This window comes from Artibeus jamaicensis, unplaced genomic scaffold (assembly GCF_021234435.1).
Source record: "Artibeus jamaicensis isolate MK-2021 breed Jamaican fruit bat unplaced genomic scaffold, CSHL_Jam_final contig_1832, whole genome shotgun sequence".
Classification (NCBI taxonomy): domain Eukaryota; kingdom Metazoa; phylum Chordata; class Mammalia; order Chiroptera; family Phyllostomidae; genus Artibeus; species Artibeus jamaicensis.
In genome coordinates this window covers 4,901-76,989 of record NW_026521362.1, presented here as the reverse complement: position 1 = coordinate 76,989, position 72,089 = coordinate 4,901, and the positions used below count along the sequence as shown (strand labels likewise).

The following is a 72,089-nucleotide window of genomic DNA, read 5'->3' as shown; positions in this document are numbered from 1 at the left end:
AGTAACAAGAACTCAGAAAAATGAGGAGAGGCTTAGGAACCTCTGCGACAACTTCAAACATTCTAACATCCAAATCACAGGGGTGCCAGAAGGAGAAGAGGAAGAGCAAGAAATTTAAAAATTATTTGAAAAAAATAATGAAAGAAAATTTCCTTCATTTGGCAAAGGAAATAGACATACAAGTCCAGGAAGCACTGAGTCCAAAACAAGTTGGACCCAAAAAGGAATACACCAACACACATCATAATTAAAATGCCAAAGATTAAAGATAAAGAGATGATGTTAAAAGAAGCAGCAAGAGAAAAGCAGAGAGTTACCTACAAAGGCATTTCCATTAAGACTATTGGTTATTTTTTCAAAAGACACTTTGCAGGTGAGGAGAGACTGGCAAAAAGCATTCAAAATGATGAAAAGCAAGGACTCACAACCAAGGTTACACTATCCAATGAAGCTATCATTTAGAATGGAAAGCAGATGAAATACTTCCAAGACAAGGTAAAATTAAAGGAATTCATGATCACCAAAGCATTATTACATGAAATGTTAAAGGTACTTATTTAAGAAAAAGAAGATCAAAACTATGAACAATAAAATGACAACAGACTCACAGCTACCAACAACCGAACCTAAAAATCAAAAACAAACTAAGCAAACAACCAGAACAGGAACAGAATCGTAAGTATGGAGAGCATTTGGAGAGTTATCAGCTAAGGAGGGAATAGCAGGGGAATAAGGGGAGAAATTGTGCAAGGATTAAGAAGCATAAGTGGTAGGTACAGAATACACAGGAGAATGTTAAGAACAGTACAGGAAAGGGAGAAGCCAAAGAACTTATACACACCACTCATGGACAGGAACTAAAGAGGGTATTGCGGGAGGGAAGGGGGTACTGAGTGGGGGGTAAAAGGGAAAAATTGGGACAACTGTAATAGCATAATCAATAAACTATACTTTAAAAACATGAAATATGGACTCCTTTCTGCATCATAGATTAAGAAACTAAAAAGTCCAGCCCTGGCTGGTGTAGCTCAGTGGATTGAGCGCGGGGCCTGCGAACCACACGATCGCGGTTCGATTCCCAGTCAGGGCACATGCCTGGGTTGCAGGCCGGTTCCCTGCAGGCCAGTTCCCAGCAGGGGACGCACAAAAGGCAACCATACATTGATGTTTCTCTCCCTCTCTCCTTCCCCCACTTCCCCTCTAAAGATAAATAAATAATAAAATATTTAAAAAAAAAAAAAAGAAACTAAAAATTCCAGATGCAAAATGATGACCTATTGCTGGAAGAGAAGATATGTAAACCCACATTTCTTGTCCAAATTTCAAGTTATTATCATACCCATTCTTTGTTTGGTTATAAATAGTATAATCCATATTAATTTCTGAAATTCATTTATTTGTCTAAAATTTTAATACTTATCAACTTCTGGAGATGTCTTTTATTTTTTCATGGAATCATTAGGTTGCAGATATTTCTTAAGTTTCTCTTTGAAATTAACTGGAATCTTTTTAAAATTATGTTTCACTTTAACAGTTTTAAATTGCATTGTATCTCAAATTAGGCTTCTTTATTAAAAAATATAAATGGGTGCTAGCAGATAAAATTTCTGAAGATTCATTTAAAATGAAATCATGTACAGAAAAGCATGTCATACACCACACATATTCTTTATTAGAAAGGTGTTACCACTATCATCATTATCAGCAATTCTGAGGAAACTTTGACATAAAGATTTTTTTCCCTCACCTTGCCAAGAGTGTGAAATTATTTAAAATTTGGAAATCACCTAACATTTAGTTTGATGAAATAGTATAGATTCCTCATTGGGTAAAGTGATAGGACTCTCTATAATATCATCACATGGAAAGTAAGCGCTTTGACAATACAGGGGATGGATAAAATAGGAACCTGTGGAATTATCTTTGTCGTAGTAATTTGTTGTAGGTTGCGAAGTGCTGATTTGGTTTTAAAAGGTTCTGGATGGGATTTTACATGAGGGCATACTTAGTATCATGGTGCTTAACATGGGGAGGAATGAGCCTTGACAAGCTCCTGGCTATTTTCCTGCCATAGAGAATTACCTGAACAAGTAATTCTCTAACAACAATCTTCTGATTTTATGTAGATAAGAAAAGTCTGTGCAATACAAACAGCTCAAATCCAGTGCAGATTAATATTAAAGATAGGTTTATTTATTACCTCTAAATCTGTCTTTTGTTTGAATGTGACAGAGATGGCATAAGTAGATAGTTTAAGGATGACCTTTTATTTCTCGAAGCCCCAGTTTTCTCATCTGTAAAATGAAATGATAGGTGGTCAAGGATCACAGATTCCAATGATCACAGAGACCTGGCATGTGCTTGTGTGAGGACTACCGTAGGGATCAAGCTAACAGGGAGTTACTGAAGACTATGGGAAACCTGAATATGTATGGCCTTTCTTCAAGCATCTAGATTCAAAATTTTGAAACTTTTTGCTGTCTATAGGACCTGGGTTTGACCATCAGCCCTTTGGCTGGCTGCCTCTGGAATGAATGATTGGTTAGGTACAAGACGTTATATGCCATGAAAATATAATCTTTTCTTATAGGAAATGGCTGTTGCTGTCAGTCTGTGCAAGTGACTACCTTTTCTGCTTGCTCTGTGAAAACAGAGCTGGGCCCTTTAGATAGTTTTCCTATGCCTGCCGACACCAGGGAAGCTATGTTAATAAGTGGTGCTGGAGAGACATTGCAGGAGAAGGAGGTTTGCTTCCTGATGTCCAGAGCCCTCTTGGTGGGCTCCTGCAGTGTGGCAGTGTCTCCAGTGTCTGGCTCCTGAGGTGCCTGTGACTCCTCAAGCTTCGGCTCCTGCACTGCAGACAGCTTCTCCAGTGCTAGCCACCACAGTGCAGTGACTCCCTCAGTGCCCAGCTCTGCACTGTGGGTGATTTCTCAAGCATCTGGCTCCAGCAGCATGGCCGCCTCTCCAGTGTCCAGCACCTGCAGGGTGTTAAGATTCTCCAGCACCCAGCTTGTATGCAATGGGTAACTTCTCCTATCTCTCTGCTTAGTGCATAGGACTTCTCTAGTGCCTGGCTCCTGCAGCAATCAGTGGTCAGCAGCTCCCCGGAAGCCTTTTGGCACTCTTATGGCAGAACACCTGTGGCAAGACAGCTTTCCCTGCACCCTAGAAAGGATTTCCAGCAAGTTCCACTGCTATGGCACTGCAGGGACTTCTGTGGCATCCTGTGAGCCACAGTCATGCCCTCTAACAAGCTCTGGATCTCAGCCTTGGCTGGAGGGGCTCTTTGCTGGATGCTCTGTCTGAGCCTTCAGTGTAGTGGCTGATCTCATATCTGCTATTTTATACTCTTTCTAGCCAATCTCTTGTTACTCTAATCTATTTCTATAGTTTGTAATTCTTTATATTAAACTGTCCCTTGTTCAAGTGACTGTGGTTTCTGTCTCATGAAGGGACCCAAACTTAAACTATCCTGGAGCTCTCCGCAGCTCTCCCATTTGCGTTGGTGCCATTCACAGAGGACGTCCCCACCTGGTCCAGATAAGATTTCCCTACCTGTCCCTACCTAGAAATCAGACACCCTTACAATCTGTGCTCAAGTTTCTTGCCTTGAGTGAAGAATCCAACCCATTTAATAGATACCTGAGAACAAGAAAAGTTATGTGGTTTCCTTATGATCACACAGCCAGCTAATTGTGGAACTGGGACTAGAACCGCAGTCTCCTGATTCCCAATCTAGTGCTCCTGCCTCTCTGCCACGCTCATGTTATTCACTGAAAATATTAATTAAACAACGATTTGCATATGGTCCTATAAGGTACTCAAATTACAAAAGTTGGATCCTAGATATGCCTGCTTCTCAAGCAGGGGAAACAGGGTTTGGAAACAATGGGGAATTTAGCATCAGAGAGACCCGGGCCACTCACCGGAGGGTCCTGGGGCAAGTGGACTAACATCGCTGTGAAGTGAAAATATCCACATTACAAGGTGGTTGCAAAGAGGAAACAAAACCACATCCTGAATCACCTATTATCATTAGACACAATTAGAGGCAGACAAATAAAAAGGCAATTAAATCATGTGGAATGCATTTTATTTCACTCAATTATTTCCCCACTTGCACATTCCTCCCACATTGATTTTATTTTATTTTTAGGATTATAAAAGGTCACGATTTTATTTACACTGGTACAGTTACATGATGTTACGCTAAGATAAAATTAGAGATACTACACATGACTTTAAGAATGAGGGTCCTTTTAATTTTTTTCCTTAGCTTTATGGAGGTATAATTGACAAATACAAATTGTACCTTTTTAAGGTGTATAACTCAATGTTTTGATATGCATAGATATTGTGAAATAATCACCATGCTCAAGTGAATTAACATATCCATCACCTCACATAATTACTGTTTTCTTTCTATCTTTTTGTGTGTGCATGTGATGAGAACATTTAAGATGTCCCCTCGTAGCAAATTTCAAGGACGCAATACAGTGCTGTGGACTGTGGTGGCATTGCTGCACACAGAATCTCCAGAACTTACTCGTCTCGTTTAACTGAAACTTTGTCCCCTTGACCAGCTACTCCCCATTTCTCAACCCCCTTCCTGGCAACCACCGTTGTACTCTTTGCTTCTGAGTTTAACTCTTTTAGAATCTATGTAGATGTTTATTCCATTTAGCTTAATTCCTTTTAATTTCTTCTATGCTGTCACAAATGGCAGGATTTCCTTCTTTTTTAAGGCTGAATAATACTGAGTCTTAATATTATTCACACCCCTTTTTTATATAGCACTTTTAAAAATTCTCACTCAAGGATATATTTTCATTGATTTTAGAGAGAGAGGAAGGGAGAGAGAGAGAAACATTGATTGGTTGCCTCCTGGAAGCACCTCGATAGGGGGATTGAACCTGCAGGCTAGGTATGTGCCCTGATCGGGAATCAATCCCACAACCTTTTGGTGTCTGGACTGATGCCCCAACCAACTGAGCCACCTGGCCAGGGCCCACTTTATTTTATTCAATCATCAGTCACCGGACATTTTGGTTGTCTTCATTTCTTGGCTATTATGAATAATTCTTCAATGAATGTGGTAGTAGAGATCTCTCTTCCAAATCCTGCTTTTTATTTCCTTTGAATATATATGCAGAATCTCATTTTTAAGGAAAGGGATTACAAAAATGTTTCCCAGTGTTTTTTCCCCCTGCCTGAGACTGTGTGTGCTCTCCAGTGATGAGTGCACACCTAGCAGAGAAAGGCCAAATGAGTCAGAATGTGTCAGAACCTTTGAGAGAAGGGTGAGCTACATGCTGCCTGATTCATTGTTCCTGGGCATAATCAGTGTGATAAATGGAAAACTAACTGCATTCAGCAAAATGCATCACGGGAATCGCTTTCTTGTTTGCCAGGCACTCTCTGCGCAGAGACATCCAGACCGATCAGTGTAATCACCTTCTGTGTTTGAAGTCTGGCTCTGAGGCAGAGCCTCGCTTAGACGCAATACAGACACATAAATAAACACACCTGGCCTTAGCTCTGCAGCTCTCCTGGAATCTCCCTTTCAAAGCTTTCTGTTTTCACAAAGACATTTTGATTCCATTTCCCTTTTCTTTATTTGCATGTTCCATAATTTTTTAAAAAGTAAGTAAAGATAATAAGATAATAAATGGTATTAAAATAGTAATTGCCATCCTTTAGTTTGTGCTTGTAAACCAGGTATTCAATATATCTTCTCATTTTATCTTCCCAGTGCTCCTGCATGGTTATTACTATTATGTCCACTTTACTAGAAAACAAACTCACAAAAGTAATGTTTGGAAAGATGATGAGTTTGTCCAATGATAAATGGGTCCATTTGGCTTAAAAACAATGATCTTTTCAGTACACCATATTGCCTCTATAGGTGCAATTTGTTAGTCTACCATTTTGAAACAAAGCAGCATCCATAGTCTGTGATTTGTGTTTACTGTTTCTTTCTGCTTCCAGAGCCAAGAGTATAGCTTTTCTCCACTTACAATGACTTTCCTTTTATCCACACAATGATTATACTCAAGGACAATGTATCATTTGGCATATTGTTGGTCTATTCTTATAAATCTTGATGCTTTACTCTCCTCAAGTATATTAAGGCCGCAGTTCTCTTCCTTAGCTAGTTCAACTCAAATAAAAACTTGGCAAACTTTGCAGGCTTTTTTTATCTTTGAAACAGAATTGTGACACTTATACTAAAATTCCAGCCTCTGCATTTTATTCACCAGACTATGCTCTCATTGGTGTAGAAATGAAGATGGGATTAAGGCAAAGAAATAGAGGATTTGAATTAGTCTTGGTACATCTTTGCTTTCCATTTCCCTGACCCTTTCTTACTCCAGCAAAGGCTAAAGAGCCAGGTTCTGATAAATAGAGAGGAAAAACGTCCAGGAACTGAGCTGTTTATTAGGAAACCATATGTTTAACATTTAACAAATATTGACTTATAGAGATTTTTTTTGAAATATTTTTAAATAAAAATTTGATGTTAAATAATGTAGTGTGTCATGCTGTGTCCTATTCTAAATGTTGATTTTCAGTGTTTTTGCATGTCCAATGAGTTAGAGACATAAAAGTCAAGCACTACCAGGCACAGACACATTCTCATGAAGTAAATTACACAATATAGCAGAATTGTGTGAAATACTGATATTGGGAAGACATGATCATAAGTCCAAAAATTGCCTGTGTCAATTCTTCGGGGCTTAACAGAGATAGAGGCCATTTTTAGCACTTAATGAAAATCAAGGCTATTTTAAAGAAAAACTTGAACCTTTTACCATATTATTTATACAGAACGATGTTTTTCTTTTGCCTGAGGATCAAGTTAATTCAAAAAGTCCTTTTTTAGTTTTTACAGTATTACCTTTGCTTGTTAAGCAAAGTGTGTGCAAGCAACACAAATACTGAGTCACATGAATGTCTCTTCCAAAGGAAGCAAAAAGACTGTCGTGTAAAAGTTACATGGGTGAGCTCTCAAGTATGAAAGGGCTGACCCTGATTTAGAAATGAAGATGTCAGCTCACAAGTGGATGTCATCATGGCCCGGAGAGGATCCACCTTGGAGTAGACCTCATGCCAAGGCAGCCGGGGTTTTGCAGGGTGCACACTCATGGTCCTGGTCTGCCGAAGGTGGGGATTGGACCCAAAACCTGCAAAACTGCTCCTCTAGTTATACATACATACACACTAAGTACATATTGAAAAGTAAACTTTTACACAATGCAATACACAGATGATGTTTCATAGAATTGTACACTTAAAACCTACCTAACCTTGTTAAACAATGGCACCTCAATACATTTAATTTTTTTAAGTAGTAGTGTTTAGCCCTGGCTGGTGTGGCTCGGTGGATTGAGTGCCGGCCTGTGAACCAAAGGGTCGCTGGTTTGATTCCCAGCCAGGGCACATGCCTGGGTTGTGGGCCAGGTTCCTGGTTAGGGACATAGGATAGGCAACCACACATTGATGTCTCTCTCCCTCTCTTTCTCCCTCCCTTCCCCTTTCTTTAAAAATAAATAAATAAAACCTTTTAAAAAAATTTGTGTTTAAAATAAAAAGTAATTGTTTTTAAGTGTGCCCCAGAAGGATATCCAGCAACATCAGGGTAGTGATTACCTCTGGGGAGAAAGCAAAAGTAATCTAAAAGTAAAGAAGATAGAAAGGGCTTTAATGTATTCTTTGTTTAAAGTCTTTTAAATATGGCAAAACATTAGCAATTGTTAAATTTGTGTGGCAACTACACAGATATCTGTTACAACTCCACATTTTTAGATGTCTTAAATATTTTATAATTAAAAATTTAAAGAATACTGACTAACATAAAACACTCACAGAAGCACCACCATTCGTCACAACCAAAAATGAAATGCAAGTCCAAGGTAAAGTATTCAAAGGAATCACACTTTCGAAAAGTCATGACATTCCTGAGGTGAGGCATTAACAGAAAAGTGAATGTGACCATGTTTATGTACTCAAGGTTTTCTACTTCTTTAAAAAGAAATTATTGTTTAACTCAAACTACTGCACTTAGTAGTGTTAAGAGAGTACCATAAAGTACACTGCTATCTGTCACTTAGCCAAATCCAAATTAGGATCAGTCAACTTTGAAATCTCATGACTTTCTGGACTTGGAATTCACCACCTCCACGATGGATTAGCATTATTTTCCCATCTGAACCGTCTTGGGCAGCAGCAGTAATAACCTTGTTTTTTTGTTGTTGTTGTTAGAGGTTAGGACTGATCCTTTCCTGAGTTCCAAGAAAAATAGCCCCTTCTCTCATTTCAGTGTGAGGTTTGTCAAACTCACAGAGCTTCTTTCCAACAGATTTCCCAGGATACCTTATGTTCTGATCAGGGCACCTTCATCTGGGGCTTAAAAACAAACAGGGCTTTAATCTCCAGGGCATGAAGTTATTGGAATGGGCGACCCACAGGCAGTGAGGAGACTCTCAGCTGAGTGCCTTTATGCTCCGGGGCCCACTCTGGAGCAGACAGCACTAGCTGCAGGCAGGGTATTGGACCAGACCCAGCTCTTTGGGTAAAATCACAGGAAAGTGGTAAGCTTGAGATGAGTTAAACTGTACATTAAAGTGTGTTTGTGGAACATTTTAAATTTTGGCAAGGAGGTGATTTTAAAATCAGCATTAACAGGGCTTTTATCATTTTAATGGGGCTATTTTTCTTCGGCAGCATTCCCATAATACACACCCACTATGGCTTAGCTATATACCCTTTTCCCATAAATGAATGAAATCAGCAGAGAAAGGCATATTGTAGAGATACTCCTCGTGTTCCACTCCTACTTCCCCATTAAGATCCAGATCGAATTCCCTTCTCTTATTGATGCCATTCTCCTTGGACTATCGTCTTCTTTAAAGAACCCCAACATCCGCCCCTGCCAGTATGGCTCACTTGGTTGGGCGCCTTCCCCAAATGGAAAGGTAGCTGGTTTGATTCCAGGTCAGAGCCCTTGCTTAGTCTGGACTGTACAGAAGGCAACCAGTTGATGTTTCTGTCTCACATCGATGTTTCTCCCTCACATTGATGTTTCACTCTTTTTCTCTTTCTCTCTTTTTTCCTCTTCTAGAATCAAAAAATCAAAAATCAAAAGATCCAGTGTCAAGGCACATACAAGAATCAACCAGTGAATGTACTGATTGTAATGAGTGGAACAACAAATCGATGGTTCCCTTTACCTCTCTCTAAAAAGCAATTAAAAAAAATAAAAACAGTGGTCAAATATAAAAAGTTTCCATGGCTTTGTAGCTGGGCAAAAGTAGGTCTGAATTCTGGTTTTGGTTAACTCATTATAGAATCTGAAACACCTCATTTCACCTCTCTGGTTTCTTAGTTCCTCATCTGAAAACTGGGAAAATAATACTTACCTCACAGGGTTGTTGTAAGGGTTGAATGCAATAGTCCAGAGTCCATCCTGTTGCTACTGACATTCTTCTTCTTCACGTTCTTTAAATAATTTTTTCCTGTCCTTCAGATTTCCATTCCAAGTTGAAAGCAATTATATTGAACTTAAAGAAAGGCTTTTTCAGTTCCGGCCAAGATGGACATGTAGATAGAAACCCTTCACTTCCTTGCTAAACCAAAAGGAGGATAAAAACCAAAGTAAACTCAATAAACAATCAGAAATGCCAGAAAATTAAACTTCATGAAACTCTGACAACCACAGAATTGAAGAAACAGTCAACCAGACCCACCAGACCCGTAAGAGCCCTAAGTGAGGTTGCGGACCAGGTGAGAGGGAATGACTGAATGAGAGACTGAAACTCAGAGCTGACTATGGACTATGGCAGTTGACATGGCAGGAGTTTCTCCCAGTCTCACACAAGAGCACATTGGAAAGTGGGGCTAGAAATGAGCAGGTGAGCTGCCCACAGGCAGCACAGCAGTGCAGCAAAGAGGGTTGCCCTGCCTTGGTGAATACCTAAGGCCCTGCCCCCTTACAACTTACCAGATGCCCAAGACAAAGAAATATGGCCCAAATGAAAGAACAGAGCAAAAATTCTGAAAGGGAGCTAAGTGATAAGGAGAAAGCCAACCTATCTGGTGGAGAATTTAAAGCCCTGGTAATCAAAATGCTCACAGAACTGATTGAACTTGCTTGAAAAATGAAAAAAACAAATGAAAGCTGCTCAAAATGAAATAAAGCAAAATATTCAGGGAACCAACAGTGAAAGGAAGTAAACCAGGACTCAAATCAACTATTTGAAACAAAAGGAAAAAATAAACATCCAACTGGAATGGAATGAAGAAACAAGAATTTAAAAAAATGAAGAGAGACTGAGGAACACCTGGGATAACCTGAAACGTTTCAATATCTGAATTATAGGGGTGCCAGAAAGAGAAGAACACCAGCAAGAAATCAAAAACTTATTTGAACAAATAATGAAGGGGAACTTCCCCAATCTGGTGAAGAAAATAGACTTCCAGGAAGTCCAAGAAACTCAGAGAGTCTCAAAGAAGTTGGACCCACCAAGGAAGAACATACCAAGGCACATCACCATTAAGCTACCCAAAATTAAAGATAAAGAGAGAATCTTAAAAGCAGCAAGAGAAAAGGAGACAGTTACCTACAAAGGAGTTCCCATAAGGCTATCCACTGATTTCTCAAAAAAAATCTTGTAGGCAAGAAGGGGCTGGAAAGAAGTATTTGAAGTCATGAAAGGCAAGGACTACATCCAAGAATACTCTATCCAACAAAGCTATTATTTAGAATGAAAGGGCAGATGAAGTGCTTCCCAGATAAGGTCAAGTTAAAGGAGTTCATCATCACCAAGTCCTTATTATATGAAATGTTAAAGGGACTTATCTAAGAAAAAGAGCATAAAAACTATGAACAGTAAAATGACAACAAACTCACAACTGTCAACAAATGAACCTAAAAAAAAGAAAAACAACAAAAACAAAAACTAAGCAAACAACTAGAACAGGAACAGAATCAGAGAAATGGACATCACATAGAGGGTTTTCAGTGGAGAGTGGGAAGAAAGGAATTGGGTGGAATGAAAGAATGGGCATCTACCCTCCTAGTGGAGCCAAGGCAGGCCCTACTGATCTCCAGGCTTTGCTGACTCAGGGGGCTCTGTCTGGCACATGGCCTTCATTCACGAAATGCCCAGTGGCTGGGCCTGAGTTGGCCTTGTGCACTTTTGTGTTGTACACTTTCTAAAAATATGACATTCATTCACATTCCACCCAACGAAAGAGAAGAAGAAGCATAACTGGTAGGCATGAAGTAGATGAGGGGAGATCAAAAATGGTGTAGGAAACAGAGAACTCAAAGAACTTATATGTACAACCCATGGGCATGAACTAAGGGGGGCTTGCTAGAGGGTTGGGGGTGCAGGGCAGAGGGGGGATAAAGAGGGAAACATTGGGAAAACTGTGATAGCATAATCAATAAAATGTACTTTTTAAAAAAGAAAGTCTTTTAAATTTTATTTTTTATTGCTATTGTTTCAAATTGTCATGCTTTTATTACAATAAAATAACATCTCTTGAATTTTTGTTTGATACCTTGTGCCTCACATTTCCTTTTCTCAAACAGCATTAAGAACGGGAACATTCTAAACACTGAAGTCGAGCATATTCAGAAGCCACATGTTTGGGTCTCAAGTGCCCCTGCTGAACAAACCACCTGAGGCACTGCTGGCCTTCCCTGGTTTCTCTCTGGTGTTGATTATGGTCAGCCATTGAGGAACAGGAAATTGAAGCTTTGGCCACACTGTGTAGATTGTAATCTCAGTGAGAAAGGCTATCAACATGACCCAGGCAGTTGTAAATTAAATCCTTTCTGTTTGAAAGTTGCCAGAAAATGACCCTGAGAACAAGGACCATCCTCTTACATCATCATGCAACTTTGAGTCAGAACAAACTTAGTACACAGCAGGTGCTTAATAATCACTGTGTGATAAGTGTGAAATCTCCTGAGTGAAGTCTCCATCTACCTCAAAACAGACTAGTATGGACTAAATGTCTACATTATAACTAATGTAACCCCGTGTTGGCATTTATTTTTTAATATAGCAGGAATCTCAAAAACTGAGAGCCACAAAGCCCTAATTGAGATGATCTGGTGCAAATATGTGGAAGTCAAATCACATAGAGCTACTAGCAGTTCTCTAAATGTGACTTTTCTGTCACCTCCATGAATTTGACACACTCTTCCCTGGGCCAGGATCACAGGCCTCTCATATTCACCCACCTCTACCCTCAGCAATCTTTTTCAGGACTACGTCTTTCCTCAGGATGCAACCCGGGCATCCTCTCCTTCCAGAAGCGCCCTGTATCTGCCAGTCTGGGTTCATGGCCTCTCCTCTGCGTTTCATAGCACCTGTCATATTCTTGACCATTCATTTCTCCTCAATAGAGAGTAAGTTCCTTTAGAGCAGACACCATCCTTCTCATCCTCTGCGTTCTCAGCACCTGCCATGAGGTAGATGCCCAGGTTACAGAAAGGTTCTGGGAGCCCCACATTCCTACCTATGCCCCCCAGGGAAACAGGAGCATTGTTTTAGAGGGTGAGTATGGTTCTAAGTCTACATGAGTCAATCTCACTGATCCAACAGAAAGTAAGCCAACTGGAGAGAGACAAAAATACCACCCAGTTGTGCTCTAGGGCATCAGGTGGAAAACTCATGGGAGTGAGAATAAGAAAATGCTGGCCCCATGGAGTAAGTGTCATGTTTTGTCTTAGGGCAGACACTGTGGAGCTTGGATCTGGTGGAGCTGAGGCAGGCCCTACTGATCTCCAGGCTTTGCTGACTCAGGGGGCTCTGCCTGGCACACGGCCTTCATTCACAAAACACCCAGTGGCTGGGCCTGAGTTGGCCTTGTGCCCTTTTGTATTGTATGCTTTCTAAAAATGTGACATCTCTTCATTCCCATTCAGGTGACTGACCTTTTGTAACACAGTCAATAAGAAAAAAAATTGTCAAGTAACAACCTATTCTAGGAGTAGGATTGAGACCTGAGAAAATTGAAAACTAAAGAAAATAATTTCAGATTATCCAGAAGACATTAATTAGTACTCTATTTTCATAGATTTTACAAGAATATTCACCTCACCCAAATGATGACCACTTGCCTTAATGTTGTCAGGAGTTGTTGTATGGGGTTCATAAAACATTGCTGGTGGTCCCTGGCACTGTTGGTGTCGAGATCATTGGCCGACAGAATTTGCACTGGAAACAGACATGCTATTTACTCTAATTAATTCACTGGAGTAATTAATTATTTAACACATCTAATTAGCTAACACTTTCACCTGTCAGAGCCAGAGGTAAATGCCAAACTAGAACTTGGTAGTCCTCTGCATTATACCCTAAAATATTTAGAGATACAGCATGAAATAATAAACAAAAGTGTGACACTCTCCCACCCCGAGGTGGGTGGTGGGCATGTTGACTCTCAAAATTGCCAGTGGTGGTAGTGAAAGGGCAGCAGGTCGACCACTTTGAGGAGAGCCGTGAGTTTTTATTCTAAACGAAAACTGGGTCTACTCTCCCAAGTCACACAAGCAACACGGAAGTTCAGACTTATTTTGCCTCAAAGTTATCATTACCTTGGGGACTTTGGGATACTTTTGGGCAAAATTACAAATGTTCATTTGGTAGTAGCAGTAGCAAGATTTAGAGTGCTGTATTAGTTCCCTATTCTCTTTCCTTCTCATTTTGTAAAGTTTTAGCTATCCAAGATGGACTGAAGCAGGCCAGCACAGAATTCAAGGAGTTTGTTCAAAGTCACTATGACCAGGAAGAGGACTATCTTTTAAAAGTTAAGATATAGGCATTTGATTCTTCACTGTGATGCACATTTTTACAGAGAAATCCATGCACATTATGAAATGCCTTGTATCTGCTGCTGTTTGGGCGTCTGTGAACATTTTAAGCTCTGGTTTGCTTGCAAGCCTGGAGATGAATGTTCTTAAAGCTCTTACCAGCATAGAACTTTAGCTCATTGCCATGAAAGCTGAGAAAAAAAAAGAGAGAGAAAAAAAACAGGATGAAGTTCCTTTAAAGGCTTCTAGATTCTTCCATCCCAAAAGTATACAGTAAGGAATAGCAGAAAAGCAGTGAATTTATGGATTTCTTAAAAGAGACTCTGTTTTCTGAAAACATTAGGCCTTATTTTGTTATTCTACTTGGATTGACCTCCAACAGCTGCTTGCATTGGATTTTATGGGCTGCCTAGGGTTTAGTGTAATGAAGCCCTGAGAAACAGATTTTGTTTAATTATCAGAGCTTCTGTGTGAATTGAATGGGCAGAGTTCAGATGAAGAGGCATTCTGAGGTCATGGCTTTTATGTTTTTCTTACTTGTGAACACAGAATGAAAACAAGTTGGTGAGGGGTAGGATGGGGTGAGAAAATAAAATGTTCCAGAACCAAAAGTTCTCATGTACTGGACACATTTTGAGATGACATGTGGTGGAGTTATTATGGATACCAGTGAAGGACTTGGATTTATATACAGTTGTCCCAAAGTGAGTTGGTGTGCCACATGCTGGGACCAACATCAGAGTGAGGGAAAGGGGCACTGGTCAACGGTTAACAAGCTAACCGATCTGGTCAGAGAGATGGGATGCCATACCTTCGAAAGGTCCGATCTTCTTACGGAAGTGCTGCTTCAAGAGCTGATCTATAGTATAAAAGGCCATGTCAAGGAGGGTATTTTTTGAATTGGTAAGGGAGTTTGAATGCTAAGAGTAAAGTTCCACTACTGATTTTAGAAGAAAATGTAGGTTTTAAGGGAAGGTGTTATTCTAACTTGGAGCTGAACTATTATGATTGTGCTATAATTGAATAGCAACTCATTATATATTTATTTCCTGACATCAATTTAAGAGTGATTATCCACACACTACAAAGTATGACTTCGCCGGGGGGGAGCAATACATTGATATTTCTCTCCCTCTCTCCTTCCCCTCTTCCCCTCTGAGGATAAATAAATAAAATCTTAAAAAAAAAAAAAGTATGACTTCAACTTTACCTGCTTCCAACATATCCATGGGATCTAACAGGAATAAATATGTTGGGTAAGTAATTTTATTTTTTAAATTTATTTTGATCAGATTGATGTTCTTTGGATTTTCTATTAAATGTTTAGGAGATAGACCTCTACAGTATTTAAATTTCTTAAGTTTAGAGATGATATAGTTGAAACACAGCTCAGAATACAAAACAAAATAAATACAATGCAAATTTTCTTCAATGACAGTTTCATTCCTTGGTTCTTGGGGGAATTTGACTCATCTAAGAAAGTGGGGCAATATGCCAATTATATCTCAATTATTTTAAGAGTGAAGCAAGCCCTGGCTGGTATGGCTCAGTGGACGAAGCATCGGCTTATGAACTGAAAGGTTGCTGGTTGGATTCCCAGTCAGGGCACATGCCTGTGTTGCAGGCCAGATCCCCAGTTAGGGTAGTGTAAGAAGCAACTGATCAATAGATATCTCACATCGATGTTCTCTCCCTCTCTTTCTCCCTCCCTTCCCCTTTCCTTTAAAGATAAATAAATAAAATCTTTAAAAGGAAGTGAATTAAAAAATTATGCAAAACATTAAATAACCTGCATGAGTGAAGAAATTCAAAGTTCAGACTGGAGTTCAGTCTTTAATTCCAGGACTATGGACTGAAATATCTGAGAAATAATTAAAGGGGCCTCCTAGTGCCTAAGGGAGATTTAACTGTGTTGCAGCATAATATGAAGTGAGTTCATATGCTTTGTGATCTACTTTACATAGAATTCACTTCTAAAATACCATGCATGTTATTCATCTCATGGGTGGGCATAAATCTGCCAAAGCTGTCTGCAAATTCAGCTCTAATTATTGCCCCAGGTTCACAGAACATAATAGAGATTTAATCTTCAGGAGGCTTAAAGAATTTTTGCACATTCCTTTGATTGGCTGAGTTGTATCCAATGCATTGCTTATAGAGCCTCCATCATGTCGGAGTTTCAGAAAATTTTCCACTTACCCATCCCAAACAGAGCAGACTCTTACCGTGTTCATTGGTTTGGGGAAGCCTAGGAAGAAGAAAAAGAAAAATTATGAAGATGAAGGTAATGGTAAAATGGAAAGACTTCTTCTTGGCCAGCACTTTTCTTTGATTACCAGTTTCTAACACTGACCTTGCTGTGTTGTGGCTTGCTGAAAGACCATATTCCCAGCACCCCTTTCATCCCACATTTTAGAAAAAGGAAAGAAAATGCAACACAAGGTTGAGGAGAAAAAGTGCATGTGATCTATTTAGTAAAAATTCTATATTTGGGGAAGATTGAAGTATTGTAAAACAAAAAAAATAGTATTGTTATTGCAAGATTCATACTGGTTTGAATTTGGCATAATACCTTAAAGTGGTCTTTCCTTTGGTTAATGATAGAATGATCATCTCAGAAGTGCTTTTAAAAAATTTCTTCAATATATTTGATTGATTATGCTATTATAGTTGTCCCATCCCCCCTTATTCTCCTCAATTCTGCATCCCCCTTCCCACCAGCATTCCCCCCTTAGTTCATTTCCATGGGTTGTACATGTAAGTTTTTGGCTTCTACACTTCTTATATTATCCTTAACCTCCCCTTGTCTATTTTGTACCTACCATTTATGCTTCTTATTCCCTGTACCTTTTCCTCCATTCTGCCCTCTGCCCCTTCCTGATGATAACCCTCCATGTGATCTCCATTTCTGTGATTCTGTTCCCATTCTAGTTGTTTGTTTAGTCTGTTTTTGTGGGTTGTTTTTTTTAGGTTCAGTTGTTGATAGTTGTGAGTTTGTTGTCATTTTAATATTTGTAGTTTTGATCTCCTTCTTTTTCTTAGATAAGTCCCTTTAACATTTCATATAATAAGGACTTGGTGATGATGAACTCCTTTAACTTGACCTTATATGAGAAGCACTTTATCTGCTCTCCCATTCTAAATGACAGCTCTGCTGGATAGAGCAATCTTGGATGTAGGTCCTTGCCTTTCATGACTTTAAATACTTCTTTTCAGCCCCTTTTTGCCTGCAAGGTTTTTTGGAGAAATCTACTGATAGGCTTATGGGAACCCCTTTATAGGTAACTCTCTCCTTTTCTCTTGCAGCCTTTAAGATTCTCTCTTTATCTTTAATCTTGGGTAATGGAATTATGATGTGCCTTGGTGTGTGTTTCATTGGATCCAACTTCTTTGGGACTCTCTGAGCTTCCTGGGTTTCCTGGAATTCTATTTCCTTTGCCAGATTGGGTAAGTTCTCCTTCCTTATTTGTTCAAGTAGGTTTTCAATTTCTTGCTGTTGTTCTTCTCCTTCTGGCACCCCTATGATTCAGATATTAGAATGTTTAAAGCTGTCCCAGAGGTTCCTAAGACTATCCTCATTTTTTTGAATTGTTTTTTTTATTGTCTTCTGGTTGAATGTTTATTTTTTTCTTTTGTTCTAAGTTGTTGATTTGAGTCCTGGTTTCCTTTTCATCACTGTTGGTTCCTTGTACATTTTCCTTTATTTAACTTTTCATAACCTTCATTTTTTTCTTCTATTTTACAACCATACTCAACCATTTCTGTGAGCATCCTGATTACCAGTGTGTCAAACTCTGCATCTGATAGGTTGGCTATCTCTTCGCCACTTAGCTGTATTTTTTTCTGGAGCTTTGATCTGTTCTTTCATTGGGGCCATATTTTTTTGCCTCAGTGGGCCTGTTACGTAGTAAGGAGTGAAGCCTTATGTATTCATCAGAGTGGGGCAATCCATGTCACTGCATTGTGGTGTTGTATGTCAGAGAGGGGCATACAGAGGGAACAATGCTGCTTGATAGGCTCTCGGCCAGCTTTCAGTCACTTCCCCCGACACCCACAAGCAAATTGGGCCCTTCTAGTGCCGAATCCCAGGTAGTGGGTTTGTGTACATTCTAGAACCTTGTGGGTCTCTCTAACAAACTCTCCTGTGAGTCTGGGAGTTTCTCCCACAGCCACAACCCATACAGGTTTTTACTGCTAGAGATATTGAGGCTTTCCTTTTTCATGCTGGAACCCTGGTTTGCACTGTCTGTCTCACTCTCCAGTTGTTCCTCCCAGTTTATCTGCACATAAATATGGGGCCACTGGTCCTCTAGCCACAATCTCACCCACCCCACTCCTCCAACCACCACCTTGCTGGGAGTCATCTCCACTCTGGATGCCCATCCTACCAGTCTGGACGAATGTTTCTTCTTTAACTCCCTGTTTGTTGGACTTCTATTCAGTTCAATTTTCTGGCAGTTTTGGCTGTTTTTAAAATTTGTTATTGTTCTTTAGTTGTGCAAGGAGGCACAGTGTATCTACCTATGTCTCCATCTTGGCCAGAAGTGTTAGAAGTGCTTTGATGAGCCCAGAGGAATACAAATTTACAGACATGCCTTCTCCCTCACTTTCTGGTCAAGGGATCATTAACTATCAAATAGATCATCAAGGAAAACTAAAGAATGTCTCCTAAACTAATGAATTAATAGTATTATAATTAATATAAGAGAATATAATTAATGGTTGGAGAATTTCTTTTTGAAGATAGAAAAGTTGGACTACATCAGTGATTTTTAAAATACAAAGGTTCATATCTTCCTGACAATCTGAATTGAAATTTCTAGGTGTGGGGCTCAGGTACCAGCACTTTTTAAAGCACCCCAGGAAACTCTGATAAAAAGTCAGGGTTTAGAACCACTGGAGTAGATGAAGGAAACTTTTCTGGAGTAGGGATTTATAGATTCAATTGGGAATACAAGAAAAATCTCCTGAGAGGGAAAGAAGTTTTGGCAGAGTCAAACAAAGTGTAGAAGAAGTTGGAAGAAAAAGTGGATGGCAATGTTTCTCAAACTTTAATGTGCACAGAAATCACATAAGAGTTGCTTAAAAGGCAGGTTTTGATTCAATAGGTCTAGGACAGGGGCTGAGATTATTCATTTCTAACAAGCTCCCTCTGCAAGGCTGCTAGTTTATTGCCCACAGTTTTTCTAACAAGGGAGTACTGGTAAATGTCTTCTTGCCCCTCACCAGGAGAAGAAAGGAGGGATCCTTTTGCTTTGAGGCTTTGAGGCTTGTTCTGAAGTAGTGAAGTTTATAACAACATGGAATGCTTTATTTTTGAAATCAGCTATGATCCACTAAATAAGAATCTGTTACCTTAAATGTTTTTGAGGAAAAAAATAATAGTATTCAGTTCCACTTCCTGAACAGCTAAATTTAATTCAACAAATATAATTTGTTAAGACTTGGGGATTAAAAAAAGATATATAAGACAGCTCACATGAAGAAATTCCCAATTTTTCTGGGGAGACAGAAAATTAGCATGTGAAATCCTATCTCTCAGCCTAAATGTGAAATAAATGCTTTAGGAACACATTGGGGGATGGAAATTCATATAAACTGGGTAAGGAAGATGCTTGGAAAAGCCATCCTGGAGGAGGTGAAATTTGAACTTGACCTTGAACAGTGAGTAGGACTCAGAACTGTGAAAAATGGAGGGAAAGGAGAAGGGTGTTTCAGGAACAAAGGCCTAAAGAGGGATTCTCAATTTTGATTGCCCATCAGATCATCTGGGAAGATTGAAAACCTACTTTCAGAGTCTAAATTCATTGGGGCCTGGGCACCAGTGCTTTTAAACTATTTTCTTAATGTTGGAGATCATTGGAAATATAGAAAAATACAAACATTTTGTTAAGATGTTTAGAGGTATTTACAGAGAATTGGAAGGAACATAGAGCAAAGAAGTCAGATAGTTCTTGGCAAAGATGGCTTGACTCCTTGTGATATGGAGTAGATAATTTATTACTAATAATTAAAGAAGTACATAATCACTACTGTAATAATCAAAGACAGTTGACTGTCTTACCTTATTTTACTGAGAGAGAGAGGAAGGATAGTAACTCAGCTAGGCTCAAACATTCCTTTGGGCTATATTGCAAAGCAGTTATTTTCACCACACCCATTATAGATAAGAAAACGTTCAACCATATATATACACACACACAGTTGAACTGAGAGTGGAACCCAGGCAATCTGACTACTACTGATCCCAGTAGTTTATGTTACATAGCCTCCCACACAGAGAAGAAAATGACCACGAGGGCCAGAGAGAACTCAATAAAACAGACTGTTCTGTAATCTACTTGTTGTAAAATCTTGCTCATTTCTCAACTTCTGTAAGCCTTGGCTCCTTCATTTGTAAATTGAATTAGTTAGTATTGCTTACTTAATAGAATGGTTATGGGGTTAAATGATGTAATGTATTTATTATACACTGTTTTTATGGCAGTATGCAATCTTCATGCTTAAAGCTATGCCTATGTGTACAGAAAATATAAGCCAGTATTATTATTGGTGTTGGTTTTGTTATAATAATATTTGCTTCTCAAAAAGTCATTTAATCCTAAATGAAGGTTTAGGTTCAGCATTTGGTTGTCATAGGTATAGACTGATATCTTTTCTCTTTTGTGTGATTTCTATCTAAATCTCTTTACATCTTTTTCATATTATTTTTCCCAGAGAAAGATTTGTTCCTGTTAACAATGCTTACCTGGATTTTATGGATGAATACATTCTCTACCATTTGGATTTAGGAACAAAAACACACAACCTACCAGTGATGTTTGGGGATGTGAAGGCAAAAAAGTATTTCCAACTTGAGGAAAAACTCTTGTTTCCTCTGCTGATATACCTTCTGATTTTCCCAACACAAATTTTACCCATTCAGTTAGCAAAATGTCAGAGGTCCCACTAGGAGCTGAAGTCATCCTCATTCTCTGAAGCAACTTAAAATTCTGTATGTCTCCAACAATCATTTCCACCCCAACAAGTTATGCAGGTTTCTAAACTAAATCTAATTCATACATAATTATTTGACTGTTCTGGTTCCTGGAGATAAATACAATTTTATTGACAATACTGCTGGGTGCTGAGAGCTCATTACAATTCAGCTCCCTGTTTAACACCTGCATTTAGAGCAGAACTTCACTTATTCACATTTTATTAAAGTATACCATAGCTCAACAAAATTAACAATACTATCTTGAAAATAACCATTATTCAATATTTCCTATTATTAAGATTTCTCTTATTTCACAAGAAATATGAAAAGAAAATTCTTTATAGAATACTGCTAGGGAAATTGTATTTCCCTAGTATTTATTTTGTCACATATATTTAAACAATATATAAGATATATATATATATATATGATTAGATATAATTAAGTAGCTTATGTCCATTATTTAAAATTGAAAAATATTTAAAAAACCCAATAATCATTAAAAATACACCTTAAAAACCCCTAAACATAGATATCTAATAATAAATATCAACCGGTTTTCTTTTCTTCCCATCCTTTTAATAAATAGATTTTTAAATAGTTAGAATTGTATAACTTTGCATCCTGAATTTTCCCTTAATTTGATGCCATTAACATTTTCCCAATATTATGACATTTTCTTTGAAATATATTGTTTAAGGATGTCAAGATGCACATTATATAGTCTATTTTCTACTTTTAGGGTAAAAGTATTTTCTATTTTAAACACCACTGAAATAGATATTTTCAGACCTGAAGATTTTTTACATTTAAATCTATTTGCATAGGCTGATTCACAGAAATACTCAAAGGGAATACACTTTGTAAAGAATTTTTGTGCTCCAGAAGACCTATACCTATTCACAGCCCCACCAAGAGAATCATGCAGGTTCCATCCAAATTTTATTCACTTCTTTAGCAATTATGAGCACAAACAAACAAACAAGCTTTTATATCCACCGATGCACTTGATCTTTACATTAGCCGTTTTAGGTGGGGTTAGCAGATATTTCGTTATTTCCTCCATAAAACAAGGAAGTTGAGTTCAGAGAAAGCAAGGGAGGTTAACAAGGTACAACTACAGTGGCAGAGCTAGGACTTGGACCAGGCTTTTCTTAGGTGGATCCTCAGTCACAGTAACTGAGAATAGTCCATTAATTGGGAGTGGGAACTGAAAAAGGGGGAGGAGGAAGAGAAGGTGGTTAGAGAAGAAGGAGGAGGAGGGGAAAGGGAAGAAAGAAAGAGAGAGAAGGAGGGGGACAGATTTGGTGAAGGAAGGAAGGAGAAAGGGAGGGATAAAGAGAAGAAATAAGTTGTTGATGTTCATTAACAGTGGGAGCTAAATTGCCTCTGCTCCCTCTCACCTCTCCTAGTGCACAACGTGGGAGGGTGTGGGCTGATTTGACATGACCTGTCCCTTCCTTTTCCCAGGACCCTCCAGTCTGCAGGTCCTTGTCTTTTAGAGAGAGGCCTCTCTCCATATTAGCTTCGTCTTCTCAATGATGTTTTATTGATGTTTCTCCCCACTGATGTTTCTGCTCCAAGAATCATTGAAAAAGGCTATCCCAGATACTCATTAACCAAACTTTACCTGAATTCAAATGTTAGGTCTGAGGTGCATGCCTCACAGTGATGTTTCCAGGACTTTTATTTGGGGATAACTCCAATTAATTAAAAGACTCTCATAATTAATAAACTAGAAAGACTCAGGTTATGTTTTTAAGACAGAAAGTTTTCTATTATTTATATATCAAGTGTTTCCCATGTATTAGACTCTGTATTAGACATATGTGCATGGTACATTATTTGAATCTCATAGCAACTAAGGTAGATGTTATTATCCCCATTTTACAGATGAGAAAACTGAGGTTCACACACACACATATATAGTGATGTAACATATATCTGTACATATAAGCATATTGCTATAAATACATTAAGCAGTACATCTATATATCTGTACATATACCTATACTTATCTATATTTATCATCTATTGTTCTGTATCTATAATGGGCATAACACAGCACACAAGTGAAAGAGCTGGGATTGGAGAGAAGGCTGGGAAGTTCAGTTCAGCTGTGTGCCCAGAAGGAAGGAGAAACAGCTTTGGTGAACAGCTAACCAGACTTTGTCATACTGACTGGAATGAATCAAGCAGTTAAAAAACATGGTGGAGGAGTATTAGATGTTATTACTCAAACTCAACATTGAAATGTGCCTTTTATAAAATTATTAACATATCCTCCAATCTCTCCCTAGAGATTTCAAGTAACATGAAAAAGCATTACCATATAACACCCTGTAATATGCATTTTAAAATTGTTTATGCTCCTTTGTAAATATACAACATACATAAACTGCAATAGCACCAGGTTAAGACAAGGTGGCAAAGGGACGTCTTTTAAGACAGTAGTCAGATGTGAAAGTGGGTTAATTCTGGCAGTATATAGCAAAGTCCTTAACACATTTTTGCAATGCTTCAGACTCTTTCCCAATGTACTTTTAACTTCTTTGATACAGCCAGACAATTGATCATTTTGTTTAGGACATAAATCACAGTAAGGTCAGCATTGCTTGGTGGTCCTCAGCCATATTTTACTTCTTATTAAAGCAGCCAGCTTTAAAACTGTGTCTAGAGGCGATATTTAGTGAGTCTGATTTAAGAGTAAGGCTTCAAACATGAAAAAGCTTCTGTCTATACCTATCATCTTTACGTCACCAGAAACATTCAGAAATTCCTGTTGATTACAGCAATATCTAGGGTTCAAAGAATTCAAACTGTTAGCTATTCTAACATCTGTTTTTGTTTCATGGTCAATATAAATAGTTGTAATTTACATTCACTGGCACCACACAATGAGATTATTTCAAACTACTGTAGTCTGTAAAAAATCAAACAAAAGCAAAACCCTCTTTGTACTTAGATCTTGAGCTAAGTCTTAATTATCTATACTGGTAGAGAGAAAAATTTCATAAGTAATCAATAATAATTTAAAAATTCACTTTAGACCATGGTCTTACTCTCGCTGCTACCCAGCCTGTATGGCTAACTTCCAATGTAGTTCATGACCAACTTTAAGCCCCGTCAGGGGAACTCTTCAGAAGCCACAGAAAAGACAATAATGGGGGTAGAAGAGAAGCAGAGGGGCTGGATAAAAGGATAATTACATCTCATAATAGAAAATGAGTGTGACACAGGAATCATTGCTGAATGGGAGCAGAATGCACCATGTAATCAGACCACCGAATAGTCACAGTGAATCATTTGTGAGTGGGGGTGCTGCTCCACAACCTCAGTGAGCAACTTCCTTAGCCAGATACTCTTTCTGTCGGTGTGGGACCTCGGCCAACAGCCCTTCTGACCCCCTGTCCATTGCTGCCCACATCAGTCAGCCACCAACTGCCTTTTCCTTACTGGATTTGAATAAACTTCATTTCTACCAAATTCTGCAATACAGAAACATTACGCAAGCTCAAAAGCAGCACCAGGAAGTTGCTACATGAGCTGACAAATAGTATGGTAGTTACCATTTGCTGAGTGCTCAGCAGGTGCCTGGATTTGTGCAATGTCCTTTGCCATAGTCAATCCTGTCTTTTATCCTCAAAAAAAAAAAACACATGAAGGGTACTTTGTTTTTCTACTTTGGAGGTGTTGATCTGAGGCATGTAGAAATTGCATGTGTAACACTAGCAAGTTACTTAACCACTGATGGGGTTGTGGTGCAAAGCCAGATTTATCTCAAAGGGCAGGCCCTTAACCCCTGTGTTGCCTTATGTCTGACTGAGCTTCCTCAGACCCTGCACCTCACCGTTTAGTTTAGGTTCCCCGATGGCTTTGCGCCCCACACCTTTCTGTGGGCTGTGCCTCCTCACGTCTCTGACATCTGCTGCTGCTCATCCTTCCCCACCGCCTACCCGGGTACTCACCAGGCTGGCTGCTCATCCACACTGCTGTCAGCCATTGGGATCCTCTCTGACACCCACCTCCCCCAGCCCCGGGGCTGATGTACCCTGATGGGCTCTTGCACAAGAAACTCCCAGACAATTCTATGAACATAGTTCATTAGATTTTACACTCTTGATTGAAATATCTATTATAATTTCAGAGATGTTAAATTGTAAACAAAACAAAAACAAAACAAAAATTTTGGAGTTGATGAAATACTGTCATGAGATTTTGAGTCCACCATAAGGCTTGCTCCATGAGAATTTCTTCTGAATGAGAGGTTGGGAAAGTTTTGATTAACTTTCTAAAGTTTTAACATAGCACATTTTACAATAACAACTTGTGATTGGGGATGTAGAATGACAAAACGTATGTAAGCCTCTTAGTTCTCCTTTTGTTCTCATATTACTTACATTTCACGTGCTCGGTATTTACATACCAAGCATGTAGTCTGTTAATGCCCAGCGATGAGCTGCTGATATCAGCTAAGAGCTGGTTGCTGTTCACTGTAACTAAACCCCAGCAAACACCGACTGGACCAAAAGTAATACTCACCTTGATTTTGTGATGATCTTTTTCTTTACTAATGAAGTAATCAAACTTTTTTGTCTGGCTGCCTTCTTTACAGGTTAATGATGCAAATTAGTGAACTTATGAGCATAACCCATAACATCTACACATACTCTTAAGTAAATTAATGAAAGATAAAACGAAAACATTGATGTTGAAAGCTGACCTTGGTTTTTGTCGCAGTCATTAAAGCAAGTAATTGTTTATTTTTATTCACAGTTTGTCTGTGTGGGCGGGAACCCCAACAGAATGAAAGCGTTTGCACTGTTTATGGGTAAGGAGCTCAGACTGGAGGAAAGTGGGGAAGATGTAAGAGACATCTGTGCTGGGATGGACAGATACGGTACGTACAAAACTGGCCCGTGTTGGCCGTCAGTGTAAGTACGCCCCGACTGTGCTCTGGGAGTCATCACAAACTTGCAGAAAGAGAGGGAACTTCTGAGGACAGGAGTTCTTTTCCCCTCTTGCTTTGCCTTCTCACACAATTAAATTAAGTCTCCAGGTGTGACACTCATTGTAGGAAAAAGTCCCAGGGGCAGAACATAGCATTTGGTATCCCTTTACTTCATTAATTACCACTTAGCTACTCAACTTAGGAGAAAAAAACCCTCAAAGCATACTTCCTTTCTTTAGTTTGTAACTGATTAAGCCACCAGTAATTTTCTCCCCTCCACCTCTTTTCCAGCTTTGGGAATGTTGAACTTTAAGTATACAGGGGCCAATTTTTAAGACTGCCAAAGGCTGCCGTTTAACACTACAATAAGCTCACTGAAAAGCTGGAAATGCATTTTCCACAGAGCTCCTGTGAACTGCTCTCCTGTGTTTAGAATATGTTAACAGCTATGGACATACGTAGTGCCCTAAGACAAAATGAAAATGGAATAATTTGTAATTTTAGGGAATACACAGACCACTTCCCTCTTGGACTCAGGGACATATACACAGAGGAAAGTGGGTATGTGTGTGCACTGAGCTTGCCTTTCCAAGTTTGTCCCTGCTACAGGGCTATATTCTAAAATGATAGCTCTTACCTACCACATATCTGGACACTGCAGTCCTCACAGAGCACAGAGCCAGTCGTACTAGGGAATGAGGAAGAATCTTCTGCAGAGGTGTGACTGTTCTAAGGAGCTGAATTATATGTGGCTACTGCACCCAGAGAAGAGCCACTAGTTGTCAATACTCTAATTACCTGATGAGAGGAGGATAGCAATCATGGATGGAAGGCTAAAGCACAGAAGAGAAAATTATGCAACATCAATTGGGCAGCTAAGTAGACCTCTGGTCTGTGTCAAGAATGCCTGAAACTTGCTTTGGGCTCAAACTGGAGAATCCATTCATTTATTCATGTGTTCATAGAATATCTACATTGAAAGGAAACTGAGTATTGTTTGAGGCAGGTAAATTTTGTCTCACTAACTTTTGTTTCACACGTAGACTACACCTGTCATTTTTTTCCTGTGCAAAAATGGGTAAGGACACAAAAGTAAGGTTTATAAAAATGTGAAATTATCATAAACAAGCAGTGAAACTTAACAGTAAGATACGAAAAACAGCAGTAAATGGATTTTGCTGTCCTGGTAAGTAAAAAGAGCTGAAATAAGTATGATGCCCAGAAGTCAGCCAATTAGAAATGGGCCTCACTAGGCAGACAGAGGATTTCCAATTTGTGTCCCTTATTTGAAAATTCTTCCTCTCCAGCAGTTGAGGGGTGTGTGTGTGTGTGTGTGTGTGTGCGCGCACACACATGCACACACATGCACATGAGAGAAAGAATGCTAGCAGAAACATACAAGCCCATTTGTCATTTTATTACCATGTCTTATAATAGGTGATAATTATAGATCTATCAAATATCTGTCTTAGAAATAACCTAAAGATCAAATAATGGTTTGTTCTCTTAATTTACATTTGAGCAAATGAGATTTAGAGAGTTTACTCATTAGTGGCAGAGTCAGTGTCAAAGTCCAAACTTGTTAATATTGGACACACAAGGAGATTCAGGTTTGATTTGTGTCTCCGGGAGACTTACAAAGCATTTGGAAGTCAGGACACATTAAACAGAAACCAAAAATGGGAACCCTGGAGGTTCAAACTTTTTATAGTTTAATATTCTTGAAGGTGAGAGGGAGGGAACCCAGGACAGAACATCATGGTCATGGCTGCAATGGTTTTCCAGATGGGCTAATGAGAGAATTGGTGGCCGACATCACCTAATCACCAAGATGCCCCTGGTGATTTTCTGCATGCAAACTTTGTGCCCAAGAGTAGAAATGAAGAACACATTTGACTCTCCAATGTTATTATGTTAGGAATGAAATTAGCCACTTATTCTGAACTAAGCTCCAGCTACTGCAAAGTCCAGCATGGAGATCTTTCTGGAGAGTTCTTAGAACATATGACCAAGAATTGCTAAACTCTTAACTCATGTTGACCCCTCTTCTGGTGACACTGATTCTGCTGTTCCAAATGCTGAGGAAAACCAGGATTACAGCAACCTAACCTCGCCTGCACATTCACCATCCGCTCTGAACTGTTGCATGTGGATATAACCCACATCTCCACTCTCACATCTTTCAGAGCTCCCAGAATTTGCAGCACATGAACAGGGGCACATGATAGCAACGGCATGGGTTTACTATTTCCTTTCGTATGGTGGGAAGAACTGATTTACATGGCGGCAAAATTTTTATTTCCTCTAAATCAAGTCAATCTTGGAAAAAAGCTCTACTTCCAAGGCTCACTGTCAAGAGCCCAGGGCAGATGAAAAGTAGCTGTGGCCCGAGAGCCCAGTGCACTGTGCCATCACCCGTTTCTGTGTTTGATGGTGAGGGCTGAGCTCAGTTCAACTGTCAGGGAGATGCCTCGCTCTGATCCTCACAGATGGACACATCTATCAGCATGTCACGTAGGTGTCAGCTAGAGCTGACTTACGGTTTCCTCAGCTTTGACAAAATCATAATGATTATGTAAATGTATCTGAGGGCTGTTAACTTGTAATGAAGGAAGGAACTATGTCCTGTGCATGTGTCAGTTTGTGTAATGACTTTCTCTTTTCTCTCGACAGCATGGTATGGGGATTCCCTCCATGTCTATCATGCTTTATAAACTTATCAAATTACTGTACAACTCCCAGTGCTATGATATTATCATCATCAGAATTGGTACATCAGGGAGAATAGGTGAGATGCTTGATTTCTACTGGTAAATCCCAGTCATTGCCCCATACAAAGTAGCTGCCAAAATACACCAACATACTCAGAGCCCAGCAGAAAACCTGGTGGTCTAAAAAGTGTGAGGAGGCTAGGCCTGAAGACATTGAAAGAAATTGAAATTTAAAGAAATTAAAAAATATATTACCTTTTTTATCTGCCTTCCTTTTCTCCATGAAAATCTGGAGTGAAAGATCCTACTGCCTATTACCCAGGTAAACTTAGGTGTTCCTAAGAGAAAGAGTAAAAGAATTTTTAGGAAATATATTTTGATCATAAGAGTAAGTTTTGAGGATTACATTAAATTTTGAGATGTAAGAATTTATAAATGACAGAAATAAGTGTTTTCAATCACTAATAATTGCCTTGTTTGTCAGCTAATTAAGCAGACCTCAAGGCTTTTAGGAAAATATTGCTTTAAGCTCATGTTGAAGACTACATCTCTTTCCTTGGTTGTGTCTCTTCCTCATCAACACAGCAGAACAGACCAAGCTGGACCTTTAGGGAAGGGCCAACTGATGCTTCCCAAGGTTTTCCCAGAACTTCCTTTCTCCCTGATTCCTGGCTGGTCAGGGGCCTTGCTTATATTTTCACATTGAGCTGGGGTCAAGTTATAAAGAAGCCTTTTTTTCCCATCTTTTCTTCAGGAGCAGACCTTGTGAGGGAGTGATTGTACTCTGTCTCCAAATGCAAAAACAGACAGAGCATTGTAACTGGAAGAGATTGGTTGACAGAGTGACAGGACTGAATGGTAACTATATAAAGGGCTGAGATTTGTGTCTTGGAACTATACATTTTTTGACCTGGAACGGACCTTCAGAAATCCTCAAAGTAAGATGCTAGAGAAGTGACTTGTCCCGTATCACAGAGCTACATGATTCACTAGAAATGAACATGATTGAAAAGAATAGGCTCTTTTCAAAGCTGTGGTACAGTAATAAAGTTGACCCAAGGCTCTCACAGATGAGATGAAAAAAAAAGACATCTGTGGATGTCCATCCAGAAAGAGAATGTTAGCAATCATTGTTAGATTTGGCATCCTTCTGGATACCCTCCTTTGGGCCTCAGAAAGATTGTAACTAATGCGTCTAAATATTGGGAAGACATCATTTTGATGCCCACATTTTCAGCTTTCTTCTCAATCATTTTCCTATTCTTAGGACATAATGAATAATTCAAAGAGCCACTTGTTTGACTTATTTAAAAAGTATCTGACCCACCAAAGCTCTATCATCAGAGCCCACCTTGGGTCACTAGGTGGATCCCCTAAATTAATCCCACATTGATCAATTTTGGAATTTATAACAACTCAGACTGATATGATTATGCTCTGTAAAAGGCCCAATAGTAAATATTTAAGGATTTGTGGGTCATATGGTTTCTATTGCAACTTCTCAGCTCTGCAGTATGGAATCAACCATAGGTATGTAATGAGTGCATGTGGCTGTGATCCAATAAAACTTTACTTACAAAGACAGTCTGAAGTTAGCCCATTGATTGTAGTTTGCAGATGTCTGCCCTATGGCACTTCTATGGAAGCATTCACTTGTTCAACAAATTCTTATTGAGTATCTGTAATGTAATGGGCATAATGCTAGACCTGAGGAGACAACAGTGAAAATGCTCCTGTATTTGTAGAGCTTATGTTTGTTTAATCAGAGCAATAGGCAAACACATGAGTAATTGTACAAAATAAGATGAATGTTAGAATAGTATAGGGCACTATCATTATATGTTCCCTTGTTTTGGCTCTAAACAGAAATCAGAATGGGTCAAACACTCAGTCAAAACCTGGGCCCGGGGAAATTTGATGTAACCTAACTGTGTTGTCTTCTTATTTTTTTCCTCTTCCATGGATTCAGACCTTTTGAAGGAAGTGACTTATGCCTACTCCTGAAGAATGAGTTGGTGTTAATCTGATGAGAAGTTGTGGGGGAGGACAAAAGTGCATTCCAGGCAGGAAGAATAACCTTGGCAGAAGATGGTTTCTCAAGTCCCTGTGACTTGACTTCCTAAGTCCCATGAGCAAGCCAGACTGTAGCACTGGAAATTCAGCCAAGTGGCCTAATTTACACTGGAGAGGGGAGGAGGGATGGATATGATAAGAATCAGGAGGAAGGGAGGGTAGAGATGCAGAGAAATTACAGTGATCAAGGAGTTGCAGAGAAGATTAGCTATCAAGTAGTCACATCACTTTGCGCTTTGCGAAAGCTACTTGCTGGCAGGCTCATTTAGTTTATTCCTGACCTAGTTTATTCAAATTTGAGCCGGAAGGCCAATACTAATTTGCATGTCCAAGAGTCATGTTTTTCTTAGAATCTAAACCCCATCACATTGTCAATGTGAATCTGGAAAGACAGCAAATGTAAATGCCTGTTCTGAATGTTGTTATTTAATTGCACTTGGAAAAAATAATTTAAAGGATGAAAAGAAGGAGAATCATTAGCAACTAGCATTAATTAATCTTTGGCAGAATAGATTACATACAACATGTCAAAAGTAACCACTTATTTATTTCCACCTTATAGAAGTTGCACCAGGATCTATCGTAATAACAGATACAGCTGCGGACTCCTTCTTTAAGCCCAGATTTGAACAGGTAATCTTTGGGCAACATTGTCACCTAAAATACTGAACTTGACAAGGAACTGGCTGAGGAACTACTCAACTGCAGCAAAGAAATTCCCAACTTCCCAGCTCTCATTGGATATACAATGTGTACCTATGATTTTTATGAAGGTAAGAAGAATGTATAACTTGTGAAAGCAACTCTTTGTTATTCAAGCCCATAATTTATATTAAAAACTTCACTTTAGAAAATTAATCATTGGAAATTAAAAAGGAACTGAAACAACCTTGCTAACTTCCAAAAGCAGAGGAACATAGGACATAATAAGCAGCAGAGAAACACCTATAGTGAATATATATGGAGAGGGGGGTTCGATCCTCCAAGAACAATTGAACATTAACATGCAGTTAATGATGTTAGCAAAATCTTATTTCTGGTTATGACTTTAGTTTCAACTGATGACTTGGAGAAGGTGAATAGGCTGATTCTATGTTTCTGCCATTTTGAGGTACAATTCTGTACCTCAGTAGGGATCTGGTACTCTGAAAAGGTGGGATCCAGAAAATGGGGAGAAATATTTAGGGGAGGAATTCCAAAGGGATGGATGATGTCAGAGTGGTCCTTTTCATCTCAGCAATTATTGAAGTGTTCTCAAATCAAGTCGAGGGACAACTGAAGATGACTCTTCAGTACATTTTGTTACAAAAAGTGAGGGGCCAGGAGAAAGAAAGTGTCAAGGGCAGGCCCTGCTCATTCCAGAAAAAAAATATTCTAACCAGGGTTGGTACCATTCCTTGGAGGGCATTCTAGAAGTATTGTAACATGGTTGTGTTGTAGTTTGGAGGGCGTTCTAGCAGTATTGTAACATGGTTGTGTTGTAGTATGTTCATCAAACTACATATTTTCATTTTAAATCAGTTTTTTCCTTTGGATCAAACTTAGGCTAGTATATTAAAAATTTTTTGTGAATCTTTACGGCAAACTTTATTTTTCTTTTTAAAATTACATTTTATTAATTATGCCATTACAGTGTCCCAATTTTCCTTTCTTTGCCCTCCTCCACCCAGCATTCCCTTAACTCCCTTAGGCAATCCTCACCCCATTGGCCATGTTCATGGGTCATGCATATAATTTCATTGGGTACTCCATTTCCTACACTATATTTTACATTTTCATGGCTATTCTGTAACTACCTATTTGTACTTCTTCTTTTCACTTTTTTCCAATTCCTGCCACCTCCTTCCCCTCTGATAACCACCACAATGTTTTCTACATCTTCAATTCTGTTTCTGTTCTGCTTGTTTATTTTGTTTTTTAGATGTAATTGTTGATAGATATGTATTCATTGCCATTTTACGGTTCATATTTTTAATTTTCTTTTTCTTCTTAAAGAAGACCCTTTAACCCTTTATATAATGCTGGTTTGGTGGTAATATGCAACTTTAGTTTTTCTTATTTGGGAAGTTCTTCATCTGTCCTTTGATTCTAAATGATACCTTTGCTGGGTAGAATATTCTTGGTTGTAGGTCCTTGCTTTTCATAACTTTGAATATTTCTTGCCAATCCCTTTTATCCTGCAAAGTTTCTTTTGAGAAATCGGCTGACAGCCATATGGGGGCTCCCTTGTACGTAACTGACTGCTTTTCTCTTCTGCTTTTAAGATTATTTTTTTGTCTTTAACTTTGGCGTTTTAATTATGCTGTGTTTTGGGGTGGGCCTCTTTGGGTTCAACTTTTTTGGGACCCTCTATACTTCCTGGACTTGTATAGCTATTTCATTCACCAAGTTAGGGAAGTTTTCTTTCATTATTTTTTCAAATACATTTCCAATTTGTTGTTCTCTCTTCTCTTTCTAGCATCCCCATGATGCGAGTGTTGGTATGCTTGAAGTTGTCACAGAGGCTCCTTATATTATCCTCATTTTTTGTATACTTTTTTCTTCTTCCTGTTCTGATTAGTTGCTTTTTGCTACCTTATATTCCAAATTGCTGGTTTGATTTTCATCTTCATCCACTTTATTATTAATTCTTCATAAATTTATTCTTCATCCCAGTTAGCATATCCTTCCTTTCTAACTGGATCTTTTTAAGTTTTAAGTTATGTATGGAGATAGGCTATAATATCTATAAATGTTACTTCAGGTTAGTAACATTTTATTTTATAACATATGTATTATAAAATGGGGAGCATGTTGGATCTGATAAGGTTGAATCCCTCTGTCATAAGCCTCTAGCCCCTTTGTTGAAAGGGTCATGGATGGGTTTTAGCCAGAGTTTGAACATGACAGCGTGTTGGAGTCAGTGTTTCCTTTGGCCTTCACAGAATTTTTAAAATGTAAATTTTTTTCCCACATTATAATTTCTTGAAATTTCACATGAAAATCCATAGCTTTGGCTTCTCGAAATAACTTGAAAAAATATAAAATGATGCACGACAACCTGGCCAGTCCCAGCCCACATCCAGGGCTACATTCAATGAAGGCAAGGTGAGGCTGCTCCTGGACCATGCAGACCTCATTGACAATACCTGCTTGGCTTCTGGGACACCTGAGTTTGAACTGGCTCAAATAACACTATGTTAGAGGTATTGGCAGGCATCCCTAAGGAGGAAGGAACAAGGAGAAGCATACAGCTAGGATGGGAGTAAACTAAAAGGTAAAAAAAAAAAAAAAGAGGAAAGGAAGCAAATAATGGTTGGTGACAGAGTGCTATTGGTTTCCCTGCTTCAATTCAGGGCATCCTTGGGAGTGGGGCACAGATGTATATTTCCAGTGGCTGCAGGATGGATGAGGAATTAGAGCATCAGACTTTTTTTCTACCTCCTTCCAGCCCCACTGGCTGACACAGGTGAAATTAAGTGGGCAATGAACACCAGAAGCAGCCTAGAAGGGAAAGGGTAATTACAATAGGTTGACAGACAGCCTGAGAACTGTGTGACAGATAAGAAGGTAGACAAATGGGATATCTGTTTTTGGCCACCATCGTTATGAAGGGCAGATGGACAATTGCAATGTCCAAACCACTGTCCTTACTTTCAAGTAGCTCAGAGTATGGTGAGGTTTGAGGTCTCTTCTCCCAGCACCTGACCCTGGGCCATCCCTCAGTCACATGAGCAACCTGAGGTTTTCCTCAAAGGGCAAGTCTCTCAGTGACTCTCAGGTTCAAAGTTTTCTATTTGAAAGTAACAAGTAATTTCTGGGGTGATAATTTGGCCCTGTGTGAATATTCTGTAACTCAACTGTCTTTTATGCAATGATTCTATCACACATTGAAAAATGATGATTTTTCTAATTCCATTATTCCTGGGCACAGTGCTGGCTGCTGTGGCCACTCAATGGTTACTTGCCCCATACCTGGGGCACTCAGTACCATGAAGACTATTCTTTACATATGAGACTCTGGAGTCAGGCACAGCCTTACTCCGGGCCCAATGATAGGAAGACTCAGATAGCAGGGTTTATCCTACCTGAGGTGCAGGTGTGAGAGTTCTAGTCAGCTGCAGAGCACTCCAACAGACAGCCAGCCTCTTAGAGATGCCACTGCCACTGTGGAAGTGTATCAGATTGCTAAATGTTCTCCATTCTCTTTCAGGCCAGGGTTGACTGGATGGAGTACTGTGCAGCTTTCCAGAAAAGTAAAGGTAGATTACTTGAAGAGAGCATATAAATCCGGTGTCAGGAATATCGAGATGGAATCTACAGTGTTTGCAGCTATGTGCAGGCTTTGTGGTCTAAAAGGTAAATCCTTTATGAATGCCTAGGGTGACAGGCTCTTCTTTCACAAAGTTACTCTCACTCTACAGGAGAAGAAAAAGAAATCCAGCTATGTATTATCTTGGGTTGGAGGCATGTCTTACAATTGTTTATACTACAGATTATCTCACAATGTCTTGTGAGTGGGCAGGACATTATTACCATCACGCAGATGAGGAAACCAAGTCTCAAGGGTCAAAAGCAAGTTGCCCAAGGTCACTAGCTAGTGCACTATGCAACCAGAACTTGATAGAAAGTTCTGTTTTCTTCATCTTGGTAGTGACTGCTATTTTATATTACAGTTGAATTTATCTAGATATGAAACAAACAGAATACTTTAAAAGTACTCCACCAAAGGACAAAGCATCAGTGGACTAGTAGTATGTTTTTAAAAGTTAAGTTATATGCATTTTTGCTTTTCTCAACTTTTTATTTTGAAATATTTCAGTAATACAGAAAAACTGAAATACAAATATAATAAATACCTATCTGCCCTTTACCAAGATTCAAAAATTTTAATAGTTTTACACATTTGTGCATGTCCTTGAAATATATATACAGTATACATATATATGTGTGTGTGCAGATATATGTGTGTGTGTATAAAAGCAGCCTTATTTGCTTTTCTTCCTGAACTGTCTATAAATGAATAAAAAGCATCATGTCACTTAATTCTTATTCCCAGGCATCATTTCCTAAGACTATAAATATTCTCCCAATGATCACAATGCCATTATTAAACTGAAAAAAAAAACTTTAAAAAAATAAAATAACTTTCATAACATCATTTATCCATTCCACATTTAAATTTTCCTAAAAGTGTCTTTTGTACATTATTTTCTTATACAATATCAAATTAACTTTCTACAGTATATTACTTGATTATTGCATCTCTGTAATTTTTACATCTAGAATGTTCTACTTACTTTTTTTCTCCATACAGTGGATTTTTTTGAATAGTCAAGGCTGTTATCTTGGAGAAGGGCCTATGTTCTAGACTAGATCTGTCTGTGTGTTTCATCATGGGTTCCACTTGCTCATTTTTGCTGCACATTTCCTATAAAGTGTAAGAGAGGTCTGATCAGATATAGCTGTATGGCAGGAACAGTTCAGAGGCATGTAAACATTCCACTGCACTTCATCAAGGAGATGTAACGTGAGGATGTCCCACTGGTTCAAGTGGTAATGGCCATCTCCTTCCATGTAAAAGCTAAAGTTTTCTCTTTATGAGTAGCAAATAATCTCTGGGGTGATAGATAATTTGGCACTGTGGGACTATCCTGTAACCCAACCACCTTTCACCCAATGATTTTAGCATAGGCTGCAAAATGATGGCTTTCTCATTGCATCATTCCTCCTACATTTATTACCTGGCATTCTTCAAGAAGAGCTTTTCTTCCTTACACACCTTTCTGCTTCTCTCTACCTCTCTTTTTCTTCTCAGTTGGGGAAAGTCATTTTTGTATTGTGGATTTTGTTCAAATCAATGTGTTATTATTTTTCTGTCATTATTTTTTTTGTGATACTCAACTTATCCCAAATTTGGCCAGGAGGAGCCCCCTCAATTGCACCCTTTTTTTGTCCTTTTGAAATAAACGTATTAGCTCTTGAAAATGTTCTCACTCTCAGGCACAACAGTATTCTGAGGCACAAGCTGCACTTTCCTTGCCTCAAATCTGGAATCAACGTTTCTCTGGGAAGCTCTTGTTCCTTTCAGTGGAGAATGGTATTAAGAAACCAAATATGGGTGCAGCTTGCATTTTTTTTGGTGAAATTATTTCAAAAGTAACACCAACCTTTTGACCAGCATCAATAAAACTACTGATGTAAAAGAATTTTCATGGGTGCTAGTCTGCATAACTATTCTTTCTGACTTTAAATTATTTTCATAGTCATCTTCTAGACTTAACTTTTTAAATTTTATTAATGAAAAGGGATACAGCTGCAAAGTGAATAAAATCTTTATTTCATTGACTTTGAAAGCCTCAGATCTAAAGCATAACACCATCTACAATAATAGTTTTAAGTGGGATGCAGTACCCCAATACTAATAATGATGTCCAAGAAAATGTTGGAGCAACTTTTTCAGAATTTACAGCTTCAAATTTCACACATCAATGATCCTTTTTTTTTCAGAAAAAAATCCATAAAATATGTTATTGACTCAAATGTGTTTTACAGTGTATCTACTGAGTGCATGGCATAATAATAAGGCTAGTTTTTAAATCAGACTTTGGTTCATAAGTTCATCTCAATCATTTTCTTCTCAAACAAAGAAAGACTTTCTTCTGAGCATCAACAAGTGGCTTAAGTACCCAAGCGCTAGGGATACCGCAGTGGACACTACAGATGAAATCTCTGCCCTTATCGAATCTATGGAAGGAGACGAACAACAAGGGCTAATGCCTAGTAACATAATGATATGTTAGATGCTGAAGAGAGCTGTGACTAAAATAAGACAGGGAAAGGAGCAGGGATAACCTAGGTACGGAGGGAAAAAACATAATATGAAGCAGCATGGTCAGGGAAGGATGCATGGAGAAGGTGCGGTTTCAGAAAATGCCATGTGGACATAGGGGAAAGAGCAGTCTGGGAACTGCAAATCTAAGGCCACCAGGCAGGAGCATACAGGGTGTGTTGGTGGAACTAGAAGTCCCGAGTGCCAGGAGGGGAGTGACAGCAGTGGAGGGTGGTAAGAGATGGGAGTGCAGGTGTTGTGGTCACGTGAGAAGCATGACTTTCACTCTGGGCAAAACGGGAAGTCATTGGAGAGCTTTGAATAGAGAAGGACCAGATATGACTTGGGGTTTAAAAGGGCTGTGTTGCTTGATGAGTTGGAAGAGCCTACTGGGGCCAAAGGTAGAGGCAGGGAGAGGAAGAAGAGGGCAAATACATCAGTGTAGGGAGAGGTGGTAGACCAGGGTAAGCACAGTGAAGATGGTGAACAGCCTCATTCTAGGCACATTTTGAAGGCATATCTAGGAAGATTTAATGACAATGTGATTGAGAGAGAGAGGAGTTAAGAATGATATACAGGTTTTTGGCCCAAGCAACTGGAAGGATAGAGCTATAACTAGGAGAGAGGAAATGAGGTGAGGTTCTGGGGCTGAGCAAGCAGGTGGAATTATGAATCTGGAGTTTAGGCAAGAAGTAAAATTATAAGTGGACAGTGTATAGATGACAATTAAAGCCAAGCAACAGATGAGATGATGGAGCAAGTGAGGATAGAATCAGATGAAGAAAGGTCCTTGGTTAGAAGTTAAAAGCTAAGGGAGGTGAGGAAGATCCAGCAAAGGAGACTGAAGATGGGAGTCTGGTGCCACTAGCAGAACACTTGGAGAGTCTTGTGTCCTTATACCCAGAAAAGAAACCTTCAAAAAGCAGTGAAGAATTATAGCATGATAATGCTTCATTTGATCACAACTGGAATTTTAATTTCAATCAATTTGAATACACAAAACTACAAGCAGAATATATGTGGTAATTTTCCTAAAAATACATTTTAGAAAGAAGTTATAGTTCAGAAGAGATTAATTATAGAACCACTATCCTTAACTACTTCCATGTCTCAGAGTTGCATGTACAAGCAAATCTTTGTACTGCATGAGGGAAGGATGCAAATGCATCCTTGTCCTCTTTAGAAGGTCATCATTAACACCCCCTTTCAGAGAAACAATAGCATCTGATTTTCTCTCCACAGTTAGTGAAAGTGAGAACACCAGCTGAGGGCCCCTTGACCTCGCCTAAGAGCGGTCCAATCAGCACACGGCCCGCAGAAACCCCTGGATTCAGACATTTCTGTTGCAGGAAATGCTCTTCACATTTCTTTATTATAAAAACAAGTGGTTCCTTGAATCCCAGCTCCACCTAATATGCAAATAGAGCAGAATTATAGTAACCAGTTTAAACATAAAATGCCTAGTATTAACATGTTATCCTGATATATGAATAAGTTTGGTGATGACCATTAGTTCCTTCTTAAGAGGCTCTGATTGGCAGCCAGAGAGAATCCTGGACTTGTGAACCCTGGACCCAAGTTTCTCTCTTTAAGGATGTTGCCAAAACTTCAGAGAAATAATTCTGCTTAAGGACTTTTCTGTCCTTGATGCAAATCCTCATGACCTTGCTCTCTCTGCCACCTACCATCACCCTCCTGCATTCCTTCCTTCCTAGCGTGCTCTATTCTGGCTACCTGCTGCATTTTCTTCTTTCTGCTGCTGTTAGTAGCTGATTTCAATCTGCCAGGAGTTCTCTTTGAGGCCACTGCTGCAGCCTTGTCACTGGGCAGACCCTATGGGCTGCCAACATTCTCACTAAAGGTTGCATCTGTAGCTCTCTAATTGTGTAGTTCTCTAGAGCATTTCTGTCTGAATTTCTTTGTTGTGAATACTCCACTGTTTTGAAACCTGAATTCCTGGTACATTGCACCCTGGAAGGTCAACCACCAAGAACACAGACAAAAGCCCCATCCATGTATATGCTGCTACCACATTCCCATCTTTCATTGCTTTATAACATCCTTCCTGCACAGTAGTGAGCCTTGGGAAAGCTATGTGGAAGCTAGCAATGCTTGCTTAAGGGAAGGGCTGAGAGAAACTTCACAAGCAGCTGTTTTAACATAGAGGAAGCTAGGGAGGATACACCAATAGTGGGCAACACAGGTGGCCTCTCAGACTTGTTCAATATCCTCATTCATCCCATTCCCATTTTTAGTAATGACCCAATAGACCCTGTCTCTCCAGGCAGCTTTCTCTAATGGCCTTTCTGTCCCTTTAATACTACCAGATGACTGAATCCAATCTGACTTCAAACTAAGGTGATGATGGCTAATGGGTTATTTAAGCAAAGGTCTTCTAGAGACCCTTCTTCTAATTCAGAGGAGTCACTCACTGAGTTTGGACCAGTGCAGAAATAGGCCTTTCTCTGTCCACCTGAGACAAGGAGGTCTTGGGTCCACATGGATTATCACTTCTTATCTGTGTGATTAATAAGGGATCCCACCATAACGCTCACTTTGTCAAGCCTTGAAATGCTTCCTGAACTAAACCTATTCACATTCGTTCTACTCACTCACTCATTCTACTTCATTTTTCTGCATATAAACTATATTTTTAGGTTCTTTATATATTAATTTACATATTACTTTACATATATTCATGCTGAAAGGTACAAGTATGCATTTAATATCTCTCTTCATTACAATATGAACGCCATGAGAACAGGGTGTTGTTTGCCACTTTCTTGCTAACATCCCCAGCACTTAGAATAACATCTGCCATGTAGGCATTTGGTACATACTTATATTTGCCAAATGAATGAATGAACAATGCAAAGAGTGACTATTCAACCTTTATTTACCATGGAAAATAGCTATAAGAAATGCAACTGGTTCCTTCATTCCCCAACTTCGTCAGTGGCTTGAAATTGTCTAAAGGATTTTGGAGTACTTTTTAACCGTCCCAATAGGAAGAGACAACACATTAAATTTAAGCCTCCCATTTCCGTAAAGTTCATGTGATATTTCTGCTTTCTCAGTAGCCCCAAAATTTCTTGATATTTCATAGGTAGACAAACTGTTTGAAATGGGGCCATAGGCACCAAAAAGTCACTGTTGTTATCCTGATCTTATCACCCTAAAAAAGAATAGTGGGAATCCAATGTTCCTTTAACGAAGATTTGGGAAAGGAGATAGTGGCATTCACAAAATTATTCTATATAGAAAGGCAGAGGCTTCAGAATACTGTAAACCCACTGTACTGTGCTGCATAAATGCATTCATCTATGACTTTATAATACGCATATGCCTGTCCCTCTCTTAGAGCAATGCTACTTTACTTGAACCCCTAACATTCTGATTAAAGGTGATAATCCTTTTGCCCTGTGAACTTGTGATAAGTATGTTCAGTTCATATCCATTTTTAAAGTGCAGTGCTACCTTTTGACATACACCTGCTTGAATGGCAATATATGAAACCTAATATTTATCTAAGATTAGGTTCTGCTGAAATCCTTTTTGTCTTTGGTGTTTGCAGTACTCACCATGGTTTTTCTTTAGGGTAAAGGAAGAATTCAGTGTTGTTTCTTTTGACAGATACTGGTATCTTGGGGGATATATTTAGTCTTCATAATATTACTTTATTACAGTTCAATGAAAGGGAGCAGAATCTTGACCTTAATTCCATTTTATGTTCTTCTGCTGGTCCCAGCAATGAAGGACATTGGGCTTTAGGAACTGCGTGGTGATCACTGATAAAGTAAAAAAGATATTACAGCAAGGATTAAAGGTTATATTCTGTGTGGAGCTGTAACATTCCTTAACTGTGTGGTGGAAGAAAGTCAGAGTTTTGAAATATTATTACATGAGGGTGATATTTCTGCTGTCTTCAAAAGTGACCGGCTACAGCTCTCTTCACCCTCACAGGAGAACAAACAGTGGCTCAGAGAGGCTCCCACAGGGTTTCACAGCTAAAAAGTAGTGGAGCTGGGATTTGAACCCAGCTCTGATTTGAGGCCCCTTTGCATTATGCTCTGCTGCCCTTCCCCAGCAGCCTTCCGTGGGCACACAACTTTCGTAGTCTCTCTTCAGAACGACCACCACCACCACAACAAACAGCAGATTCACTGCCCTCTCTCTCCTCTCCCCGCTGATCTTGCCTGTCAGGGATAGAGCCCAGGACTCTGAGTGATCATCAAGTTCTGGTTCTGAGGGAGGTAGCCAGTGGAACACATTTTGAAAGACACCAATCTAGAAGAACAAGTTGTTTCTATGCCGCTTAGTTTTGATCAGCCCCTTTGCATATGAATTTTCTCCACGTAGGTACTGATTCACAGCCAACAGCCCGAGACTGATGATGTCTCAGGGGAGACAGAGGCAGCACAGAGGCTCTGGGTTGTTGAGAGTGCTGTGCTTTATACACCAGGAATACAGGGGGTAAAGATGGGGTCTGCTTATCAACTCAAACCTTGAGAGGTGAAGGGGGCCGTGAAAAGGGCCAGGAGAAGTGGAAGAGGAGCTGTTGTAAGAGCCAGGCTGGGAACTCCCAAGCTCCCCTTTACTACTTGGCCGTTTTCTGAGGCCGAGCCCCGTCCAGGTTCTGTTGTCCACAGAGGAATTTGTGCCTGGCCTTGCTGTCTCTGCCTGAGGTTCATGGGAAAACTTTCCTGAAAGTTCATTCTGAATCAGAAAGGCAAGGGTTGGGGGTGGGGAGCGGGGTTAGCAGAGATCCATGGATTGCTAAGGATTCATGGGAGGGGCTACAGAGGCCCTGAACCCCTGAAATTAAAAACACACATTTTTTGTGTATATGCATATGTGTATGTGTATTTTGTGAAAAGAGATTCCAATGACAACTTTCATCAGATTCTTAAGGGGACCCTAATGGTTCCAGAAACCTGAGGCTCATCGAGAGTTCCTGGTGCTCAGAGGCCTTAGGCTCTGGGTTCACAACAATATGTATGCCCAGCACAGTGCCGCCTGACATCAGTTGCAGACAACCTCCTTGGTGACAGCTAGGTCCCTACATGTCCCTCCAACAAGATCCACCTCCCTGCCCAGTCTGAGGATTAGGGTAGCAAGGCTGTCAGGCTTAATTTTGACAAATTGTTTTGGGCAATTAGTTCCTTTTAATTGCTCGTGGAAATAGTAATTGTAGGTGACAAGATTATTATATGCTGCTTGTCCAAGGGGCCTCTAGGGTCAAGAAAACACCACTGAGATTGCTATGACCTGTTCTTTTCCATCTTTGGCATTACCCTTGAAATCTCCAGACGTGATGTTTAGTCAAGTCAGCTCCCACTCTGCAAAACGTACAGAGTGCGGTTTCCTTTCCTTCTTCTTCCAAGGAAAGGATCAGAGAACAACTTTGAACATTTCCCTGCTACTGCCTGCTTATGCTAGGCTTCACAGACTTGCTAACCATTAACTTGAAAAGCGGGGGATGTTTCTAGCCCTTCGTTTGCTTGTTTACCTGTTCAGCCAAGTTGCTTGACAACCAAGTGAGTTTTGAATAAAAAGGGCCCTAGGTGATGAAATAGTTAACTCAGCTCAAGTTGAATATTTTCATTCCTTTTCACTTCACTGAACAGGAGGGTCAGTTTGACCGATAAGTCGGAGCAGGGCTGCCTAATGGTTCAGCATGTGCCAGCTCAAGTGACAGGTAGATGGAAAGTATAGAACTCTTCTTAGCAGTTTAGGAAGCTGGAAATTGGATGGCTATTTACTAGGTGTGCATACTGGGCCATTTGTTTGACCTCCCTAAGTCTTCATTTCATCATCTGTCAAAAGGGGATAAAAATAAGAGCTAGCTCACAGTATAGGACTGTAAGGACTAAATGGTATTACAGATACCTGGCAGATAGTAAGAAGTGATCCAAAAAGAAAAGATAGCATCTAAGTACAATCCATTTCTCCTTCCCAAACCCAGATCTTATAAAGAAGTCTGAAATAGGGGAGAGGTCAAACAAATAAATATTGCACTCCAGTCCAACTTTATCTCCACACCCACACAGCCTGTGGATGTAACCACATATAGTCCCATAAACACTGAAATCCCTTTTTACATGCTGCAGATGAAGGCAGAGATTATTATACCATCAGTTCAAATTAGTTGACACTGATTTCCATGTGTATAATCACATCCCTTGAAATGAAAGATCTTATGCAAAACTGACAGAAAAGAATTTGTAGGAGACCCAGTTTTTCTCTCTGGTTCTTCTTGACAAAACAAACCAGGAATCTGCCAATCATGGTGACTTTTCAAACATGAAAGTTTCAGTTTGTTTTTAGAAAAAAAGTTTGTTCTTTTCCCCTACTTTTGCATCTAGAGGAGGATTTTATTCCCATTCTTTAGAAACTAAATGCTAATAAATTTGCTTCTTCATGGAGTTGGTTCTTATATTTAAGCATTTCATTTAATATTTTTCTTCTCAAATTTCATGAGGGTCAGTACTCAGTTTTAATGGTATTGCCTGAGGTCAGCATTCATATCTTTTATATTTACTTTACTCTTCAGCGAAGGCTGCTGCAGGCAAACTCAAACATTGCATTGGGGAGTAAAATGTCATCTCAAGAATAATGGCTATCTCTCCAGTTCTATCCTCAAGTAAGAAGAGCCTCATCTAACTGGAAATAGGATAGAAAGCTGGAGGTTTATGTGTCCTGAATGGCAAGATCCCTCCTTGTTCTAAACCTAACATAAAGCCTTCTCTTACTCTAGCCAATTGTAGGAGAAAGGAAGAGGGAAAATGCTTAAAATTATTTTCATTAATTAATTAGATGCAGTGTTTGGTGAGTGGCCACAGAAATATGAGTTATATATAAAGGAGGCTAGAGGGTTGCCTGGATTGCTTCTGCATGATGGAAAATGACACACTGTGAGCTAGGGATGTGGAGGTGTTGGGCTAATGTTCCCCCACGAAAGATAAAACCTGTTTTCAGTAATGGTGGTGTTTGCTCTTCTAGCTGTTGTGGTCTGTGTGACACTTCTGGACAGACTAGAATGTGACCAGATCAACTTGCCCCACAAAGTTCTGGTGGAGCACCAGCAACAGCCTCAGCTCCTAATCACCAACTTCATCAAAGAGCGGCTTGGATTCCGTGACCAGACATCATCAGTGGGCAGCCCAAGCCTTCCCTGCAAGTTTATAGTTCAAGTTGCCATGTTGATGTCATATATTATTTATGGCATTTTCAGATAGTTTCCATCCACTTGCTAAAATCATAATAGAGTGGTTTTATAAACCTTCTTTCTCCTAAAAAATCAATTTATCTTAAAAGAATTTCATGCATACATTAAATTAAATTCAAATTTTGTATAAGAAGTCAGGCTAATAATGAAACATTTAAGACTCCTGGCTTGTGACATTTGGAGTTTCATATGCAGCATTAATTAAACCCACACCAAAATAGACCAGCCATTTGCAGACACAGTTACCAGTCACTGTTTCTGCAACCAATCCAGAAATCCATGTTAGAATGTTGTCAGGCACTTCTAGGTTTTAGACAAGTGACAGAAATTGCTCATGCACATTCAAAATATTTACCGAAGAAAGAGTGAGCGTAATGAAGGTCTATGGGAAATATGACCCTCTTCTTTCCCCCCTGCATAATTTCAGTACACCACAGAGTAGAATTAGAATCTCAAGTTTGCCTTTGTTTGTGCTTTTATCATGAAATATAGTCACACACTTACTTTCAAGTGAAAATGCTCAGTAGTGCAAAGATTCTCATTTTTCTTCGGAAATCACGAATGGTTAAATCAAGTTTTTTAAAACAAAAGCAAACTAAAAGGACAGCTAGATCAGGAGTGGAAACATAGAAATGAAGATCTCAAGGAGGGTTAGCAACAGGGGAGTGGGAGGAGGAAAAGGGGGGAGAAGGTACAGAAAATAAGTAGCATAGACGGTAGATAGCAAATAGATGGGGGGGGCAAGAATAGTATGGGAAATATAGAATCTAAAGAACTTGAGACATGTGGTCATAAACTAAAGGGGGGTAGGGTGGAGGGGAATGAAGGGGGGAATAGAACAACTGTAATGGCATAATCAATAAAAATAAATAAATAATTAAAAAAAGTTTTTTCTTTTAAAGAAATGTATTTTGAGGAGGCTGTCTTTTTTATTTCATTTCAATATTTATCTAATAAGCTGAGGAATTTATAACAACTGGATTTAGATTTGAGTTCAAATGTTAAAGTCATCCTTTTGTGTGACTTTGAAGCGGGTCTTGGCCACACCTGCCTACATCCTATTCAAGTAGACTGTCTGGGAGGCACAGCATCAATTAGTGGGTTCACCCAGTTCTCTGAGCTGAGGTTCTTCTAAAGCTGACGACACACTTAGGAGGTGGGGAGTGTGGATCGGGGATGGGTGGAGGAGGGCTGACAGTTTTCTACAGCACATCACATTGTGTACATAAATTTATATGGCTGTGACTAAAATGTTTAATTTCAACCATGATAGAGATTATTTGCATCTTTTTAATCAACAACAATGAGCAATTGCATGAGAGGTGCATCGGTTTGGGAACTTATTTCGACAATAGATATGCCTGGAGTGCAATTTTTAAGGCACTCCAATAATTGACCAAAGACCAAAGCTAAGGGTAAAGTGGAATAATATTGCCATCAGTAGTGGGGTATTCATTTTGTCTCATATTTTTTTAGACCATGTAGAAATAACTTCAGAATGCTATCCATAAGTTTCTTTCTTTTTTTGCATTTGTGCAAACATATCTTTTGAAAATTAACTAACTAATTAATATTAAGTGTATTGGGGTGATGTTGGTTAGTAGGGTCATATAGGTTTCAAGTCTACCACCCCCAAAGTCAGACCCTCTGCCATTACCAAACATTGTCCCCTTTATCCTCAACACCCCCTCCACACGCTTCAAACTCTGTAAGTTTGAACTTATTTCTTGTCTGCTCCTAGAAAAATCTTTAGTTTCTGTTTTATTGAGAGAACAGGAGGCTATGGAAGAGACAGAAGAATGAAATAATTAGTTAATTGTCCTCTCAACTCCTGACTGGGAGTGTGTGTGTGTATGTGTGTGTGTGTGTGTCCCACTGGTATTTCTGGTCTCAGTAAATGGTATCAGCTGCACAAGCCAGAAACCTGGGAAACCCCTCTGACGTCTGTCTCCTTGTTTCCCATTCCAATTAATTGCCAAGATCTATTAATTGACTCTTCTAACTACTTCTGCATTTGTCCACCAATGGGAAGTGTTCTTGGTTCTCAAACAAGATTTCTCCCGGCCTGGCTCATAGCCTCCCCCAGTGCCCTCTGCTACCTTTCTAAAGTACCCATCACAGCTTGCGATTTGGGTTATTTAATGAACGTGTAGTACCTAGACTGTAAGGTATGTGAGGGCAAAATTGTACCTGTTTTATTTACTGCTGTATCCCAGGCATCTAACATAGTGCCTGTCCTACAAAAGATGCTCCATAAATATTTGTTAAATGAAGAATACTCTTCCTAGTATTTCCCTTATAAACTCTCACTGAAATGTCTCTAGTCTTTGCAAGGCTCATCTTTTCCTTATTCAGTTCCTTGTCAGCACAGCTCTCCCTGCCTGTCCCTTCCACCACGTCTCATGCTGCAGGGAGGAAGCCCTCTGTACCATCAGAGTAGAGCTGTGCCCAGAACCTGTTTTCTCATGTAGCATATGGCTTCCCCTCTGTCAAAACCAAGCCCCACATCCACCTCCTTCACGAAGGTCTCCAAGTTTATTTTCTCCTTAGCCCCTCAGCCCCTCAAACCTTCACTTCTTATTCCTTTAGAACTAGGGTTACACTAGCAAGACATCAATTTGTTTTCATCCATATGTTGTGTCAGAAACATTTGTTCTTTTTCATAAATTTATGGTGATAACTGCCTAGCTTGTCTTCACTTGGGAGGCGTAAGTCTTCTCTCTACCCTGAGACTGTCATGGAGTTTGTCCCCTGTAGGCATTCACCGGCCCTGCCTGCCCTAAGTCTGGGCACCGCTGTCCCTCCTCGCCTCTAACCCCACCTTCTCTGCTTGTCCAGTCTTCTCCTTGAACACCCTTCAGGAAACAGATATGCCTGCAAAACCTCTTGGGCGCATTGTTTGTGTGTTTTTTCTTTGTTCATTTACTCATATAAAACCATGTCCCTCCTTCTTCCCCCCCAAAACTGCAAACAGTTTACCGGGATAAACAAAAGCACAACAGATTAGTATAAATTAGAATAAGTGGGAAAGAAAAAGGAAAAGCAAATGGAAGGGGCATCGTGGGCACAAAGCCCGAAGCTACTACCCAGATGCATCTCATACAGTCTCTGCACTGAACTGGCTCTGGGCTAGCTTGCGGTTGCTTCATAAGGAGAAAAAATTTACTGTGTCATTAAGACAAAATGTGAATTAGTGATCAGAAGAACAGCTAGCCTTGATTCTAAGAGGGAACACAGTAGTGTAGTGATGAGCGTGGGCCCTGGGGCTGGCTGCCTGATGTGGGGAGGGGTGGGAGGACTCTGTGCTGCGGCTCTCCACACTAGTGCACATTGGGGTCCTCAAGCAAGACTTTAAACACACCTTTTCGGGCTCCACCTCAGACCAACAGTAAATGAGAATCACTGGCAATGGGCCTGGGAAGCCCTATACAAAAATTTCCCCTGGTGATGTGCAGCCTGGGTTGAGAGCCACTGATTGAAAAGAATGGATAATCCATGAATCTGTCAGACCCTCCTCCAGCTAAACTTCTAAGTCCTTAGACAGTGTCTCCATTGAAATAGTTATTATGTAAAGAGCCCTTTTACTTGAATCTTACTTTTACTTGAGTCTTACTCCTGGACATCAGGAACATCAGTTCCTGTGGGTGGCCCCTGCCATGCCCCTGTCTTCTCTAGAGCCTTACAGTGGCTCACCCGCCAGGCCCCTCAGATCGGGCTGGTAGCAGCTGCTCCCAGCTGCACCATCTTTTGTTGTTCACTAAACCTGCTTGCGTCTGGGTAACAGTTCCATCAGCAAGTTCTCTCAGTTCCCCAGCTCTGCGGTGCCATCTGCTTCCTTCTGGGAACCAGAATACACTGGAGAACACAAACCATTTTGAAAAATACTGACTTAAGAAACTGAAGTCATTCTACATGAAGATCTTTCCAATACAACTTCTTTACCACAAAAGAGAAATCAGTATTTTTCTTTTTAACTGGTAGAGTACTTTTTGAAAAGATCATCATTCATACAAGAATATATTTGTTCATTTAAAAATCCCTGTGGAACTCTCCAGGGCTTGCAGCTGGAGAAACATGGTTTTTGACATATTTTCCTAGCTGGCTGCTGGGCATCACATGTATGATAGAATTGAGAGCTTGAGTAAAAGACAGATAAATGGCCTCTATTGCTTGCCTCCAAGCTACATGTCCCATCACTCTGTCATGGAATAAAATTAAAATAGTCTGACATACCATTCCTCTTCAGGGTCCGGTGTGCCTTATATGTCTACAGCACAAGTAGATTTTCTGAGGATTTGATCTACAACCTCCAAGTAAGATTAGAGATAAGTAAACTAATCTTTAGTTATTAGCTCTCACTTTGTCCCTTTAAAAAAATTGAACAAGGACTTTTCTGTTTTCTAAGGACTTACTCTATTTTCTAAGAATCCTAAAATAATATTGAGTGGCTCCATAGCCCAGTGTCTCCTGAGATGTATAACTAAAAATATTTGTAATTTGCAACCTGCTTCATCATTTATTTACTTAACAGTTTTCCATCTTGCATTGCTTTTTTTTACTACTTTTTAAATAGGTGGCACTCAATATAAAATGAATTTCACTCAGCATTATGCTGAGTGAAATAAGCCAGGCATTGAAAGACAAATACCATATGATCTCACCTTTAACAGGAAGCTAAACAACAAAACAAACAAGCAAGCAAAATAAAAACAATGACACTGAAATAGAGAACAGGGGTACAGTGACCAGAGGGGAGAGGGAAGGGAATTTCAGGGGGAAAAGGGGAAGGATTTACAGGAACTAGTATAAAGGACACATGGACAACAACTAAGGGGGGTGGAAATGGGAGGGAGGTGGGGAGCACTGGGGGTGGGGCGGTGCTGGGCTGGGATGGGTGTAAAAGACAGAATACTGTACTTGAAAAATCATTAAATAAATAAAATAAATAAAATGAATTTAACATTTATTTTACTAACATTGAGCATAGTAATTTTCACTTAAGAACAAAAGCCCACCATTAAGCCAGTTATTTGCCTCTGAAACCTTAAATATTATCTATCTATCTATCTATCTATCTATCTATCTATCTATCTATCATCTATTTATGTCCTGATGGGTGTGGCTCAGTGGATTGAATACTGACCTATAAACCAAATGGTTGTCTATTCGATTCCCAGTCAAGGCAAATGCCTGGGTTGTGCGCCAAGTCCCAAGTAAGGGGGCGTGCAAGAGGCAACAACACATTGATGTTTCTCTCCCTCTCTTTCTCCCTCCCTTCCCCTCTCTCTAAAAATAAATAAAAAAATATTTTTAAAAAGTAAATAAGTATTATTTTTTACTAAATATAGCACAGTTTTAAAAAATCATCAGCCAAAAAACCTAGAAGAAAATATCATATATTTTGCAGAGAATTAGTCAAAATCATCCCAACAAAAGGTAGTAATTTAAGAACATGGCCACTTTTTCTAAATTGCTTAGAAAAATCTCCACAGTACTGTTATTCTCCACAGTACCTTACTCATCAATATTGTGAAGCCCTGGGCATTCAGTGTTAGAGAAACCATCTTGATAATCTGGTTGGAAGAGGAAAAATAGATGTTTAATATTATGAATTTCCATATCACTTTATTTTTTATTTGAGTTAAAGGCCCTTTTCATTATATTTCCTCTGGATAGCACTACCAAAAACAAACAAAAAATAAAATGAAACAAAATGAGGAAGCAAACAAAATGTAACCAAACTCCCACTTACTCTGGGTAAATAAATAATCAGCAGTGAACAACAGCCCACTACTCAGATCTGTGACCTACCCTTCCGGGCCCCCCCATCTCTTTCCTTCCACAGGGACTCCTGTGGTGTCACCTGGTATAGAGTTGCTTCCAGGATTAATTTTAAATCACAAAGATTAGTTTACTTATCCAGGATTAGAGTGGGTGGTGGACCCACTCTAAGTAAACAAGCAAATTATAAAATGAATATATTTATAAAGGATTTTATACAAGTCATAATGCTAGGTGTTCTGAAGAAGCAAGGCACAGTCACTTCCTTTAAACAATTTATAGCCTGCTAAGTTTGAGGCACTATGACAAATGTGTGGCTTACAATAACTTTTTTAAAAAATCTGGTAGACTCCAAAAGAGAGGTGGAAATAAAAATGTTTTGAGGATTTAGTAGAGGGAATAATTATATTAAGGTGAAAGGATTTGAAAAGGTTTCTTGAACAAGGTGGATATTTGAGATGATCTTTATATAAGGTCCATAATTTTAAAATGCTCTGGGGAGGGTGTTGTTATCAAAAGGAAAAGCATGAAATAAGAATTCTGTTTGAAGTAAAGAATTCCGTTTGGCTGGATCTGGAAAGGTAATTTGGGGTTCCATTATTTGGAGCCCAAAAAGTCAGGTTAAGAAGATTGGACCTTACTCTTCCATCAAGGGTTGAAAGGCAGAGATTGGGGCTGATGAGAAGTTGTTGGAAGTGGGAGGAGGTGAAGTAAGGCTGAGATAAGTACCAGTAACAAGACGTTTCTGGGTGTGGAAGACCAAGAATGTTCCAGGTAAAGGAGGGGGCAGAGGGCAGACATGGGTTAAAGCTAAGCTGAGGCCACCAAAGACATCACTTTTTTTGCAGCTCTCCTGCTTGTGAAGGTCAGTGCCTTCAAATTTTCACCTAATAAGTTAAGCAGCTTACATATTTCAGAATAAAAATTCCCTTTTCATGTGACGATGATGTGTTTCCAAAGTCCTTCCTTTGTTAAAAGGCCGAGAAAAGTTCAAACATGACAGTGCCAGAGCAGGAGCTGTGGGAGAGTATGGTGTTCAAAGGGCTGGTGAGTGAGAGATGTCAGCGATGATCTCAGTATCGATGCAGATAAAATGCTTCATGGCTTTGTGACTAATGAAAAGCCAGCTTCCCCAAAAGGGCATAAAATTCAATGCATTAAAAAGTAAAGGCTTAATGAAATTTCGACACATACTATAACATGAATGATCCTTGAGGACATTATGCCAAATGAAATAAGCCAGTCACAAAAGGACAAATGCTGTAGGATTCCATTTATCTGAGCAGCTTAGAAAAGTCAAATTCACTGAGAAAGAAAGTAGAATAGAGGTTACAAGGGGCTGAGGGAAGGAAGAAAGGAGAATTAGTGTTTAATGGGTACAGAGTTTCAGTTGAAATGATAAAAAATTCTGGAAACGGATAGTGATGATGGTTACACAATAATGTAAAGGTACCTAATGCCACTAAACTATACTTTCAAAAAATGTTAAAATGGTAAAAACTACTGAGCTGGCCAGGTAGCTCAGTTGTTTAGAGCATGATTCTGATACTCCAAGGTTGGAGGTTCAATCCCCGGTCAGGGCACATACAAGAAGCAACCAATGAGTGTAATAATAAATGGAACAACAATTTGATCTCTCTGTCTCAAAAATCAAATTTTAGAAAATGGTAAAACTACTGTATGTATATCTTATACAATTAAAAAGAGGAAAGGCTCAATGAAGTCTATATAGCAGTTTTTATAATAGAAAATTTTAACTTATTAACATTTAGAAAGAAAGTTTATACAGTGTGGCTGGACAGAAGCATGCCTGCCTGCTGGCTGGCATTTTTGTAGGGCTTTTTGGTTCTACAGAAGAAGCGAAATGATCTAAGAAGGTGGTTTGGTGAGTGAGGGATCAAAGAAGCTGGGTATGGCAATGGCTACCCATAGAGAGACCGTTTTGCCCAATGTTCTCATTTTCAATACAGGAATATATCTGCCAAGGAGGCCTGAATCTTTGCATCAGCCAGTCTGGGCACTCTTACTCAAGACATTGTAGCCAAGCAAGGTTATTTTTCAAAGCACAGTTCATCAGTCAGGAATGCAGTGAGAAAATATGACTAACATATCGAAGCTATAAAAAAGAATGATTAAATCTAAAATATTCACTAGAGAAAAGAGAAGAGTGACACCAGGGAATATTTCTACACGATCAAAGTCAGTGATTTTAAAATGAAATTTTCTCGCATCAGCCCAATATGCACTGCCCTTGGCAGAGATGCTTGGGTAGACAGCAGAAGGCCAATTAATAAGGCTATTTTTCTTTTCAGGTTGATGTATTTTTTCTTTTCAAGATCAAAACATGCTACCAGAGAAGGAAAGTAACCGGTATGAAGTAGAGGAAGATAATAAGGAAAAAAATGAAAGTAAATAGTGAGAGGAAAGGGAGACTCGTAAGAAAGATAGCTGTGAAATAATGAGAAGGACCAAGTCTGCTGGGAGTTGTGCAAGATGGAGAGCTAACATACTCCAAAGTGCTGGGAGCATCTATCAAAGCTCCACGAAATATTCCCAGAAGGGAATTTAAAAAATGCCAAGAAAAAAGAAAATTTAAATCTGGAGTAGCAACCTGAGCCCAACTGATAACCTGATAAGGCTTGGGTTCAAAGCTTATGTAGACACAAAACCTCAATTGGGTGAGGTGAGGTGTTGGGACTAAGACCCAAGAGAAAAAAATCTGCCCACATGGTCTTCATGATGCCTCTTTGGAAATGGGGAAGAAGTACCTTTGGCTATTAAGAGAGGAGGGGGTTTCTTATATACCATTAATTATGAAGCAAAGTTTTATTTGTTTAAAATATCGTTTAAAGATATCATCAGTGAATCTCAACTGTCTCTGTCTAGGCAACCAGCGGGGGGAAAAACATAGAATTCCTTGAGAAATCCAAACTCCATGCCTGATCTTTATTTAGGCTTAGAGTGTCAAATTTTTATTACATTCCAGAAACCTCCACTTCAAGATATAAACAGAAAATTTGGTTATGGAACAGAGATGTCCCTGGCTGTACTGGAACAAGTAAATGCAAAATCCTTTCTGGGAACACAGACACACCAAGCTGGCAGGGGAATCTCACAAAAAATAAGAGGACTTGCTGAAGGTGAGCTTATGATAAGAAGTCACAGAAGAAGCCAGTAACATTTTGGGGGTGGGTCAGGCACAGTTAGTGGACACAAGGTGCGAGAGGATTAAATTAAAAAAAAACTTGAGTTACTAGAATGGGATGTAAAAAGTGATTACCAAAAACAAAACACCCTTTAAAATGAATGAAACTATAACACAAGTAATGAAAGCACAGGGATGAGAGATGCAAAAAGACAAGGCTACTTTGAATGATGCTCGTGATAATAACAGTACAGCACTGACCACTTGTTAGGTTTTTTCTAAATGCTTTGTGAATATTAACTCATTCAGTCCTCACAACAGCATTATTATTATTGTTTTGAGGTATTAATATTTTTTCCATTTTATAGATGGGAAAACGGGGGCACAGAGAGGTTACCTAACTAGTTTCAGATCACAGATCTATATAAGTGCAGGGCTGAAATTTGCACAAAGCCATTCTTTATAGACATCTTAGTCCCTCCAGGCTGCTGTAGCAAAAGCACCATGGGTTGGGTGGCTGAAACAACAAACATGTTTTCTCACAGTTTCTACAGGCTGGGAAAACTGAGGTCAAGGTGCCGGTCTGGTGAGGACCCCTTTCCAGATTCAACAGACAGCCGTCTACTCATTGGGTCCTTGCGTGGCAAAAAGGGCAAGGTTGCTCTCTGGGGCCTCGGTTACAAGGGAACTAATCCCATTATATTTGGGCTCTACCTTTATGATCTCATCACCTCCAGGAAGCCCTGTCTCCTAATATCATCACATTGGGAGTTAGGATTTCAACATAAGGACTTTTGTCTATGGCCATACCACCCTGAACGTGCCTGATCTCAACAACATAGGACTTTGGGGGACATAGCCTTTCAGTCTATAGCACCAAAATATAGGGTTCTTAACCATTACACTAAACCAAGGACCTCATTTTACTTTCAAATGAAGTTCTGAATTTTAAAAAATTTAAAATTTGAAAATTGTAAAAATGAAAAAATTTGTCATTGTCAAGAACACTTGGTCAATGAGTTCAATAGTAGATTAAGCACAGCTGAAGAATTAGCAAAGTATAGAGCAGAACTAAAAAAAAAAATCTAGAAAAAAATGCACCAAAAGAAAAAGAGATTGAAAATATAAAAGTGAGAGTAAGAAACAAAAAATAAAATGAAAAGACCCAATATATTTCTAAAAGAAATTTCAGAAGAATAGAAAGAATAAAAAGGCAATAAGGTACAGAAAATAAGTAGCATAGACAGTAGATAGAAAATTGATGGGGGGGGCAAGAATGGTATGGGAAATATAGAATCTAAAGAACTTGAGACACATGGTCATAAACTAAAGGGGGGGTAATGGTGGGGATGGGGGGGTAGGGTGGAGGGGAATGAAAGGGGGGAATAGAACAACTGTAATGGCATAATCAATCAATCAATAAATAAATAAATAAAAACTGTAATGACTAAGAAATCTCCAGAATCAATACAAGATAAGAATATTTAAGAAGCACAGTGTAAAAGTAAATCACACAGGAAAATATTGCAGTGGAATTATCAAAGAAAACTAAAGGAAAATGCTAAAAGCAAAAGTAAAAGGAGAGAGAGGGAGTCCCTGCAAATGAATAGGTCAAGAGCACACATCTCAATGGCAGTCATAGAATCTAGAAGATTTTAGATTATCTAGAAGATAATATATTCAGAGTACTGAGGAAATACATCATCAACCTACAGTTTTATTTTTTCTAGTTTTTATTTTTTCTGTCAACCTAGAATTTTATATCCAGGTAGAATATCATTGAGGATAAAGACAACATAAAAACAGTTTTTAAAGCAAAGGTGAAGAGAATCTCTACACTTCAATTCTTGCTAAAAGAACAACTAAGGAATATTTCAGGAAAAAATATATTGAATTCAGAAGGATATGTAGGATTCAAGAAGAAACGGTGAGAAAAAACTTGGTAAACACTGATTAAAAAATCAATTCAGAGGAATTAAAAAATCAATACTAATTAACACTAAAATAAATTGAAGTTTGGTCAGTTGAAGAGACTTAAGGGCCCACCATCATTGGGGAGGAGAACAGAGGTTTGGAATGATGTTAGACTTTAAGTTATTTGTGTACTTAAATTTTCTTTATACAAATGTCCTCTGCCACCCCAGTTTTATTGAGCTAGTATTAAAATATTAAGGGCTACCAGCAAAAGAATTAAAATTTAATGTTGAATGTCCAAATAAATTAGAGGGGAAAAATAAAATAAAGAAAAACTTGATTACTGTAGTAGAAAGAAGAAAGAGGGAAAAAAGAGAAAGATTAGAAATAATGTGGTAAACAAGGACTAGAAAAACAAGGTACCAGAAATAAATACAAATGCATCCATAATCATAGTAGTTAAAAGACAGAGACTATTGGCTTGAAAAATAAAACAAACTCCAGCTATACTCTGTTTATGGGAGAACTTCTAAAACATTGACGACACAGAAGTTGATATTAAAGAGACAGAAAAAATATGTAGCAGACACATTTCCAACAGGATGGAAAACTAGATATTAGAAAAATTCGGACTTCCGCCAAGATGGAGATGTAGGTGGAGGAACCGCCTTGCCTCTGTGCACAACCAAGTTTAGAGAACAACTAAATTTAACAACAGTCAAAACACAGCCAGAACACGGAAAATCGAACTTTTCGGAAGTCCAAAGGACAACAGATTCTCAGCTGGACCGGTACGAGGAGCGAAGCCAGCGGCGGAAGCGGGTTAGCACAGGAGGTCTCGGTCGCGGACACAGGTGCGGAAAGACGCGGAATCGAGGCGCGGTTGGCTAGGAGCGACCGAGCAAGCAACCAGGCGAGCGCGCGGGGGAGACAGCGGGGCAGTGGGGCTGCGTGTCGGGTCGCGCACTTGCGTGGGAGGAACAGGTGAGGAGGGGAACCTGCGGCGGGCCAGCAAGCGGCAGGGAGGGCGCACGCCATTTCCTGCTCGGACTCACAACAGCAACCCAGCGTGGTGGTCGGTGACTGGAAGGGCTGGGCTGGGAGCGGAGGGGGACCGCCATTGCTCCCTCTCTGACCACGCCCCCACACACAGCGTCACAAACCAGCGACCTGGGAGTCCTGGTAAACAACTAAGGCGCTTCGCTCCGCTTACTTAACAGCACGAATAGACCAAAAATGGCTCTAGGAAACTCAGAGCCCCAGAACCGATAAATCTAAGCGATGAAGAAATAGCAAGTCTCTCAGATACACAGTTTAAAACACTGGTTATCAGGATCCTCACAGAACTGGTTGATTATAGTCACAAATTAGACAAACATATGGAAGCTAAACTAATTGAAATGAATGGAAATGCACAGGAAACCAATAGTAATGGAAAGGAAATTGGGACTCAAACCAAGGGAGTGGACCAGAAGAAAGAAATGATGCAAACAGAAAAGAATCAAGAAGCAAGAATTCAGAGAAATGAGGAGAAGCTTAGAAACCTCCAGGACATCTTTAAACGTTCCAACATCCGAATTATAGGGGTACCAGAAGGGGGAAAGGCACAGCCACCAGTGGAAAAATTATTTGAACAAATAATAAAGGAGAATTTCCCCAAGCTGGCAAAGGAAATAGACTTCCAGGAAATCCAGGAAGCTCAGAGGTCCCAAAGAAGTTGGACCCAAGAAGGAACACACCAAGGCACATCATCATTACATTAGCCAAAATTAAAATGAAGGAGAGAATCCTAGAAGCAGCAAGAGCTAAGGGGACAGTCACCTACAAAGGACTCCCCATCAGACTGTCAGCTGATTTCTCAAAAGAGACCTTACAGGCAAGAAGGGGCTGGAAAGAGGTATTCCAAGTCATGAAAACCAAAGACCTACAACCAAGATTGCTCTATCCAGCAAAGTTTTCATTTAGAATGGAAGGACAGATAAAGTGCTTCTCAGATAAGATCAAATTCAAGGAGTTCATCATCACCAAGCCCTTATTATATGAAATGTTAAAGGGACTTACCTAAGAAAAAGAAGTTAAAAAACATGAACAGTGAAAGGACAGCAAACTCACAGTTATTAAGAACCACACCTAAAACAAAAGCAAACTAAGAGGACAGCTAGAGCAGGAGTGGAAACATAGAAATGAAGATCTCATGGAGGGTTAGCAACAGGGGAGTGGGAGGAAGAGAAGGGGGGAGAAGGTACAGAAAATAAGTAGCATAGACAGTAGATAGAAAATAGATGGGGGGGGTAAGAATAGCAGGGGAAATATAGAATCTAAAGGAATTTGAGACACGTGTTCATGAACTAAAGGGGGAAATGGTGGGGGAGGGGTATGCAGGGTGGAGGGGAATGGAGGGGGGGAATAGAGCAAATGTAATGGCATAATCAATAAAAAAAGTTTAAAAAAAATAAAATATTAAGGGCTACCAGCAAAAGAATTAAAATTTAATGTTGAATGTCCAAATAAATTAGAGGGGAAAAATAAAATAAAGAAAAACTTGATTACTGTAGTAGAAAGAAGAAAGAGGGAAAAAAGAGAAAGATTAGAAATAATGTGGTAAACAAGGACTAGAAAAACAAGGTACCAGAAATAAATACAAATGCACCCATAATCATAGTAGTTAAAAGACAGAGACTATCGGCTTGAAAAATAAAACAAACTCCAGCTATACTCTGTTTATGGGAGAACTTCTAAAACATTGACGACACAGAAGTTGACATTAAAGAGACAGAAAAAATATGTAGCAGACACATTTCCAACAGGATGGAAAACTAGATATTAGAAAAATCCCTCTGCCCTCCCTCCCCAGACACCCATATCTGGATAAACCACTTAACTAAAGTACAGATGTTTTCAAAGGCGTTATTTAGCTCATAAGAAATTAGGGAAAATCCTTAAGAGAGAGAAGTCAAAGAAGCAGCCCATAGCCCAGAAGTAGATGAACACAAACACAGAAACTGGTGCTGTTCTGGATCAGGAGTCGGCAACCTGCAGCCTGGGAGCCGGACCCAGCCTGGCCTCCTGTTTCTGTCAAGTTTTACTGGAACCAGCCAGGCTCAGTGTTTACGTGTTGTCTCTGGCTCTTTTTGTGCTGCAACAGCCACACTGAGTAGTTATGACACAGATCCTATGACCCCAAAAGGTGACAAACCTTACAATCTAGCACTTCGTAGAATCAGTGTGCTGACCTTGTTCTGGTGGCTTAGAGATAAGGGGTTATTGGCTGCAGGTTGGCACAGGGTGAGGTGTAGAAATAGAAGCCCAGGCCTTCGGTTCCATGCACAGTGAGATGAAATGGAGATTCCCTCCAGACTGCACACTTGAAATGACTCTACTGTCTGTAAAAGAATGGCTTCAGGGGTAACTGGACTCTTTGCAAAGGGCATGGCTGAGGAAATCCTTTGACCGGTGACCCTGCTGTGGATGGGGTTACTCTGAGATTGGCAGCCATCACCTGGATTCACACTGCCCACCATAAAAGCAGCCTTCAGGCTCTGGAGTTCGCTCCCAGGGGCATTTTCTCAGCACTTTCCAGCTGTGCTCTAAATGAGGTGTTACCAGCATTTCCTCCCTTTCATTTCCGTGCATTTTTTATATTTACTGTTGTAGATTCCTGTGTGGTCGAAGTTAACACTCCAGGTGACAATTATTGTTGACATTAGTGTTCTGGTAACAAAATGGCATATGTTGGAAGCAACCTGTCCCTAACCCCAGCTTGCTTGTTTTCTGTTTCTTTAATGCACAGTGCCACAGTGTGCAGTATTTTTTAATACACTCACACACCATTGTGCCTTTTGGAAGAACTGAATGCAAGGGAAACACCCAAATTCAAATACTTTGGATTGTAATACTGTATTTCATTTAGCAATGTGTTTGGATTTTTTTTTCATAGAATGATTGCACTAAGACCTAATTTTTTCTGAATCTGTATTTAGATGGCTCTTAGCCTGAGAACTGTTCTCGTTCCTGAGATCCCTGAATGTTTTGGCCTAGGCATTTGCTTGTAGGAAATTTGGGGTAATGACTGAGAAATGACAGGAGGGTATGGGTTTGGACCCTGTTCACATCATGTTGGAGAGGAGGTGGAAAAACAAGATTGGGTTTGGGGCAGTGATTTCTTGGTGTACCCAACACAGTATTCAATCATGAATAGCTCTTGGAGAAGGTTGCCAGCTTCTGAAATGTGCTTTTGTGGTAACTGGGGACAAGTCAACTTCATCGGGAAGGGATGGATCTCTCATTTTTCCCTGGACTACCTCTTCAGCCCCAATCAGTAATCCTGGGAAGACTCTAAGAGAGGGGAATTATTTAATCCCTTGGAGCCTGGCCTCCAGGCAGAGAAGACACATGGGTTCTCTCCTGGAGGCAGGCTGGCTGGCCACTGCCACACCCTGGCAGGTGATGCCAAGGAGAATGGTGGCTGGTGGCAGGCCTCCTGTGGAAGAGCTGGCCTATGGTCACATCTATTATATTAGTTCTTTATTTCTTTGATCACAGTCCCCTCTTAGACTCTAAGCCTTCAACAAGTCTTGTGAATTGCCACAGGCTGATCATAGCTATTAGGGTGTGGAATTAAGGAAATCCCATTTTCGTGCTTGGAGAAAACTTGGAGGGAGAACAGCAACTGCCTAAATGAGGCTAAATATGAGTTGGCAAAAAATGATCGGCAAAACAGTGGGGTGAGGAGGGTCTCTGAAATGACAAGCTTCAAGCAGGACACTTCTTTGAGCCACGGAGTACGATTGCTAGGAGACTTTCTCAGCATTTCTTAAGTCACGCCATTACAATACATCTAAGTCCCTGTGCAGGTGAAAACCCAAAGAAGAGTCATTGTAGCTGACTTGTGGCTACGTCTCATCATTTTCTGTGGATGCACAACATGGTTGTGGGTATTTGTGACAAGAGAAGGATGGTTGGACAGGTGAATCCTGAGACTGGCAGGCAGTAGAGTTCAGGGATTGGAATTCAGGTTATATGACTTTACATTTAAATTCTTATGCACTGTGTAATGTTGGACAAAGTAAGTCACCTTCTTGTGCCTCAGTTTCCCTAACTATACAATAAGATTAACAAAAGTGCATATCTCATAAGTCATTGTGCACATCAAATTACTTCATATATGCCAAGCAGCAAGAACAGTACCTGGTGTGTAGTTAGTGCTCATTGAATGTTGGCTGCTCCTGTTAGAAGTTCAGGCAAAGGACCAGCATGGTCAAGGATTTGCCAAGAGTTTTGATTCGCATATCTGCTATTTCATAACAAACCACCTTAAACAATCATTTATTACTATTTCTCATAATTCCATGGGTTGACAGGGCTCAGATGCTCAGATGAGTGGTTTTCCTGCTGGTCTCACCAAAGCTGTCATGTGATCTGCTTGTGGCAGCTGGGGCTGGCGTCACTTGGAGGCCTGACTCTACCAGCATGCCCTAGGCGACTTCTTCCTTCCTGTGCCTGGTGCTTCACTGCTCCACCCTGTGGTGTCTCCCTCCACAGCGCTTCTTATTTTTCAGGGCTCCCTATGTGGCCTACCCTCAAGTGTGGTAGTCAGACTTCCCACGCGGCAACTGGCTTCTGAGAGCAAAGCAGCAGAAATGGCAAGGCCTTTTCTAATGATGAGGCCCAGAACTGGCACAGCATTGCTTCTGCCCATTCTGTTGGTTAAAGACCATCTAGGTTCAATGTGGAGGGAGGTCACTACAGAGCGGCCTGCCTGCTGGGAGGCATGGTTCATCGGGGTGGTCTTTGGTGACAGCTACCAAAGTTGGCATATAAAGATGAGTGGGGAGAGTATATTTCTTCCAAAATGAAGGACAGGTAAGGTGTGAATCTCAGTGACTGAAGTGAACAGAGACCAATCTAAGCCAGGGTGGAACATGCTAATGGTTTGCAGAACACCATGCCAGTGACTGGTCACAGGAGATGAGTGAAGGTAGGTATCATAGCAGAACATAACCTCTACGTCCTGGGATACCACAGGCAGCAAGACCATCACCAAAGAACCACAAAGTAACAAACGTGGACAGGATATGGTGCAGCAGATAGGCCCTGGGCACAGGGTGACGTGTGACAAAAGGAGCAGCAGCTTCAGGGCTTAATGTGGAGCTTCCTTCTCACCCATGTTTGGGATCAAGATTGACCACAAATTCTGGAAGAATACTGTCTTTCTTAGTATTCAGAAACACTTAATTTGGGCAAGAGAAAAGGGGAAGCTAGTCAGGCCAGTTAATAGACCCGTGTGCTTAGGAGAGTGCATACCTACTAGTCCAAGGCTTCCTTTGCACAGAGACCCGCTCCTCCAAACCTCTAGGGGAACTTTGAGAGAAGGAAAGGAAAGGATGAATTTGGAGTTTAGTTTTTCTCAAGTGATAAGGACCAGAGACTCCACTGATACCCACTTTCACATCACCTCACACCTCATTTATTCTAAATAACCAAGAATGGGTTCCCCAATCCCACCTTTTCCCAGATAACACCCAATATGTATCCTGCTCTCGTATTAGTCTCTCCAGAGCACTGTCTTTGTTTTTATGCCCAAGAAAGCTTTAACTATTTTGTAATGTCTACCTGATAACATTCAAACATCTCAGGCTATTATTCAAGGCTTCATAGGCTTGTGTCTGAGAAGAAAGGTTGAGGGGTGATTGAGGTGAAACTCACAGCTATCAATAGGTACTGCTTACTAGCTTCAAAAAAGCCTCCAAGGGAACACAAACAGCACAAAAGAAACATCTGAATAGGGTGTCATTTCTTTCCTAGCAGCACAGACCACAGATGAGGAGGTGACAATGGTCAGCAGCCTGCAGGGGTGAAAAATCTGCCAGTTCCAAACAAAAGGGCTTCTAGTTGATTTATCTTCCCTACTGGAAGGGTCCCATCATCACCCAGAACTAACAAAACGTTCTACTACCTTGTAAAGCCTCTCAAGGAGCCAAGTCCCTTAGAACAATCATCCATACCTAGTGTTTGAGCCCTGGTTCCCAACATTCGTGCAGCATAATGTTCTATGGCCTATTTTTGGTCTGAACCTGCACTACAGGTTATACAATTTCCTTTATCTAAATCCATGTAGAGGACAAGGAGATTTTCCATTTCTCCACAGAGGTTTTCTGAGGGTAATTGTGGTCATGCTCTTCCACAGAAGTCCTCTGCAACGGTGTCTGGATTCCATGTTTTAACTTCAGACTTCTACGCCACGCAATAAGTTTACTATAAATCTCCTCTGCTCTACAAACCTTTGGAGCCATTCAAACCCTTGCTGTTCACTTCACTCCCTAGTTCTTCTTAGTTCTGTGCCCCAGGTGGAGAGAGACAGGAAAGAAGGAGTGAATCTGTTCCAGCGTCCCAGGGAGCTTAGGAGTTGGATCACAGCCCACCAGGGAAGCAAGTAGGACAAGAGGTGTCTTGTCAGTAGTTCTCTCCTATCTACTGCCTTTTACTTGTAGTTTTTCTCAAATATGTGAAACGTTTTATCTCTTTAGTCAAATTCTGAGCATGCTTTTAGGAAGAAAAGGAGTTTATTTTAAACCATGTCTTTCTACCTAGTATATTCCTCCATATTCACAGGGGCTATAATAATTGTTGGTTGAGTATCCCATAGGCAAAGGCAAAATTCATACATTTCACCCATCCATCCATCCATTAATTAAGTCCATACATCTATTCATAGAGTCAGAAGCCTTTATTGACTGACCCTATCCATGCCAAACCCCACTAGAAGCTGCCGGCCACAGAGGATGGTGTCTGCAGGCTCTAGAACTCGTAGATCCCCCAATGTCCAACACACTGTACCTTATATTCAGATTTAAAAGTCATTATGATAAAAGTGCTACTGGCTTGTGGCAAACACTAAAATAATATAGAAGGGTATAAAGAAAAGAATTAAACTTCCTTGTCACCACTCTGCCAAAATATCCCATTCCAATTACCCAAAATAACATATAGCCTTATATAGCCTTCGAGAAATCTGCATTCTTTTTTAAACATAGGAAAGATCATTTTATGTGTTTTTTTCTGTTGTTGCTCCCCAACCCTCACCTATACAATGTATCTTAATTTTCTTTTCATATTAGCCTATGTAATAACTCTCCTTGTTATTTTTCCTGTTTTTTTAACAACAGCTTTATTGAGATGTAATCCACATACCATACAATTACCCATTTAAAGTATATAATTCAATGTTTTTTAGAATAGTCACATAGTTGTGCAACCATCACCACAATCCTCATTCTTTTTAACAGTTTCAGGGACTTTATCTTATGCCATAATTTCAGTAAAAGTTTGTTAAATTAAACCATGGATTTGGATTGAGAAAGTAGGGGAAAAGCAAATTGTCTAAAATAATAAAAAAACCTCTGAGGTTTCTACTTTTATGACAGTCTTAAGTAACTCTGTGAGATTGATATAGCAACTTGAACGAGAAAATAGTCACTTCACATCACCCAGGTCTTTTTGTTTGTTGGTTTTTCCCAGATAGCATGGCCTTAATCTATGTCGGCATAACTTCACATTGCATTGTGCTGGATTTTCTTTAGCAAGTCATGAGTTTTCACTTCCAAGTGAAGTTTTATTTCATTTTAGTAAGTTTAAAAATAAATATTATTTTGAATAATCATCCAAACTCAGTTAGTTTACAACATTTCAACAGTAACAGGACATCTTGTGCAGCATTTGTTTTAAATATACTGTGAAGGTAAGCATTTCAAATTAATACAATATTTATGAAATGTCTAAAGAAATGTAAGCAAATTGTTTTTGAAGTTGTTTATAAATATTAGGAGTTTTAAGCATATGGGGTGCTAAGTACTACTGACATGTCTGGGAAAATGTGCAAAATGGAAGGAAATTAATACCACTACTCTTTGCTATACTTATATTTCCACATGTAAAGTAATAAATTCCCTGAGAAAATAGTCATTTGTTAAGATTAATAAGGCCTACAACATCATTAAAAACATGTATTTAAAAACAAACCACCCCTACTGGTGTGTCTCAGTGGATTGAGTGCCAGCTTGTGAACCAAAAGGGCACCAGTTCAATTCCCAGTCAGGGCACATGCCTGGTTGCAGTCCAGGGCCCCAGTAGGGGGCACAGGAGAGGCAACCACACATTGATGTTTCCCTATCTTTCTCCCTCCCTTTCTTTCTCTAAAAATAAATAAATAAAATCTTTAAAAAACCTAAATTAGTTGAAGCAGTAAAAAACATTAGCTTCAAATACTGCTGAAAGTAGAGAAGAAAAAGAACAAGAGCACTTTGTTGGTGTCCACAGAAACTCCTGTGCAGGTCAAAAAATGCCTTCCTAGAGATTTTAAAAATGTGGTAAGAACAGGTCAGATTTGGTGGCCCAGTCTTCTCTGCAGACTGAGACTCTCTTCATAAGAGGTCGTGGAGCTTGTGAATTCTATTCTTAGTACCCAGTCCCGCACTGAGTCCCAAAGGGAAGTTTTCACTGTTCCTAAAGGCTCAGTGTCTAAATTCCTGGCTATTTACCCCCTCAGGGCCTCTCTAGTTCTCTGTGGTAATCTATCAAGTGTAAATCTTCAAATGCATCAGCAAGCAAACAACTATTTTTCCAAAACATATTGATCAGATTTCAGAAACAGTAGAATACTCAGATACTTCTTTTCTTCTTAGGTCAAAATTCATCCTTTCTGGAATTTGACTGAGATCTTAAAAAGTCTGTATCTTAGATTCTCCTCATGAGTTTTCCAGGCAATGTCTTGATTTTAAAAAGTCTTCAATTTTCCCACTTTTTTGTGGTTGCTTTGTCTGCGGGGGGCGCGCCCCGGGGTGTTGGGTTCGGGTTTTTTCTTTTTTTATTCAAAATGTTTTATTACCTTTAAAATGATTTCATCTTTTACCTCCTTGTTCTGGACTAAAAATCTAGCACAGCTATAGAAATAATGCATTTATTTTAATGAGGGCAACATAAAACCTGAGAAATGAGAGCCCCATAAAAAATAACTGATAAAAAAATATATGTCAGAAGAAGGAAGCCCTATTATCCTTTTCACAATTTAAAAAAATATTATGTAGGACTTTGGATATGAACAAGTGGGCTGAACTCTGAGCAGAAAGTAAGTTATAATTGGCCTTTCCATAGAGTGAAAATCATTGCTATAAAAAATGGTATTTAGCAATTTCCAAAAGAAATGGAAATGTTCCCTTCTTCCTACTTTCTGAAGAGAGGAAAAATGATAATTGAGAAGGCAGATTACAGAGATGGAGAGATTATATATAGAGGGCATGAGATTGGTTTGTACATTCAAGGAACTGAAGAAAGGCTAGTGTACCATTTTATCCATAGTAGACAACAACAAAACCCACTTAAGCTAGTTTACAAAGCAAAGAAATTTATTAAAGGGTGTTAGGTAGTTCTTAGAATTTCTGGGAGGCACCGAGTGTCCATGTTTCAGGCATCCAAATGAAGAAATGCTGGACTGTGGCCAGGAGACTGCTGCACTAAAGACACTCTGCTGCTCTGCTAGTCCCAGGCACCTCTGCTTGCATTGAAACCCAGAATGCTAGATACTAAAAGCTACACAACTTTTTTCCCCTAAAACTGAAGCCTGCACTGCCACCTTTGCCATAAAATAGATTCTTGTCTTCTCACATGCCACTTTTGTGAATGAAATCTCAAATGGGTACACTTACTAGCAGAGAATATACCACAAGAGACTAGGGAAATTGAGTATCTAAGCTTCTAATGTGGGAGATGGATGCATAATGTGGGAAATTCTGCAAAGATGAGAATGCTGTGAAGGCCAAAGCACAACCATTCTCCACTGGCAGAACGGTTCCAGCGTAGAGGACAGAAAGTCAATAGATCTTGGTAAGATGTTACAAGTGATAAAGGGGTGCATAACGAGTGACTCCCAGATTTCAGGACACATAACATGGTGGATGATGGCTCGCTCCATTAATGAGATGGAGTAGGCTGGACAGAAAAGCATGTTTAGTTTTAAAAAAAGGGCAGTTAGGGTCCAGATTCAGTTTGGAGGGATTCTGGAAAGATGACAGAAGACATGATACTTTTAGAATATCCTTGTTTCTGCCTATAAAAGGAAACAACAACAAACAAGCAAACAAACACCAGGACAACACCACCAAAGACCCATGGGATAATCTTCAGTAGTAGGTGACAGACTATTCCCTTATACTAACAAATGTGAATGGGGGGAGTAACCACTGACAGATATAAGACTTGATTATACCAACATCATTGCAGGACAGAGGAAAGCAAGGGGCATAAGATGGACCTGGGAACTGTAAAGGAACCAAGAAGTACCTACTGGAAACTATTTCAGCTGAAACTAAGAGTTTTACTTTCTAATAATGAATGAATACAAAGAGTTTTCAGTAAAATCTGAAGGGGCCAGAGAAGTCTAGACTGTGAATTCCCACTCCAGTCAAAACTTACTTCTAGTGCAAAGCCCTACAATGACAAGAAACTGCTGTCACGAGAATCCAATTGAGCAGCACAGGAACAACAGAGTCAAAGGAAATAGCAGGCCCAGGTAAAAACAGAGAAGGATATCTTTCCAGAAAGTAAGCTGCCAAAAACTTTTGAACCCTGGACAAAAGTAACAAAAAGAAAACTTCAGAGCTATAAAGCCAGAACTATCTTGAGCCACAAAATACTTCTAAAAGTTAATTTCAAGCAAGTTAATTTCAAGTATGAATGAGCAAAGGGTCAAATCTTAATGTTAGTATAAAAAAAAAACAGATTAAGAAGCATAGTAACATCCTGACAGATAAGGAAAAAACACCAGAGAGACATTACCACAAGATAGATTAAAATTATAAGCTAAAAGTTAAAGAAAATCAAAATGATATAAGATATGAGAGAATATTAGTCATAATCGGGGAAACTCGGAAATTAGGTGATATGTTCCTAAGAAAAAATTATAAACAAAAGAAAAACATTTCAGAAATGAAACTAAATTAAAAACTGAATGAAAGATGTAATAGATAAGGCCTTAGGGAATTAAAGCTAAGAAATAAAAATAATTAAAAACAAACATCCATAATAATTTTCTATTTAAAAAAATGAAATTATATTCTTCAAAAATGTTGATGTCGTTCTCAACAAAAGACTAGTAAACTGTTCAGCAGCATAGTAAAAGCATTGTATACCATGAACATTGTATACCTGAATGTAAGGATGAGTCAATATGAAAATCAATCTATGTAATACACCACATTAACAGAATGAAGGAAGAAAACGTACATGATCTGGAAGATGTAGGAAAGAGCATAATGAAAAAAGAGAAATTCTCATGGAGTTGAGAGGTGATGACCCCCAAAACACATATGAAATGTTTGGTGCTTGGGAGCAACTCTTTCTACTGAACACCAAAGGAAGCAAAATGAAAATGCAGACTTGGATGTATTTGTAGATTTGCTGGTGGGCACAAAATTGACTTCCTACCAGATGGACTGATTACAGTCTTTCCATTTAGTCTGAGACAAGCCTATAAGACATGAAGTTGATCAGACTATACCATTTATTAACAATGGGATTGAGGGTAATAGTTTTTAATTTCTTTGGACCATTGAGAAATACATTTTTGTTGTGATCCACTATGTACACACATGTGAATAGGTGAGATAAAATTTCATGGCACAGTGCTTATTCTTCTTGGTACATACTGTTTTCTTTTTGATGCCCACCTGACGAACTAGACTGGCAAGAGCCTAAGTAAAGCAGCGCCCAAGGACTGGGGGAGCAGAAAATAAAAGGGATACAATTCTGTGTTGGGGTAAATATGACTCCAAGGCATGGACTGTCATTGCTATTACAAAAATTCCTGTATAAATTAGGAATATTTAACCAAAAACTGCCTAAAAAAACAAACTACTTCTGATGCACTAATACACGAAGAAATTGGACTTCTAATAACTTGCTTCCTTAATATTTTTCAGCTTATTGGGAATTTATGGCATTGCCCAAATAGTATATAAACACATATGTACATTTTAAAGAATAGAAACCTCATAAAATCACTACCCATAACTTGGAAGCTCCCACCCCAGCAGCCTCCCTATCCCTGAGAGGTAATCATTACCTTGATTTTAGTGTTAGATATTTTCTTGTTTTCTCTATTGTTCCACCAACTATGTATGTATCCTTAAACAATATAGGTTAGTTTGTACTCTGGATAAATGAAATATAACATAGTATGTAAGCTTTTGCATCTGGGCCCTTTTACTCGATATTATGTTCATTTTCATTATCATAGGCAATTCCATGTATGAATACACCACAATTTCTATATCCATTCTACTGTTGATGAACATTTGGCTTGTTTTCATTTAGGAATCCTAGTTTATGTCTCCTTATACACATATGCAGGGGCCTCTCAAATACATATATTTCAGAAGAGAATTGCTCCAATCAGAGCAATATTGCTTCAATCAGAGTGCATTAACATTTACAACTTTGCCAGATAAGTCCAAATTTCTCCAGTTCACACTCTCACCACCAGTGGTTGTCTCCCATCATCCTGTATGGTATTAATTGATATCGTTAGATTTCTTGGCATTGCTGCCAATCTGGTGAATGTATACTGGTATCTTACCAGAGTTTTAATTGGTATTTCCATCTTTTCACATATTTACTAGCCATTTGGATTTCAGATTTATTTTATTTTGTTTCATTTAAAAAATACTGGTCAGGCCAAGATGGAGACGTAGGTGGAGGAACCATCTTGCCTCTGTGCACAACCAAATCTAAGAACAACTATTTTTAACAACAATCACAACCAAGCCACACGGAAAATCGACAATACGGAGTCCAAATGACAACTAGATACTCAGCTGGACCGGTACGAGGAGCGAAGCCAGCAGCAGAGCAGGTTAGCAAGAAAAAATTCCCCGGTGGTGCGCGGTGCGCGCGCAACCGAAGGCACTGATCGCGAGCCAGCTAGCTAGCTACAGGAGCGCACAGGGAAGAGGCTCGGCGGGGTCGGTTGCTCACGCACCTGCGTGCGGAAAAACCAGTGAGAAGGGAAGCCTTCTCGGGCAGCAGGCTCGCACAATTCCGATCAGATAAACAAGCCCGAGGCCTGCGGTGTGACTGGACGGGCTGGGCTAGCGGAGAGGACCGCCATGGCTCCCTCTCTGACCACGCCCCCACACACAGCGTCACAAACCAGCGACCAGGGTCGCCCCGTCCTGGTAAACAACTAAGGCTTCGCTCCGCTTACTTAACAGCATGAATAGACCAAAAATGGCTCTAGGACAGCTCAGAGCCCCAGAACCGATAGATCTAAGCCATGAAGAAATAGCCAGTCTCTCAGATGCACAGTTCAAAACACTGGTTATCAGGATCCTTACAGAACTGGTTGATTTTAGTCACAAATTAGAGAAACATATGGAAGCTAAACTAATTGAAATGAATGGTAATACAAAGGAAACCAATAGTAATGGAAAGAAAATTGGGACTCAAATCAAGGGAGTGGACCAGAAGGAAGAAAAAAAATGATCAAACAGAAAGGAATGAAGAAATAAGAATTCAGAAAAATGAGGAGAAGCTTAGGAACCTCCAGGACATCTTTAAACATTCCAACATCTGAATTATAGGGGTACCGGAAGGGGGAAAGGCACAGCCACCAGTGGAAAACTTATTTGAACAAATAATAAAGGAGAATTTCCCCAAGCTGGCAAAGGAAATAGACTTCCAAGAAATCCAGGAAGCTCAGAGTCCCAAAGAAGTTGGACCCAAGAAGGAACATACCAAGGCACATCATCATTATATTAGCCAAGATTAAAATGAAGGAGAGAATCCTAGAAGCAGCAAGAGCTAAGGGGACAGTCACCTACAAAGGAGTTCCCATCAGACTGTCAGCTGATTTCTCAAAAGAGACCTTACAGGCAAGAAGGGGCTGGAAAGAGGCATTCCAAGTCATGAAAACCAAAGACCTACAACCAAGATTGCTCTACCCAGCAAAGTTTTCATTTAGAATGGAAGGACAGATAAAGTGCTTCTCAGATAAGACCAAATTCAAGGAGTTCATCATCACCAAGCCCTTATTATATGAAATGTTAAAGGGACTTACCTAAGAAAAAGAAGATAAAAAGGATGAACAGTGAAAGGACAGCAAAGTCACAGTTATTAAGAACCACACCTAAAACAAAAGCAAACTAAGAGGACAGCTAGATCAGGAGCAGAACCATAGAAATGAAGATCTCATGGAGGGTTAGCAACAGGGGAGTGGGAGGAGGAGAAGGGGGGAGAAGGTACAGAAAATAAGTAACATAGATAGTAGATAGAAAATAGATAGGGGGGAGGGTAAGAATAGTAGGGGAAATACAGAATCTAAAGAATTTGAGACACGTGTTCATGAACTAAAAGGGGAAATGGTGGGGGAGGGGTATGCAGGGTGGAGGGGAATGGAGGGGGGAATAGAGCAAATGTAATGGCATAATCAATTTAAAAAGTTTAAAAAAAACCCTTAAAAAAATAAAAAATAAATAAAAATAAATTAAATAAATAAAAAATACTGGTCAGGTTTTTCCGAATTGATTTAACGATTCACAGTTGAAAAACAACTGATCTAGGACGAATTATTCTACCTTTCTGAACCTGTTTCCTTACCCGAAAAAAAATGGAAATAACAATCTCATGAGGTTGTTACGGTCAAATAAGACATTATATGTAAAGTATATACATGGTACTGAGCACACGGTTCTGCTCAACAAGTGGTGACTATTATTAGTACTGTTTTTAAAAAGAAAGAAAATGAATAAGGTCTGAGTCAGGGGTGAGCCACTGCTACGCTGCTCCCAAATCACAGCTGTTTTCAGCAGATCCACAAACACCAACTCTGTGGTTCTCAAGATGGCAGCACTCCTCCTGCTGGGTATCACAAGCTGCTTATTTCTGTGTGGTTCTTTAAAAAGAGTAAAACTTATACTTGAGTTTATTTGAAACTTTGCTTCCTATAAAATCATCTAGATATTTAATGTTGGGTTGGCCAAGAAGTTTGTTTGTCTTTGTAAGATGGTTCTAGTACTGCTTAGTTGTCTTTAACTTCATCTGTAACAATTTTGTTAGATTGTATGGTGACAGCTGTCATATCAGTGTGCATTTAAAAAAACTTATCAAAATTGGTGAATTTTTGTATAGTTATTTTAATATTGAAGATGGAAGAAAACATGCAATATTTTTGGCATATTGTACTTTATTATTTCAAGAAAGGTAAAAACACAACTGAAATGTAAAACCAGATCTGTGCAGTGTATAGAGAAGGTGCTGTGACCGAATGTGTCAAAATGGTTTGCAAAGTTTCATGCTGGAGATTTCTCACTGGATAATGATGCTCCACAGTCATTGGGTGGAACAGTTGAAGTTGATAGTGATCAAGTCAAGATATTCATTAAGAACAATCAATTTTATGCCATGTGGGAGATAGCCAACATATTCAAAATATCCAAATTATAAAGTTATTGATGGAAATGAAAAATGTCTCTTTTATTTTATGGAAAAAAACATACAGACTTTTTGGCCAACCGAACAGATTTTGAGGAACTTCTGACACATTTTAAGTATTATAAATTTTAAAGTATTTCTTCTAAACAACAACGCACATTTTTTACCAAGTTAAAAGAGATATTC

General features: G+C 39.4%; 1 protein-coding gene across 1 annotated transcript; it reads left to right on the top strand.

The window, feature by feature from the left end:
- Positions 1-15,025: 15,025 nt before the first annotated feature.
- Positions 15,026-44,594, top strand: UPP2 (uridine phosphorylase 2). The gene is given in 9 exon segments (XM_037138324.2): positions 15,026-15,087; positions 20,549-20,666; positions 25,587-25,742; positions 28,435-28,549; positions 31,108-31,184; positions 31,186-31,318; positions 34,738-34,770; positions 34,773-34,883; positions 44,359-44,594. Coding segments are annotated over 9 exon segments (1,041 nt in total).
- The last annotated feature ends 27,495 nt before the right edge of the window (positions 44,595-72,089 follow it).